Source organism: Dipodomys merriami, unplaced genomic scaffold, assembly GCF_024711535.1.
Source record: "Dipodomys merriami isolate MVZ:Mamm:240054 unplaced genomic scaffold, mDipMer1.0.p SCAF_27, whole genome shotgun sequence".
In the NCBI taxonomy this organism is placed as follows: Eukaryota; Metazoa; Chordata; class Mammalia; order Rodentia; family Heteromyidae; genus Dipodomys; species Dipodomys merriami.
Genome location: NW_027204159.1, coordinates 9257894 through 9329982, shown reverse-complemented (window position 1 = coordinate 9329982; position 72089 = coordinate 9257894). Strand labels below are relative to the sequence as shown.

The 72089-nt window shown below is 40.4% G+C and overlaps 1 protein-coding gene and 1 non-coding gene across 2 annotated transcripts; one reads left to right on the top strand and one right to left on the bottom strand.

Moving 5' to 3' along the window:
* Positions 1 to 25533: 25533 nt before the first annotated feature.
* Positions 25534 to 70493, bottom strand: Ndfip1 (Nedd4 family interacting protein 1). The gene is made up of 8 exons (XM_070036285.1): positions 70245 to 70493; positions 46643 to 46730; positions 43119 to 43249; positions 38857 to 38944; positions 37301 to 37425; positions 35291 to 35357; positions 32238 to 32343; positions 25534 to 26520 (listed from the first exon to the last, which is right to left on the bottom strand). The coding sequence occupies exons 1-7, from the start codon at positions 70305 to 70307 to the stop codon at positions 32240 to 32242; spliced, it is 666 nt and encodes a 221-aa protein (XP_069892386.1). The 5' UTR covers positions 70308 to 70493; the 3' UTR covers positions 25534 to 26520; positions 32238 to 32239.
* LOC138837542 (U6 spliceosomal RNA) lies at positions 56412 to 56518 on the top strand. Its single transcript, XR_011375345.1, has one exon. It is a non-coding gene; the product is annotated as a U6 spliceosomal RNA (small nuclear RNA).
* Positions 70494 to 72089: the final 1596 nt, after the last annotated feature.

The following is a 72089-nucleotide window of genomic DNA, read 5'->3' as shown; positions in this document are numbered from 1 at the left end:
CTTGGATATGGCTGGTATAGTGGTGGCACTGCAGGGTGAATGTACTTAGTGCCCTGGAATTATACAAACAAAAATAGCAGGCTTTATGGTATAACATTTATGTAAAAATGAAGTGGATACAGTAGTCATACCTGTAATCCCAGCTCCTAGGAAGGCAGAGATTAAGAGTGAGGGTTTTTTTTTGTTTGTTTGTTTGGTTTTTTTGGTCCGGTCATGGGGCCTGAACTCTGGGCCTGGGCGCTGTCCCTCAGCTCTTCAGCTCAAGGCTAGCACTCTACCACTTGAGCCATAGCGCCACTTCCAGCTTTTTTCTTTTTGCTTATGTGGTGCTGGGGAATTGAACCCAGGGCCTCAGGCATGCAAGGCAAGCACTCTACCACTGAGCCACCTTCCCAGCCCAAGAGTATTGAGGTTTGAGGCCAGCTCAGGCAAAAAGCTAGCCAGATCCCATCTCAATAAAACAAGCTGCATTTGGGGGTGCACATCTGGGGTCCTAGCAACACCAGAGATGGAGATAGGAGGATCACAACCTGAGGCCATCTCTGAGTAAAGAGCAAAAACCCTATCTGAAAAAATTACCTAAAAGCAAAAGTGGGCAGGAGGTAGCATACTTGCCTAGTGCAAACCCCAGCAGTGCCAATAAAAACGTACAAATGAAAGCACTGGGCGCTCATTTCACTGCTACGCTTCTATTTGAAGCTTTTCACAATAAGTAATTTATTAAAAGCCTGACAATCTCTCTGTTCATATACTGTCACCTGACCTTTACTCCTAGTTTTGCCTGAGCTACTCCAAAAACCAAGGCGGGAGTGAAGGCATTTTAAAAGTCTTTTGTGTCCTAAGAGTAAACCTCAAGCACTAAACCTTTCCATGTCCTCAGCATGTAACTCAAAGCAGAATGGAGGAGATGGGTTCTGTAAATAACAACTGGGCTGGAGAGGTAAGAGAGACAGTCTGGTCCTCTCTGGCCCTGGTATCACTCCTTGTTCTGATTCTTTCAAAAACCAGGCACACGTCCACAGAGAGCTCTTTAGATCCTGTGAGGTCAGTTTTGTTATATCCTAACCACTAGAGAAACAGGGCTCACAGAGGTCAAGTTACTGGCCCAGAGTGGCTCAGCAGATGTACCACAGTTCTCTAAAAAGGACCAGCATGCACACACAGATACACACACACACACACACACACAGAGACAGACAGACAGACACACACACGTGCACACACATACACACACACACACACACACACACACACACACACACACACACACACTGTGAAAGCAGAGTTCTTGTGCTTTTCTGCTTCTAGCCTTAAAAAGACTTTGGGGTTGTAATCTTCAAAACACTCCCAAGCTGGCCACCAGCTTCAGAACTGGCTGGTCAGTTAAAAAGCCCAACCACCACTCAGAGCTCCCAAATGTTCCTTTGGGACACAAGGGCCCTTGACTTCTGCCCCAGTTACTTTTGCTGGATACTAAGGCAAAGGCCCCTCTGGGTCCCTGGCCTGCCTGGTAGCTCTGTCCTTGGGTAGATAGACACCTGTTTATCCCTGACCCGGCTTGGAGGCCACCTGCTTTCCTCCGAAATGAAGGCAGTGGCCAGGGACCCAGGACCCACTGCCCTCACCCAGTCTCAACAGCCAAAAAAAGGGGTTGAAAACAGTGAGGGGGCCCTGAGTCTTAGTTTCTGGAGGCTTCTGTGGTATGTAAATGAATTTGTTATCATTTTCTTCCTTCCTTCCTTCCTTCCTTCCTTCCTTCCTTCCTTCCTTTCTTTCTTTCTTTCTTTCTTTTTCTTTCTTTCGGTGATAGTTATGGCAGTGTGGAATATTGTTTCCTTGAAAACAAGGTCCTATCCCTCCCCCCCTCTTCCCTTCTTTTCCCTTCCCTCATGAGGTGTAAGTAGTAGGATAGCAGCTCAGGCTAGCCCAAGAAAATGCCAGTCTATATCTCAAAAAATAGCTGGGCACTGGTGGTAGCTACTCAGGAGGCTGAGATCTGAGGATCGTGGTCCAAAGCCAGCCCAGACAGGAAAGTCTGTGATGCTCTTATTTCCAATGAACCACCAGAAACCCAGAAGTGGTAGAGCACTAGCCTTGAGCTGAAGAGCTCAGGGACAGTGCTCAGGTCCAGAGTTTAAGCTCAATGACAAAAGAGAAAGAAAGAAAGAAAGGAAGGAAGGAAGGAAGGAAGGAAGGAAGGAAGGAAGGAAGGAAGGAAGGAAGAAGAGGCGGAGGGAGGGAGGGAGGGAGAAGGGAGTGAGTGAGTGAGTGCGGGAGGGAGGAAGGAAGGAAGGAAGAAAGAAAACCAATTGTTTCTATGTTCCCCTGTGACTACAAGGGTTCTACCTTTTAAACCATTTTTCATTGTATACTCTTTATTCCCCTCCCCCAATGATGCTTAAACTCAAGTGCTCTACCATTTGAGCCATACTTCTAGCCTGGCTTTTTGTTGGTTATTTTGGAGATAGAGTCTCATGGACTTTTCTGTCAAGGCTGGCTTTGAACCCCAGTCCTCTGGATCTTTGTCCCCTGAATAGCTGGGGTTGTAGGGGTGAACCATCAGCACCTGCTTTTTATTATCTTTTCCTTATTGACACTATTTGGGACTCTTAGAATGTGCATGTATTGCAAAAATACATTCTTGTCCTCAAAGCTTTTCTTTCTTTCTTCCCTTCTTTGTTCCCTTTCTCCTTCCTTCCTTTTTACTTTCTTTCTCCTTCCTTCCTTTCATTCCTTCTTTTGTTCATTCCTTTCTATCTTTGTTCCTTCTTTCCTTCCAATATTTGCTCCTCTCTCTCTCTCTCCCCTCCCCCCCCTCTTCTAGTCAATCAAGTCAAAATGATCAGGATCTTTTTTTTTTTTAATTTTTTTTATTGTAAAGATACTATACAGAGGGTTACAGTTACATGAGTGAGGTAATGAGTACACTTCCTCTTGAACATTGTTACCCCCTCCATTGTTTTCCCCCTACCATCCCCTCCCTCCCTCCCTTCCCCAAGGTTCTTTTTTTTTTTTTTTTGATTGTGATTAAGTGATTACTTAATTTCCAGAAATTCACAGTATTGTGGAATAATGATGCTCATTTAAAGTCACAAGTTCATTCTAACTTTCCTGGAGCAAATTGTCTATCACAGTCTGTAATATATAACGGTGCTCACATGTTATATACCATATATGTATGATCAGGATCTTAGACAAAGAGTTTATTTGAAAATTTGAAGCTGAAAACCCATTTTGAAAAGCAAAATGCTTGGATTCTATTCTTGTTTGTTGGTGAATGTTTTAAGTCTGGCTTCAGCATTCTGGAATACTCTCAGGTTAGTGGAGAATTCTGAAGTTACATACTTGTATCAATGGCTGCAGGACCTGCTGCTCTAATGCACCAGAGCCTGTGTGAACTGAGTGCTAAGTGGAAGGAGAGTAAGAAACCACAGTGTGGGGAGAGGTCTCCCTAGCCTTTACCTGCTCCCTCTCCTATCCCATGCTCAGAGAGGCTGAGAAGAATCTGAACAGACTGCTCTTGCAAAATCCCTCAGAGACCACTATACTCATGTCCTCAAGCCTTCCATCTTTGATGACTGGCCTTAAAATACCATGTTCTCTGGGTCCCTGACTCTTAGTTTCTTGAGGCTCCTATGCTAAGCAAATGCTAGCTAGAATTTGTGATGATTTTCTTTGGTTAATCTCTTTGGTTACAGGGTCTCAGCCACAGGCCTTGAAGTGGATGAGGAAAAGATACTACTTTTCCCTTTTTTTTTTCCTTGTCAGTTATGGGGCTTGAACTCAGGACCTGGGCATTGCCCTTGAGCCTTTTTTCTCAAGGCTAGTGCTCTCCCACTTTGATCCACAGCTCCACTTCTGGTTTTCTGATGGTTGATTGGAGATAAGAGTCCCACAGACTTTCCTGCCTGGGCTGGCTTTGAACTGTGATCATCAGATCTCAGCCTTCTGAGTAGCTGGGATTACAAGCATGAGCACTAATACCTGCTTCCTCCCCAGCTTATATTGGTTGGGGTCTCCTTCATTTTTTTTTTTTTTTTTTTTTGGCCATGGTTGGTCTCAAACCTCCATCCTCCTGATCTATAACTCCTGAGTAGCTGGGATTACAGGCATAGAGCCACAGCATGCAACCAAGACAATCCTTTCTCTCTTGTACAATATTCATTCACAATATTCAAACCAAGAAAGTCAGTTCCAAAGAACACACATTTGAAGCTGTGTTTCACCCCAAGATACTAGCACTCAACATATCCCCATCAGCCCTATTTCCTGTTTCCCACTGTGATAAGTTTATGAAACTTATTGTGGCAAGGATGGCTCAAGAGCCTGCCCTTACCCCTCCCTTATCCGGGCTTTTGCAGCTAGTTGGATAAATCCTAGTGAAAATTTATTTTTTTTTCTATAACAATCTTCTTTGCCTCTTGATTATAGTCCTTATGCACAATCCTGCCTAATTAGAATGATTTCATAAATGCATCCTAAGAAAGCAGTGTGGCTGGGGCTGGGAAGGTGGCTCAGTGGTAGAGCGCTTGCCTTGCATGCGTGAGGCCCTGGGTTCGATTCCTCAGCACCACATAAGCAGAAAAAGCCGGAAGTGGCGCTTTGGCTCAAGTGGTAGAGCGCTAGCTTTGAGCTGAAGAGCTGAGGGATAGCGCCCAGGCCCAGAGTTCAGGCCCCACGACCGGACCCAAAAAAAAAAAAAAAGAAAGCAGTGTGGCTCAATGGTTTCAGTCAAGTTCTAATGTGGAGCCTTGAATGGAGCCCTAGCTTTACCTTCTCACTGTATGACTTTGGGCCAAAGACTCCACCAACATTCTTTCTCCTTCCTTCCTTCCTTCCTTCCTTCCTTCCTTCCTTCCTTCCTTCCTTCTTTCCTTCTCTCTCTCTCCCTTCGTTCTTTCTTGGGTACTAGGGATTGAATCCAAGACCTCACACTTGCTAGGCAACTTTGAACAACTCTACTATTTGAGTCATTTCTCTTCTGTCTGTATTTTATTGATTTTTTTTTTAATCTCACTTTGTCCAAGTTGGCCTTAAATTGATGATCTTCCTGCTTTAGCCTCCAGAGTAGCTGGGATTTCAGGAGTGTACAACCATGCCCAGCTGTCACTGACTGCAGTTCATCCCCTGGAAAATGGTGATGGCAACAAGGCCTGCTCTAGCACACAGTGGATTCTCACTACCTGCTTGCTGTTGTTTGTCCTAAGTGAGCAGTTTTCCCCCGTTACAATTTTCTGGTACATGCTGACAGAAAGAGAACACATGGGGATGAGTGAATGGTGGGTGGCCCACCTAACTGGGGGGGGGGGTCAAGTTCATCTGTAATCCAGCTAGCTACCACTCAGTCATGATTGGCTATCCAATGTGGCCTTACAGGACCCCCGGCACCAGGAAGGGGATGAGATACTTCCTATTCTCTGAAGCAACCCTTCAGCCCTGTGTTTTGCTGCCCACAGTCATATACCACCCCCAAGCCAAATGATCCCTGACTGACCTTTTTAGTAAGGCACCTTTCCACCAGCAAGGACCTACTTAACCTTTATCCACTGTGACTTGGTTGTTGGAGATCCTCAGATGTGGACTACCTATTCAGGAGTCAACCATCCTGGAGAAACTCAGACTCCCCTCTGGAAGCCAGTACCCCCATCACCAGGATGTCCTATGACATAGCTTCATGGGGGGGGAGGGTAAATATTTAGTAATAGTAGATGGTGGTGCAGTAGGGTGTTAGAGTACAACTCAGCTACTTCAAATGATGTGACATGATTACAACAGATACTCAAATTCAACTCAATGAAACAATAGACTAATAGCAGTTGGTACAGTTGCTCTGACCTTATTTGTGGCCGCCTAACATTTCTGTCAAAACTCTAACCTCCCAAAATGACTGAATTTGGAGGAAGGGTCTGTGAGGGGGGTGACAAAGTTTAAATGGGGTCATATGGGTGGGATCCTAATTCCACAGAGCTGGTACCTCTATAAAAATTGCCAGTCATCATGGCTCATGGCCTATGCTACATGGGAGGTAGAGATTGGAAGCCAAAATTAGTGAGACCCATCACAAATAAGCTGGTTATGATGGTGCATGCCTATAATCCCAGCTATGAAGGAAGCATGAGTTTGAAGATAGCCCTGGGTAAAAACACAAAACCCTGTCTAAAAAATAACTTAGCCTAAAAGGTCTAGGTGCAGGACTTCCATGCTAGATTATTTGCCTAGCAAGTATGAGGCCCTGAGTTCATATTCCAATTAAGAGAGAGAGAACCACAGAGAGAGAGGGGGGGGGAGAAAGGGAGGGAGGAAGAGAGGGAGGGAGGGAGGGAGGAAGAGAGGGAGGGAGGGAGGGAGACAGAAGGAGACAGAGGGAGAGAGGGAGAGAAAAGTTTGGTGATGATGGCTTACCTGTAATCTTAGCTACTCAGAAGCCTGAGATCTGAGGATCAAAGCCAGCCCACAGAAAAAAGTCTTAAGAGTCTTTTAAAATCTCCAGTTAACCAGCAAAAAAGTTGGGCTGGAAGCATGGTGTAAATGGTGGAGTAACAGCTATGAGTGAAAAAAATAAACAAAAACAGGGGAGAGTGGAAGGCCCTGAAAGTTCAAGCTCCAGTACTGACCAAACAAAAAAAAAAAGAAAAGGGAAAGGCACCACAGCTCTGTCTTTGCCAGATAAAGACAAGACACACACTGTCCAGAAAGGATGGATCAGCATCAACTCCAGGGGAGCTAAATCAGCCAGCACCCTGATTCTGAACTTCGCAGCCTCCAGAAGGAAAAGAGCCCCCCCTAATCCTTGTAATGTCAGCCCAAACGGACTAAAAACGTGTTGTGGAGTTCGAGAGGTTTGCAAAAGGCTTTCCCATGCATAGTATGTGTGTATACATCTCACCCCCACACTCTCCGCCCAGACATTTGCAAGGGTGGTTTGCACACGCTGGAATTGGGTAGGTGGTGGTGTATCCCTGACTCCTCCATGGGGGGGGGGTGGCAAGGTGGCGGCTTCTCCCCAGCAAAGCCACCCACCCAGCGCCAGGACAGGGCTGGCAGCGGAGTCGCTTTTCCAACTCGTCCCGACATGTGTTTCCCTAACGCGGTTTGTGGCCGCTTTCTTGTCTTATCGCTCCTCCCGTGACCTTTGCGGGTTACAGACTTACTGACTGGAGCCAGGTGGATTTGTTTGATTTTTGTTGATGGTTATTAGGAAGAGGAAGTGCCAGAAGGGATTACCTCAAGTTTAAACCTATTTCCAGCAGAGTCCCGAGGCCTTTAATTACATATCTTGGGTCTGTTTGGTACAGAAGTGGTCAAAGATGTGCTTTTTATCTCCCCTGGGATCTCCTGTGGCTGGCAGCATTCCGCCTGTGCCTGACGTTCCTGTGAACTTGAGCTGTGAGCTTCTGCAGCTTGGGGGTGGGGGGGCTGGGATGGGGAGGATGGAGGATATCATGATGTGGAAAACTTGGGAGAGGCATGTTCCAAATCACCAGATGTGGGGGACCACTAGGAACTACACCCGACAGAAAGCTGGGATGAGGACAGTTGGAATCAAATACCCAGCTAACCTCCTTCTCACTCCATCCTTCTTTCTGCACAGATTTATCTTGTATCTTGTTACTGGGAGACCAACAGCGCATGCCCCACCAGCTGTCACAGGGGGTCAGGGATTGCCTCTGGGGATGATCAGGATGCCCACTCACCTTTGGAACAGACAATGCCATTTGGGGCTGCAGGTGAAACCCATCAGATCTATTTACTGGCTGTTGCTTAGCAAAACTTCTCCCCCTTTGATTTCTCCCTGCAAGTAAAGAGCTTGGGAAGTCCTTTTTCCAACTTGCCAAATTATGAAGTTACTTAAGGCCTAGGACTGGCAACTTTCATGAGTAAAATGCAGGTTTCTGGGGGTGGGGGCTGGGAAGGGAGGACATGGTCACTGAGCGTCTTCATACTTTTGGAATAATAACACTCAAGTCGGGAAATTAGGAATTATTCTTCAACAGTTTGAAGTAAACACATAGCAATGTAAGGCAAATGTAAGCACAATTTCAGACAATTGGACTTTAACTTTCCCTTTAATTTATGGCCCAGAGGGGATGGGATTTAGGGAGGACCATCTGGTAAGAAAGGAATTGGGAAGAAATGAAGTTTCATGAGCATGTCCTTCCAGACCAGACCAGACCAGGTCCCCTTACTGCCCACTGTCTGCACCTTCCAAATCAGTCTTGCATTTTACACTTACACACACACACACACACACACACACACACACACACACACACACACACACACACACACACACACACACACACACACACACACACCACAGGCCAAAACACATGACTACTATGTACAAATTCTCCCCCTGCCTCTGCAATCCTTCAACCCCTTAAAGAAGACTGAGTTATGCACTTATTCTTGGCATCTTTGCTCTCATCAGAGCAATTTTAGCAGGCCCTACAAGACTCAGGCACAGAAGAGCACCCTCCCTGGGCTCACCCTACCTTCCTTGGAGGCTCTCAAGAGCCACAGATAGGCCCTGAGCCTGTTCTTGTGCCAGAGAGTGATACCTGGGGTGAGTGGTGTGAAGGTGATTCTAGTTTACCCACAATTCTGCCGTACCTTTACATCTTAGATTGGGGCTCTCAATGTGCAGTACTAACACACCAATGGCAGGTTAAGTGATGTCACGTGGTATATGACATTTTCCATGATAATAGTTTTGTTCTCAAGTATAAATTCAAGAAAAATGAAATTAGCACATCAAAGACTACTTCATGTACATTACTTAGGATGAGTGTAATAACCAATCTAATTAAATAATATAGGTAACAACTATATGCTATGTGTGATGTACAAATAGGGCAGTTTAGGAAAAAGGATCTTCACTGGCTGGATACTCTAACAGCATTCTACAGTTTGTATACGGGTACCAAGGCTGTGGAACCAGAAATCCCAAGTGCAGGTCCTGCCTCTAGCATTACTTAGCTCTGCATACTTGAGCAAGTCAACTCCTCAAGACTCAGTGCCTTCATCTGAAATAAAGAAACAAAAATTTCTATCTCCGAAGGGCATTCTGAGAGTTAAGTAAGGTAATATTTAGAAAGGGCTTTCTACAGCACCCGAATACATTAGAAGGCAAGGACTCATTTCTACAATAGGATACCCACCCATCTCTCCATCCTAAAGACTATCTTCCAAATAGTACAGAAATAGTTTGGAATCACAGACCAGTTCCCAAAGAATGTACATGGATGGACTGGCATGTAGCTTAGGAGTAATAAAGTGCTTGCCTAGCATGCCCAAAGTCCTGAGTTTTAATCCCAGCACCAAAAAAGGCAAGAGCAAAACAAAACAAAACAAAAACTATGAGACATATTTTCATCTTTTTACTTTTTTCCAATATTGAGTCTTGCACTCAGGGCCTCAAACTTTTGCTTAGCATTTTTGCTCAAGGCTGATGGTCTGCCATCTGAGCCACAGCTCCACCTTTGGCTTTTTGGTAGTTAATTGGACTGAAGTCTCATAGGCTTTCCTTCCTGGGCTGGCATTGAAGTGGGATCCTCATATCTCAGCCTCCTGAATAGCTAAGATTATAGGCATGAGCCACTAGAATCCCCAGGCCTCCCAACTGCTTCCTCCTTTAATGACCCCCTGCATAGACTACATATGCAAATCTGTAAACTAAGGCGGGTAATGAGAAGCATCTCCATTTACTTTATCACATCAAGGCCTGGAGTCATCTTGCATTCCTAAGCCAGACTTTGGTTCTCTTGGACCATAACAGCTTTTTTTTCCCTATATGTCTATCCATCTCTTCAACACTCAGAAACCAGCCTGTTCTCCTTGCCCTATTCAGTGTGGTGCTGTCTGGCTGTGCAATCTTTAACTGGGCCCTGATGGAGCTGGTAAACTCCAGAGGCTGGAAAGTGTGTGTAGAAGTCCTGGGTGATAAGCTACTGATACAGGCAGGGTGCCTGTGCTTCCGCAATTTCTATTTAAACACTGATAGACCCTGAAGCAAACAAGAAACCCTTTGTGCTCTCAGTGTTTACAAGCCACCAGCTGATCTGACACATTCACAGTGGTGGATGTGTTGGGAGAAAGACATTTCCTGCCCTTTGTCTCATAAATAAATGTATGCAAGCAAATCATCAATCCTAGGACTCTGGATCTCTGTGTCTACTCTTAAAACATTTCACAGATATCTCTTAGCAATTGAGATTTAAGAAAGTTTTCTTTAAAAAATTCCCTACAGGTCAAACAGGACATGTGGGCCAGCTCAACCCATGACTTGGCGGGCTCACCACACAGGAAAGAGATACATGACTAAGTTCATGGGGAAGCAAGAAAGGGAGCTGGTGAGTTTACTTGCATGTACTCCAGAAACGAGGTAAGATCAAGCCCAAAGAGGCTCCAAGGCTGCCTGGAGCTTGAGGACACGGTTGTTAGTCCTTTTTTTTTTTTTTTTTTGTCGGTCACGGGGCTTGAACTCTGGGCCTGAACGCTGTCCCACAGCTCTTCAGCTCAAGGCTAGCACTCTACCACTTGAACCACTGTACCACTTCCGGTTTTCTGAGTGGTTTATTGGAGATAAGAGTCTCATGGCCTTTCCTGCCCGGGCTGGCTTTGAACCATGATCCTCAGATCTCAGCCTCCTGAGTAGGTAGGATTACAGGCGTGGGCCACGGGTTCTTGGCTTTTTTTTTTTTTTTTAATAACTATTTGAGTTTTGACTTTGCAGGTCAGCCACCTAACAATTTGTTCCAAGTGCAGAATCCTAAGCTGCAGCCTCACCTCCCCAAACCAGGCCTGCTTGGAACAAGATACTCAGGCCATTCACTCCTCCTTCAAGTCTGGGCACACTGGATTGAAGCCTTCCCAAGCTGCTGGGAAGGTATATGAGAGAAAGGATTGTGATCTGTTTCCTCTAAAGTTTGCAATAGATCTTAAATATTGAGAATTTAAAAAAAAAGTTAATTTTAGAATATGGGAAAAGTAATGATCATCAGTCCTCCAAATCTGAAGAAGTTATTTCCTGAGAATAACTCAGCACATAGGCATCAATTAGACAACTTCAAACAGTCTTCTATGAGGTCATAGAAGACTGCTCTGCTCTTCAAGGCCTAACCAGGGCACAGTTCCCCTGAAACATTATTCTTGTATATAATGGAAGTGATGGTATTTTGAGACATTAAAAAAGTGTTCTAGATTTAGTATTATTGACAAAAGATAGGTTTGGTTTTGGTTGACACAGAATTTCACTATGTGGCCAGGCTAGCCTTTAATTCCAGATTCTCCTGCCTCAGCCTCCTGAGTTCTAGAATTACAGGTATAGCCTCCACACTCAGCCTAGAAGATAGGCTCTTAAAAATCAGAATTAAAAAGCTGGGTGCCAGTGGCTCACGCCTGTAATCCTAGCTACTCAGGGGGCTGAGCCTCAGAGGATCACAGTTGAAAGCCAGCCCAGGCAGGAAAGTCTGTAAGACCCTTATCTCCAATTAACCACCAGAAAACCAGAAGTGGCTCTGTGGCTCAAGTGGTAGAGTGCTTGCTTGCCTTGAGTTGAAGAGCTCAGGGACAGCGCCCAGGCCCAGAGTTCAAGACCCATGATTGACAAAAAAAAAAAAAAAAATCAGAATTAGCAATTTAAACTCCTGCAATTGTACATATTAAATAGTATATAATCTAATAAAATATTAGTGTGAAAGGAACAGTTTCTATATAAACTAGGAGACTGTTCTGAATAATGCATAAAGATGAGTCATTAAAACAGTGGCTGCTGACTTAGTAAAAGATGCAAATAAAATAGATAAAATTCTAAAATAAAGTAAAAATCAGAATTAAAATGTTTCCACACTGAACACGTTACTTTTGTTTTATTGAAAAACAAGGGAGGGCCGGGCGCTGGTGGCTCATGCCTGTAATCCTAACTACTCAGGAGGCTGAGATCTGAGGATCGCGGTTCAAAGCCAGCCCGGGCAGGAAAGACCGTGAGACTCCTATCCCCAATAAACCACCAGAAAACTGGAAGTGGCACTGTAGCTCAAGTGGTAGAGCGCTCACCTTGAGCTGAAGAGCTGAGGGACAGCACTCAGGCCCAGAGTTCAAGCCCCATGATCGACAAAAAAAAAATAAAAGAAAAACAAGGGAGGGGTATTCATTTACAGTCAAGAGTGCCTGGGTTTGGATTCTTCTTATCTGCTGTGTGACCTTACCTCATTTACTGGATCTCTCTGAGAGCCAGCTCCCTCAATATGAAGCAGAAGTATCAAACTTGCAGGTATTGGACTATTGAGGGTTAGAAAATCCTGTATGAAAGGAGTTAAACAGCACAAAAACACAGTAAATGCTTACTGTTTGTGATTACTCTAAAATTAGTATTAAAATCCTGTTTGAAATAGAGCAAGATGCATTGGTTAACTAGGGAGATACCTGGCCCTAGGCCTGTCTATCCAATGTTAGCCTAAGAATTGCAGGAATTGCTTCATCGGAGCCTTAGCCAAAAGAAGACTGAGATTGTCAGCAAGGCCATGAGGATGTCTCAGCAGCTGTCAGGGGTGAGCTCTGGTCCGGGTAAGATCCAGTCATCTGGCTCTCAACCTTGCTTTTAAAACATTTTTTAAATTTTTAATTTTTTGGGGCTAGGAAGGTGGCTCAGTGGTAGAGCGCTTGCCTTGCATGCCTGAGGCCCTGGGTTCGATTCCTCAGCACCACATAAGCAAAAAGAAAAAAGCCGGAAGTGGCGCTGTGGTTCAAGTGGTAGAGTGCTAGCCTTGAGCTGAAGAGCTGAGGGACAGTGCCCAGGCCCAGAGTTCAGGCCCCACGACCAGACCCCCCCCAAAAAAATTTTTTTTTTAATTTTTTGGTGCTGGTCCTAAACTTGAACTCAGGGCCTGGGTACTGTCCCTGAGCTTTTGTGCTCAAGGCTAGCACTCTACCACTTGCACTGAAGCTCCATTTCCAGCTGGTTAATTGTAGATGAAAGTCTCACAGACTTTCCTGCCTGGGCTGATATTGAAACTCGATTCTCAGACCTCAGCCTCCTGAATAGTTAGGATTACAGGCATGAGCCACAAGTGACTGGCTTCAACCTCTATTTTTTTAAGTATAAAATGAGGACAGGAAAGACACTCATGGCTCATGCCTTTAGTCCTACCCACTTGAGAAGCAGAGATTTGAACTGAGGCCAGCTAAGGCAGGAAAAACTGAAAGACTCCATCTCAACCACTTGCTTGGCAGAGTTGTGCACATTTATCATCTTGTAAATAGGAGGATCATATATACCAGCCTGGGAAGAAAGTGAGACTCTAACTGAAAATAACCAGAAAAGAGGGGTGACATGGTCTAAAAAGAAATGTATTCTTTACCTGACTTAAGGAACTGTAACCCCTCTATATAAGACCTTTATGATAATTTTTAATTAAAAAATAAAAAGTAACCAGGAAAGGTCTGGGTCCCAAGTTTGATCTCCAGCATGCAGTGGGGACAGGAGAGAGCAACAGTACTATCTCCCTCCAAGTGTGGGAGAGGTGACTAAATGAGATAATGCCTACAATGAATGGAACAGGGTACTTAATACATGGTAAGTGACCAATAAAGGTACCCATTACTATTTATAACAAGCATCTGTAAGACAATAATTATATACATCCTGTCATTTAATCCTTGACATCAAATAATTTGATGTGAATTTCAGACCTGCAGAGAAGCGGAATCTCTATTGGACACCTCCAGATGAAAGAAGACCAGAGAATAGAAGCCACTGTCAGACTGCTGCAAAAGCCTAGCCTCCCTCCTCCTCAGCCATGGAACGAAGAGAGAGGAGGTATTAGAAGTTGGCTTAAAAACCACTATCATTTAGGATTTGTCAGAACTAGTTGAAAAGCAGAAAAAGACAAGATAATCTCCAGTACACTAAAGGACTATAAAAAGAAACTGGATGTCTGACCTAAGCAGACAACTTAAGGCAGCAGACATTAGCTGTTGTATTAATTCTACCTTATGCAAAAAAAAAAAAAAAAAAGATAAAATTCCCCAAATCAAGGCTGAAAAAGCAACAAGTGGACTTTTGGGGACACTGAGAGATGAATTCTAAGAGTTGGTATGGTTTACAAAACCAGGGTGGTTTAGAAGGCCTTGTAGGATCAAGGGGAGCAAGATAATGTGAAGACCCAAAAGCAAGGGAGGGGGCGCATGCGGGACAGCTCTTCCAAGCCAGTTTACCAGCTGCAGATCCCTTTTTGTGGCCAAAATCTTAATGAAATTCTAAAATACTTTGAGTAAATTCATGGACAGGTTCAATGTTCATACTTGCTTCACTTAGGTTTACAAATGAGAACACAAATAATAATAGGTTAAATGAACATTAAGATATAGATATTTTATTATATTTTATGTGTGCCACCAGTGGGGTTTAACCCTTGGGCACTGCTCACTTTTGCTTTTTTTCTTAAGGCAGGTACTCTACATTTAAGCCACAGCCTCACCTCCAGCTTTTTGCTGTTTAACTGGAAGTAAGAGTTTCTCAGATTTATCTGCCTGGGCTACCTTTGAATCTGGATCCTCAGATCTTAACCTCCTGAGAGTAGCTAGGATTACAGGTGTGAGCCACCAGTGTCTGGCTCTGTTATATTTTTTAATAGTTAAAAGATGTTATTAGGTAAAATTCCAATTCAAAGCCTAAAGATTCCTAGTACTTTGTGGGCAATCACTTTGAAAGCATAGTGTGGGGGGGGTGCAACTTGAGGTTAACACTGCCAGGTGCTTTTCCACAGAGGGCTGCCAGCTGCCATAGACCCCTGAGGATATCTGAGATCATAACGTGAGGAAGAGCACCAGTGTCCTCTGTTTAATGACCAGGCCAAATGAAACAGAAGCAGTACAAAGAGGTAAATGCTGTAGCAAAGATCACATCTGTACTATTTTCCCAAGTAAAGGGAGAACAGGCAGGGCAAATCAGGGCAGGCTTGGATTTATAAGGATGGTGACAGGAGCAAGATACAGGCCAGGCCTAACTATCCAAAGGCACAGGAAGGCCAACTGTAGAGCATCAAGAAAAATAAAATGTGATTTTCTTGTTGGGCGGATGGGGTAAGGTGGATGAGAAAAGAAGACAGAAAGTGACTAGCGTTCAGCTGGACAGCAGTGGGTCATGCCTGTAATCCTAGCTTTTCAGGAAGCTGAGATCTGGAGAATCATGTTTGAGGCCAGCCTTGGCAGAAAAGTTTTGATCGACTCCATCTCCAAAACAACCAACAAAAAACAGCACTGGAAATGTGGCTCAAGTGGTAGAGTGCCAGCCATGCAAACATGAAAAGCAAGCTCAAGGCCCTGAGTTCAAACCTCAGTCCTGCTAAGACAGGAAAAGGAAAAGGGAAAAGGAAAGGAAAGAAATGACTATGAAAGAAAAGAAACTGACTTAGAGTTTTGATGGCACAGGAGATGCAAAGAAAGAGCAAGTAGCCATTGAAAAAATAGCCCTATCTAAAGCTGTATAAAATTAGGACAGGAAAAGACAGAAATTGAGTAACAACCAGGCACTGGTGGCTCACACCTATATTCCTAACTACTCAGGAGACTGAGATCTGATGATTATGGTTTGAAACTAGCCTGGGCAAAATGTTCATGAGACTAGCCTCCAACTAACTACCAAAAAAGCCCGAAGTGGAGGTGTGGCTCAAGTAATAGAGTGCCAGCTTTGAGTGAAAAAGCTAAGTGCCCAGGCCCTGAGTTCTGAGTTCAAGACCCAGTACACTCTCTCTCTCTTTCTTTCTTTCTCTTTTCTTTCTTTTTCTCTTTTTTCTTTCTTTCTCTCTCTTTCTCTCTCTCTCTCTCTCTTTCTCTCTCTCTCTCTCTCTCTCTCACACACACACACACATACACATAGAGAAAAAGAAAAATAAGTACTGATAAGTACTGAAAGCACAGAGGGGAGGTGTAGGAAGGCTGGGGAAAGGGTAGTGATGAGCAGGGAAAGTGGCAGAGAATTTAAAGCAAGTGCAGAAAGAAACAAGCAAGGGATAAACAGTTCAAAGGGTGCTTTGAAGACCTAAATCCACACAAAGATAGTGTACAGCAAACCTTGTAATGTAACACAAATGGCCTAAGGAAAAAAAGAAAGAGGCTGTAGTTTCAGCCTATAGAAGTCAGGAAATGAGCATCTGAGTTTATTGGATTTATGGTGTTTTGATGTGACTGAGTGCTGAAAAATTATTTGCCAGGAAAAGGGAGGCTATGGTTGCTTGCTGGTAAAGAACATGAAATAATCCCTTTTATAGTCATCTGTGCAGGTCAAATGAACGTGGACATAAGTTCCTATATAAACACACGATGGTGTTACCAGAAAAGCAAAAGTAACTCAGATTCTCATGTGGACTGTAGCTAGAAGGAAAAGAATGGTGTGATTTATCAGGGATGGATTTATCAGCCTTTAGGACTGAAGGAATAAAGGCAGGGCTTATGCCAGCTACATTGTCCTGAGAAAGAAATGAATGCCCTGGGTTTAAATTACAGGTTTGAGCTGTTAATGTCCTATACTTAGATTCAATGCTGTAGCTGGTTAAAGGGCAACAAAAAGCTGTCTTCTATGTCAGGCATTTTTATCTACATTACTCTATTTAGAGCTCAAAACAGTCCTACGAGAAAATATTCTGGCACACAGATTGGTAGGCCAGTAAGTGGGGATGTGAGGGCTCTAGACCTGGACTATCAGGTTCCTGCTGGCAATGCCTCTTGGTAGATGGCTTTTAAGCCCTGGCCTCCCAGCCTTGAGATAATTCCTCTGCCATCCTTTTAGGCCCTATCTGGGTGGCCTCTCTAGGTGCCAATAATTTCTCCCTCTCTTGAGAGTATTTGGTTTTTAGGGATATCTTTAGTAGCTTCTGAGAAAAAAATAAGTTAGCAGCAGGTAATCATAGTTTGAATATAATGAAAAAATATAAACCACTATGCAAATAAGGCACAGAGATATCACTAACACACTGAGAATCAAGACTAGACTCCCCTTGTGGCCAGGGATGTCATATACAATAAACCTTGGTGTACAATATATCCGGTCTAAGGTCATACACATCCTAATTGGTTAAAGAAAAATGATACTGGAGTTGCCTCCTTAGCGCAGCAGGCAGCACATCAGTCTCATCATCTGAAGGTCCTGAGTTTGAACCTCAGAGGGGGGCAATGTACTTTTCTCACTCAACCCCAAAGAAGAAAAGCAAAAATGATACTGGAGGCTGGGAAGGTGGCTCAGTGGTAGAGTGCTTGACTTGCATGCATGAAGCCCTGGGTTCGATTCCTCAGCACCACATAAACAGAAAAAGCCAGAAGTGGCGCTGTGGCGCAAGTGGTAGACTGCTAGCCTTGAGCTGAAGAGCTGAGGGACAGTGCCCAGGCCCCATGACCAAAAAAAAAAAGATATTGGGCTCAATGGTAGAGTACTTGCCTAATATATGCAAGGCTCTGGGTTCTATCTACACACACACACACACACACACACACACACACACACACACACACACACACACACACACACACACACACACACACACACACACACACACACACACACACACACACACACACACACACACACACCCACGACCAAAAAAAAAAAGATATTGGGCTCAATGGTAGAGTACTTGCCTAATATATGCAAGGCTCTGGGTTCTATCTACACACACACACGCACACACACACACACACACACACACACACACACACACACACACACACACACACACACACACACACACACACACACACATTTTCTGAGTGGAAGCCCAAAGTAACTATATTCAAAAAGCCACAAGCTGGGTATGGTGGCATAAACCTGTAATCCCAACTGCTTGGTTGGCAGAAATAGGACTGTGGTCCCAGGCCAGCCAAGACAAAAAGAAAAGCCAGATGAGATGGGGCCATGGTTCTAATAGTTGAGTGCTTACCTAATAAGCCTAAAGCCCTGAGTTCAATCTCCAGTACAAAAACAAAACAAAACAAATAAAGCCAGAGTGAAATTATTTATAATACATAGAAACTATTTTTTTTTCCAAAAAAACACCCCTGATTACTGCTAACTCAAGTAACTATCCAAATTTCATTTGCAAGTTTTTCTGAGGGGGATAAAACACTATAAATGGAGGCAAAGCTACGGTGACTTGGATTCCTTGGCCTCTCTTCAGCTGTCTAGGTTACCAAGAGAGCACTCTAGAGTGTTGGTTTGGATAAACTTATGACCTCTATTTGGCCTTGGGTTCCTGAAAATTTTATGGAAAGGTCACTAATAAACTAAGTGTCTAAGTGCTCTACCATCTAGTTAAAAAATAATAACTGCTACTGGTGCTTACACTACATATTTTCTGCAAAACACATTTATTTACCTTTCCTTCTAATAAAATACACCCAGCAATAAATAAAAGGCCATAAAAATCCATGGTTTGCTATTAAACTTGATATACTTTTAATGACAAGTTTTAGTGTACTGTTTTTGGATGGATTAAGTATTATTTGAAAACAAGCACCCCATGAGAATATGCCTGAGATTAGCACTTAGGTACAAACATAGAAATCTGTCTCGAACACAATGTCTGTACTGAGCATTTCATTGTCTCTCTCTGAAAGATCAGATTGCACTTTAAAATGGTCAATATACTTCTAGCAGTGAGTCACTTGTATAAAAATGCCACCATAAAACACATTAGACTTCAGGGGTTTTGTTTTGTTTTGTAAGTTTAAACTGCAGGCTAGTGAATTCAGCTCATCACGTTCCCACATAAGGGCTGTGGTAGCAGTCTGGAATTTCCAAGACATGTTTTCCTTTCATTTTTGTAAAGAAAACCCCTCAAATAGGTAGCCCACCACTTCTTGGAGACATAAGCATTATGTAAAGAAAAGTGACAGGAATAAAGGAAGAATTCTCTTTTTAATCCTTACTCTTTCCATTTAAGCTAGCTCCTTTTTATAGGGGGTTCCCAGCAATTAGCAGGAGTCTCACCCTGTGGGTCTGGAGGATAACAGCAGGGGCAAAGAACAAAGTGCAGATTTGATTTGCTGCTCTCCTCCAGCCCTCCTTTCTCAGCCAATCGGCTTCATTTTTCCTGGTACCCTTCTGGACCATCTCACCTTATTTCCTCTATCCATAAGGTCCTAGGGGAGGGATTCTTAATAGTAAGGAATCTACTTAAAATTCCTTCTGAATCAATTCAGGGTTGAAAATGGCTCTAGAAATGAGTGTTTTTGTGGTCGTCTCATTTTAGAATTCTAGGCAAAGCAAACTTTGCTCAATCATCAGGTCTTTAAAAATACAGTAGCAGTAGGTAATAAGCCACCCAAATTTGGCTTACCAAAAGCTTAGATGCACTCCTTTATCTCTTGCAGACCACTTAGGACAATGCTCTTGGAGGGTCACCACATGAAAGGAAGCACAGCCTGGGAACAGCAGACATGACATCTGTTGAACCTACTGTTCCATCTGTCACTGACATACCATACCACATATAAACTTCTAGAACTCTTGAGGGACCACTCCTTAAAGGGCCCATGATCCCAACTCCTCCTTTCCCTTTAAACCATTTCAAACAGAGGACAGTCCACTCTGTTCTTCAAGACCTCCTAGGGAGAGTCCATAATCACTTTTAGCCAAATATTTAAAAATAACTTCCCTGTGGCCTTTCCCCATTGCTTTGGACACACATTCCTTCCTCCCATAGTCTTGCCATAAAGAGGAGGAAGTAGTGTAGCCATGAGTTTGAGTAGACGTACAGAAAGACAAGACAGTATTATTGTTTTTTTGTGGTGCTAGAGAACAAACCCAGAGCCTCTGAGCTATACCCACAACCCCAGGCTGAAAGAACTTTTAACCACCAATCAATACCATGAAAATATTCTAATAAAAAATAAACTCATAACTTATTAAATGTAGGTACACAGGTTCTGCAAGCTCCTTCCAGTCTTCTCTGGGAAGTGATAGTTTTAAACATGGGGGCTTACCCAAACCCTTATTTGGAAGCTCTCTGGAAATGGCACAGAAACTATGTGACCATTTATAACTAGACAGATGGACATTTGGAAAACAGAAATTCAATCCGAGTACCTAAATCTAGCAACTGCTAAAGAACTTAAGACCTCAGTTGTATATGAAATTAAAACCTTATTCTACGATAGTCTCAGGGATGAAATAACAACAAAAAAGACTATTTTTGTCTTGCATCTGACCATGGGTACACAGAGTTAGGGCTTTAGTCACTAAGTCAAATGTAGGAAGAGAGAGAGAGAAAAAAAGAACTTTTTGTTTCTTTAGGCCACCATTTTTTTCTTTAGGCCACTATTTTAACAACTGCATGGTTACCAAACCATGCTAGTAATAAAAAGGTCTAGTGGAAACGTGGCTCAAATGATCTACAATGCCAGCTAATAAATCAGACATGTAAAATTCCTATGTTGATAACCAGAGAAGAAAGCAACACACCAAAATGACCTCAATGATACCTAAATACAGTCTGCTGAATACACTATGAAATGTTAAGTCAAAACACATACATCTGTAATACTAGCAATTCAAGAGGCTGAGATCTGAAGACCCAGGCTTGAAGCTATTGCAGGCAGGAAAGTCTGAGACTCTTATTTCCAATAAACTACTCAGAAAAAAGCTGGAAGTGGCACTGTGGCTCAAGTGATAGAGCACTAGCTTTAAGCACAAAGAGGCTCAGGGACAGTGCCCAGGCCCTGAGTTCAAGCCCCAGAACTGGGGGGAAAAATACAGAGGTTCAAGAAATAGATGGCAAAATTCTCCCTAACAGTTGGCTTTAAGAACAGTATGGGCACTGCTGCAGATGAGAGGGTTAGTAATCCAGGAAAACATCTCTCAACAAGAGACAAGAATGCAAGGTGACAATGGCTGGCTGCACTCTAGATGAATGTCAGAAGGGTCAGGCTGGCTGGCTGCAGAGTCAAAGATAGCAGCACATTATTCGTTCTACTTTTTTCTCTATAAGTTTGTACTTCTCAGTGAGCCATTTTTCTTTGAGATTGTTTTGGGTTTTTTTTTTTTTTTTGGTTCCATTTTCTTGCTTCCCAGGCTGAGCCTATCACTCTTGGACCTTCCAAACAACTAAAGAAATGTCTCCCCAAGACTTAATAGAAATCAGGGATTGAGTTCTTGTTTTTTTTTTGTGGGGGGCTGGTATGGAACTCAAGGCCTTGTAAATGTTAAGCATGTACTCTACAACTGTTTTCAGTTGACTTTTGAGTAGGATGAACTGCTTCCAAAACAGGCCAGGTGCTTTTTCCCACAACTACTACCTCACCAATGCAAGAATCCTCTGCAGTTCATAGTCTGTGTTTAGGTTTAAGAGATTTGCATTTAAACCTAATTTTACTAGTTTATCAATTGATGAACTGAAGATTACTAGTTCATCAATTGATGGAATCAGGTAAAGAATAAAACCCCCAAGATTGAAAGTAAAAGTGGGTATCAAACCAAAGTGAAGTCTCAGTAATTCTACAAGTGCAAATTCTGAGAATAACTACACATGTGGGTATTAAAATGCTATGCAGATGGTATATCTCACATTTTATAGACAGGAAGGTTGGCCTTGAGACAACAGCTCTCCATCTATTTCACAGAAAAGCAGTTGGTTCTATAGTCATGAAGTTGCAGGTGATGGAATCTATTGAGCTATAAAATGATTTCTTCCCTGAATGCAATTACAAAATGAAGTTTGGTAATCACCTTTTCCTCCTGTAAACTTCCTTGCTCTCAAACTAAACTTTTGCTCCCCTTTGGGAATTTCCGGGTCTATTTCTCTGAGATTTTTTTCCACTTTAGTGGTAGAGCCAACAAAGAACAAATATTCAGGGGCCACTTGTTGAAAAGCACTAGTTGTGGGTGGCCTAAATGAATTTCAACTACATATATATATATATATATATTTTTAATGTATGTGTATTGTATAGGTCAAAGGGAAATCAAGTCAAGAAATGCTTACTCAACTATCTTTACCTACTATAAAATAATTTATAGGCTTAAAATATTTAACACAGACATTTTTTATTTTTGGTGTGTGTGTGGGATTCAGTGCTGACTTTGGACTCAGGGCTTTGTGCTTGCTAGGAAGGCATTCTATGGTTAGAGCCATGATCCCTTCTCCTCCCAATAACACTCTACTCTCATTGTATTTGAGATAAAGTCTTGGATTTTGCCTAGGCTGGCTTGGACTATAGTCTTTCTATTTATGCATTCTGGCAAGGCTGGGATGACAAATGTGTACCATCATACACATTTTTTCTGTTGATGGAGTCTTGAAGTGGCCTGCTCTGATCTTTAAAATCCTGTCTCTGGACCACTTAAATTTAAAATTGGAATTCTATAATTATAGGAGTGAATTTCTCAAGTCCAGCTAAAACAAAAATTAAAAAAGAAAAAAAAAAAAGACAAACTAAGCCAGGTACCAGTGGTTCATACCTGTAATCCTAGCTACTCAGGAGGCTGAGCTCTGAAGATCTCAGTATCAAACCAGGCCGAACAAAAAAGTTCATGAGATTACAATTAACTGCCAAAAAAGCCAGAAGTGGAGCTATGACTCAAGTGGTAGAGTGGTTACAGTCTTCAGTGAAAAAAGCTAAAGACAGCTCCAGGGCCTGGGTTCAAGCCCCAGCACTGGCACAAAACCAAACAAACAAACAAAAATAAACGAACTATCTATGGAAATGCAGTCTGCATTCTCTTAGATCTGCTCTCTCATCATTCCTCAATCACCTTCAGAAAGCCTAAAAGGTCATCAGATGCTGGTGACTCACATCTGTAATCCTAGCTACTCAAGAAGCTGAGATCTGAAAGATTGGGGTTTGAATTCAGCCCAGGTAGAAAAGTCTGTGAGATTCCATCTCCAAAATACCAGCAAAAAAAATCAGGCTGGAGACATATCTCAAGTGGTACAACACTAGGCTAAGCAAGCAAGCCAAGTAAGTACAAGGCCCTGAAATCAAACCCCAATACTGCCAAAAAATAAACAACAAAAAACTCTGAAAGGTGAAAATTATAACAAGCAGAAAAATAAGGACCAACCAAATGCCAGCAAAAATTATAAAACATTTTACTAAGGTTTGAACATCAGGCCTTGTACTTGAGAAACCAATTAAGTTATATTCTTTATAGGACTTAACTGGATTCACCACTTAAGTTTCACCAAGGGCCCAGATCTAGTAGGTAATAGGGACCATGATTATTTTTTCAGAAAGTATGATCTCCTCCTTAAGTAACTGTACAGTTCTATGTCTATTCTTGGCATGCTTTATGTTTAATATTTGATTATTAAAGTTTACAAGAGTCAGGGCCAAGTCTTTTTCTGTTCATGTCAATATCTACTATGCCAAACCTCAAGAAGATTGGGGATGGTAGAAATAGGCAGAGTTAGATTCAAGCTAAGGCCAGGGTTCATTCCTGGGGTCTAATTTTGATGATACTTACCCTAGAACTTTGTCACCTTAGGCAACCACAAAACTGAATTATCACTTTTATTGGCTCTGATACTCATGTCAGTAGTTACAGCTTGATTTATCACTTATCATTAAGTATAAACAACTTACAACAATTTATAGCTAAGTAGAATACTTTTTAGTATAAGACCACAGTAAAACCAAAGGAATTTATTTGTGCTATTGAAGACTCATGGTGGGTTCAAAGCTCAAATCAGATATAACAACAAAGTCAAGAGCTGAGCACAACTGATTCACTCCTTTAAGCCTAGCTATTCAGGAGTCTGAGAACTCAGAATCATAGGTAAGGAGCCAGGCCCAGCAGACAAATCCAACTTTAATCTCCAATTAACCAGCAAAATCCAGGAGTGGAAATGTGGCCCAAGTGGTAGTGCACCAGCCATGAGCAGAAAACAGCTGAATGTGAGACCATGAGTTCAAGCTCTTGTACAGGCATAGAAAGAAAAGAATTACTATATTCTTCACTAAAAATCTTGTGTTTGGGTTGAGGTTGTAGCTCAGTGCTAGTGCTTGACCACCATGCTTAAGGCCTTGGGCTTAACCCCTAGCACTACAAAATAAAAGTCTTTTTTTTTTTTTTAAAGAAAAACTCAAAACAAAATTAGCAAAAATATTGGTTCTTACTATTTTTTAATAAGTACATTTTAATATCTTTTATTTCAAAACAAAACAATCCAGCTTTCTGGGGGGGAAAAAGCAGCAGAAATTGGCATGCATTATACAACTGCAACAAGAAGGAAAGACACATGAGGCCCAGGTTCCAGACAGCCAGTTTAGTCTAAAACCTTTGGCAATTAACAGTGGTTCCTCTGTTTCTTCTTCCAAGATAATTATAAAGACCCACTCTTTAGCCAAAAGGGTTGTTCTTAACTTGCTACCTTGTAGCATTCCAAGTACACTGCTGAGCAATTATAGTCCCAGCTATTAAGGAGGCTGAGGAAGGAGAATCAGTTGAGTTAAGGCCAGACTGCACAACAGAATAAGACCCTGTCTCAACAATAGTGAACCTACCAACAGAAAAGAGAATTAGTAAAAACACTACAGAAACAGTAAAGATTCTAGATAACATAAGGTACCAATTTCCCATATCTGAAACAACTTTAAAAAAATACTTAAAAGGATAGAGAAATCATCCCCTTCACTGTCTTAAAAGCTTATCAAATTATACGTTTACTTTGACAAAGTCAGCCACATGTGTACAAATAGGAATTCTAAATATTTCAGTTCACTGAATACAAAAAAAAACAATTAAGGCACAAGGACCTAAAGAATGAACACAAAGCTGGTCTACAGTATTGGAAAGTAATACAATTTAGGACCTAGTTTCTATTTTGTTTTACAGATAACTTAAATCCCCACAGGTCTCCCGAGATTTACTCAGATTGTTAGGGATCTTTTCATTCCATTATGACCTATAAAAACTTTCAAACCCTATTGTTATAATCTGATCCAAAAAAGTTTTCTGAGATTTTCATAAATGCCCTTCCTTTATTGCAAAACAAGTTAACTTTTAAATAAGAATACACAGATCCCACCAGTTATCCCAGCACTTGAGATCATAAATTCAAAGTCAGCCTAAATGCCACAGTGAGACCATCTCCATAAACTAAAAACTGTAAAGCAATAAACAGGTCAGAATACTCATTATCAGTGCAACAGACTCTTGGTGTTCCTGTTTGACTTCCAACAAACCTACCTTTCTGTGTATGATATAACCTGCAAAAGAATTCTTATGCTGATTCCAGATATTCACAGGCAGCAGTTAAGGGATCAATTACAGGTCTTATCCAGTGTTCTTACTTACATGATACTAAGTGATAGTGCTATTTTATACAGTAAGACTGCCTTGCTGTACTGTTTCACTATATTTCATTTGAATAAGTAGAAAATGAAACAAATCAAACAATTATTTTATATACCAGTGGCTTCTAAATTTAAAACAACCAAGACAAGATTAGGAGGAGGAATGAAAAATCTATAGCCTCAATTGTTTTTTTACCAATCAACAAATGCAAACCAAAAAATTAAGCACTAATGTACAATAAAAGGTGCTACACAAGAGACATTTATTAATATTCTGTTGTATTTACAGTTTTAATATAGCAAACCAAGGTAAATTACCACTTGGGCAGAAAGCACATCATTCTACATTTATAACAAATAGGTTTCTGCTAACACATTGTAAAAGCAAGTAGTACAGTATGTTAGGGATCATCTCAAAAGTTCCAAGCTAATTCTTTCTTTATTCCTAGTAACTAATCCACTGGGATTCTAATCATACATAGGTCCAGAATTACATTTTAATAATTAAACTGCATTTATCGTTGCTCTTTCTATTTTATACTGTGACAACACTTTAAAATTCCTTAGGTACATACCACAGAACAAACAGGTACTGCAAAGTTTTGAATACAGACTACAAAAAAAAGAATGCTTATTTACCAATTAAGAACATTTTTTTTTTTAAATCACACCTTAATGTATTTTGCACTATGATTTTGCTTTCAGGTGTTTACACACAGTACAAATGAATGAATTTCTACATTAACTTTAACAGTAAATATGGATTATGTGCAGAAATGCAGTCATAACCAAAGTCTTAACTTTTGAGAAAACCCCTTTAAAACAATCAGCCTTATACATATCTTACACTAAAATCTTTAATTCCAAATTCAGTTTGAAATGGAAAATGAAAAAAGCAAGATTGCCCCCTACTGACTACAGGGACATGGCTCATGCTACTTAAAATGACTACAAATAATATATAAGGCATTATTAATACATCACAGACTTGATTGCAAGAGCTTTTTCAAACATTAACCACTAATGATTCAATGATTACAGAATTCTGCATTAACTATTAAAATTTTACACCTAGGAACAAATAAAGAGAAATGATCTTTTTCAACAGTACTTTATTTTTTAAAGCAGGTGATTATTCCTCTGTGTTCTGCATCTTGATTCACTTCCTGCAGGTGTTCTCTTGCTTCTTGAGAGGGAATTCATAAACGCAGGAAGGCCCTTGCCAGAAAACATCTGCCAGAAAAGGATATTGAGTAGTGAAATTCTAGTTAGCTTGTTATTTTGGCTAAGAGAAGGATGTAGTCACAAAAGAAGACAGGATGTTTGGAGATATGAGAAGTGCATTTTAACATAGTTTTAAGATTACTATACACTGACCTCATAGTACTGAATAAACATTCCATTTTCAGTTCTTAACATTATCGAGGCCTCCAGAAATAGAAAGAATGGGTATGCTTGCTCTAAAATCCCATGAGGTCAGAAGTTTTATTCTGTTAGCTCTTCTAACAAAAGAATGGAAGTAGTCATTCTTCACCCTACACTTAACCCTGTAAACCTGGACAGAACTCAAGTGCACAGGTAATTTTCCAAATATACCTGATGCTACTGTTTACCAACCACTGTTTACCAACCAGACAAGACATCTGGTGGAAGCAAATGAACTCATGCTATACTTAACAGACCATAGCAAATATTAAAAAAAAAGACTAAGCTCAGAGATTTCACAAATATATACATTTTTAGAACAAATTTTCTTTAAAATCTGTACCAATGTACCAAGTACCAATGTACTTGGAGGGCATGTTTCTCTGAAAATAACAAATATATGTAACTCCTAATTTTAATATGCATGATTGAAGTACATAGTCTCAAAATAATGTCCTTACTTCTCCCCACAGTGCCTGTAATTAAATCAGGGTCTCTAAAGACCAAGGCAGTTCCCTACACTATACATACTTCATTAGTTCTCAAAGAAATAACTTGGAAAAATTACAAGTAAATCCCTACCATAATACTAGAAAGAAACCTACATTAACTACTTCATTGAGAAACTACTTTGTAGTTCCTAGCTCCGAATAACAATTGCATGGACTCAGTTCTATCTAGGCCTTTAGCTCACTTTTTTATCTCTGCAAATTACTGTAACCAAGAAACTTTTTTGTTGTTGTTGTTGGTTGTAGGGCTTGAACTCAGGGCTGGGCACTGTCTCTGAGCTCTTTTGCTCAATGATAGCACTCTACCACTTTGAGCCACAGTGCTACTTCCGGTTTTCTGGTAGTTAACTGGAGATAAGAGTCTAGTCAGACTTTCTTGCCCACACTGACTTTGAACTGTGATCCTCAGATCTCAGCCTCCTGACTAGCTAGGATTATAGGTGTGAGCCATCAGCACCCAGCTTCTCTCTTTTGATAGAATACTGCATACATTTTTATTTTTTTAATTTTAATTTAATCTTTTTATTCTGGTTATGGAGCCTGAACTCTGGGCCTGGGTGCTGTCCCTCAACTCTTCAGATCAAGGCAAGAGCTCTACCACTTGAGCCACGGTGCCACTTCTGGCTTTTTCTGCTTATGTGGTGCTGAGGAATCGAACCCAGGGCCTCATGCATGCAAGGCAAGCACTCTACCACTGAGCCACCTTCCCAGACCAAGCATACATTTTTAAAAGGCTGTCAAAATGCAAAGAAGCTATAATACTGGAGAAAATTAATGAAAAAACAGTCCAACATTTTTCTGAATTACAAATTCAGGGTGTTTGGTAAATCAGTGTTACTGATACAAGGTAACTTTTTGGGCAGAAACATGAGACAGGCTTATTAAAAGCTGTAAAAACTAAAAGAAAATCTATATACTATTATCAGATGGAGGTTTCTGAAATGAATCCTAACAATCCCAAGCCATTTATTTCTACAGTTTCCACCAGTAGAAGAAAACAGATGCAACAATGGCTAGAATTTGTAAGAACATGTACAAGAGCGTAGACAGCCTCCCTCATTCCTTGCTTCTTCATCAACAATTCTAAAGATCCTCCAAGTCAAGCTTGCCACTAATAGTCATTTCAAATCCTCTAAGAAGATACCCAGGTTACCAAGGGTAAAATCTCAATCATCACACAGACACAAACTCCAGATGAAAGTCGGCTAGAGAGGTGCTGCTGTGTAAGGCCTGGGTGCCATTCAGAGCCCTTTGACTAAAGTGTCACAAAGACACCAGCATCCAAAAGCTACAAGGCAAATAGAACTTAGGGACTGTGGATACCTTTCTTAAACTGAATTTTTTTTTTTTAAAGAAAAAAGTCCACTGGAAATGCCATTTCTACTGTCTTGCTATCTTACAACACAGTCCACTAAATCAAACTTTATCTTCAGGATGTCTTCCTTTAGTAAAAATAGGTGTACTAGGATATAGGATCATATTTCAATGATAAAGACTCCTAGCTTATTAATGCCAGGGACTAAAACTGTTTTCCAAGGAGATGATCATAGTGGAGTACACCTGAAGCAGGAGCATCTCTAGTTCAATGTCAACCTGAGTTATACTACAACAGAATAATTTTTTTAAGTAAATCTTTTCCTTTTATCGCAGATATGGTTAAATACATTTTGCTTCATGTCTATAAGAGTTTTTGGTACAATGCAAGTAGTGTTACAATCAACCATGTCGCACCTCACAGGTACTGACACTAACCTCTCATTTATCTCACAGATAAGGGACGGCAGCAGTCCTAAGAACTTTTTTCCTGAGTAAGGAAGAAAAAGTTTCAATACTTGTCAGGTTTTTTTTTTGTTGTTGTTGTTTGGAGCCAGTCATGGGGCTTGAACTCAGGGATTGGGTGCTGTCCCTGTTTTGTTTTTTTTTTTTTGCTCAAGGCTAGTACTCTATCACTTGAGCCACAGCTCTACTTCTGGCTTTTTGGTTAAAAAAAATAAATAAAAATTCCCTGTCTATGATCTTTCTGGCAACAAGTCAGCTTATGGTTAGGCTGTCACTAGGGCTATCACTATCAAAGAAAGTAGGAGTCAAAGAAGAAAAGAAAGCCCTCATATGTCATCTGATGGTGTCCAGCCCCTCCTCTAACTGAACTAAACTAAATTTCTTGGAACTATATAAAACAAATTTTCTACATTTGGATTTTGATGGAGAGGTCTTATCCCTTTCAACTGAGGAGGGACCCTCAATCCTATGGATATTATATCAGGTTCCCTCTGGGGATCTCTGGGGAATGAGTAAGAAAGCCATTCGAATTGTAAATACTGCCTTAAGCCCCCAAGTCTCTTAATTCTGGAGCTCCAAATCCCCTCTGGGCATATCAGGAATGGTTCCAAATCAAGCAGGAAATCGAAGCAGGAAAGCAAATAAATGCTATCATGCTGTCCAATGAGGGCTATGCATTTACCTGTGCACATGTTTTTCTCAACACCTAAAGGATCCAGCATTAGTGTACCAAGCTCCTAACTTCCTTCCACAGAACTGTTACTAAGGACTGCTGGCTTCAAATCATAGTTCTATAGATGCATTGTTTTAAATTTAAATATGTAAAAGACCCTCAGGCTTTTTCCTCACCTGACCACTATTTGTATGCACTAGAAGCACATAGTAAAGGTAGGCAATCCCCTCCTAACTTAATAATGAAGAGAACAGACAAAAGGATATTCTTAGTCCATTGAGAAGTTCAGAGCTACCATTTACTACCCATACAGAGTAACAATAAAAAATAAGTTCCTGCATGATATTTTGAGCAGCACCAATGCTAAAGGAATCTGTAGGTGACTTAAGAAGTGAAAGGAGGACTCACAGTAACCTCAAAGAATAACTTTTGCTAAGAGTGAAACCTAGGGCTAACCACCTGAGTATAATCAGATATGCAGATGAAAAAAAAATGACAAGAACTGAATAAAACTACACAGATTATTTGTAAGACCCTCAAAATTAGGATATCTCAGACACAAAGACACAGAGCAGGACTTAGGGTCCATGCCAGGGGGTGGTGTATATTGTATCCAGACCTAGTGACTGAGTTCAAATTCATAACATGCCACATATTTTTAAACATGTAAGCTTCCCCCCTTTAAAAAAAAAGTCAGAGGCAGAAGCCAGTGGCTCATGCCTATAATCCTAGCTACTCAAGAGGCTGAGATTTGAGGATCAAAGTTCAAAGCCAACCCGGGCAGGAAAGTTAGTGAGACTCTTATCTCTTTCTCTGGTGAGAAAACCAGAAGTGGCACTGTGGCTCAAAAGGTAGAGTTCAAGCCCCATGACCAACCAAAAAAAAAGTAATAAGTGTAAAATAGATATTCTCTTCAAGAAATTTACTTTAATACAAGCTTGAGCTACCTTTTAATTAGTTAAGTAATTTAGTTAAACAAATAAAATATATAACACAATATCTGACACATGGGAAACTCTTAGTGTTATCTTTGTTATATTCTGCTTGAAAAAAACTTTTGTTGAATTTAAGGTGTCATCATGTTAGTTTGTTGCTTAAAAATTTTCAATGCTTGTTCCATTACCTGGCAAATTAAATGTTTTATTTTCTTGAATCATATCTCTTGAGGCCACCAGTCTTCACACTTGAGAACTCGACTCAATATATATTACCTATACAAAGCATGATGCCTAACAGTAAATACAGAAGTTCACATGGGCTTAGCTGCCTTGAGCCAACATATCACTGGGATAAAGGCAGCTTCATAAGCTTGATGGCTAAGCTTAGCCTGCAAGCAGGCTAAGCAGTACTCACTTAAGAACAAATTCCACCTGGCTTTTGGGCCTTGATCTTCCAAATTCCTTATGTTCCTAAGTCCTCCCCAAGGCCCTTGTACTTCCCTGTCCCTATTTCTGCTCTTCATCTGGCCTCCAATTTCTCCCCATCCAGAAATCTACTAGTTAAAATTCTTTTTTTCCCCCTCTAGTAGTGGGGCTTGGGCTTAGGGCCTGCTCAAAACAATTCCATCTCTTAAGGTTTGTCACAAATGCTGTGTAACTGCATTACAAAGCCTTCCCTGGGGTTCTGCTGGACTGGTCTCTTAAGTGTTCGAGGCTCCACTCCATCACTCACATAGCTCCCCAAAAGCATAGGAAGCAAAGAACAAAGTCTGAAAAGACCTAGTTTGTCTTGCCAAAGAGGTCTCTGGTGTATTCTCTCTTCCCCAGTGCCCCCCACTCTTCCTTTACTGGTTGTGGATTGATGTTAAGCTAGAGTTGATCTCTAGGGAAAGCTATGTGTGAATCAAATATCCTTGGCAGAGCTTATATTTCCTGTTTCAGGTAAGAAAGTTCCTTTCTCCCCTTCCTTCCCTTGGATTTGACCTCCCTCACCATCAGAATGACTATCTGGGTATAAACATGAAGAAAGGTGCCAAGAAAGGCACAACAATTAATATTAAGAGATAAAGACCTTGGTGGGCTTATCAATAGTCCAAGCAAAAGGAATTCTTCCAGTCTCTTCTCACTGCAGAGGGGGGTTAGGGAGTTCTAAATGAGAGAAGAGTACTTGGGCCTGGAGGGTTCCTTCTGAATGTTGTCATCTGGAAATGTTATTACCATGAACACTGTTAAAGGTGAATATTTAATCAAGCAATCAATGTACTAGACCTTCTGATGACTACTAAGACCCTTGCTTCTCCCTCACTGTAAAACATAAAATAGTTTGCCTTTACAAACTAGCTTTTGTTAATTCCCTCCCCTTACTAAACTAAAAACTGCAAAAAAGGCAGAAGCTGTGTCTTTCTTATCTTCCCTGGGTGCCTTACCACAGATCCTTACTCAAAAACTGAATGGATAACAAAGGAGGAGGCAACAATGCTTGATAAGAAATGTACTCATTACCTTGCCCATGTAATTGTAACCCCTCTGTATGGTATTTTCACAATTAAAAAGAAAAAACTGAATGGAAATCTGCAGTGTATCACATGAACAAACTGGGAACAGAACTTTTTTTTTTTTTAATACCTTTAATAAATAAAGAGAACTCTGGTCCTGGGGAGATTTGAGAAAGTTTCTGGCATCTTCCGAACTTTTGCATAATTGATAAATCCTCTGAGAAACAGGAGAAAACCTAATAAAAAAAATCGAGAATGAATTTATGATTTCCATGTTAAGTCCCTTCCCCAGAAATATCCCTTCTGATAGCAATACTTTTACATTTTTCTGCTACAGGCTATTAAAATACGAACAATTTCCTCCAGAATCTCCAAGGGATCTTTGTATTAAACTATCCATTACTCAATGAGATAGCATAATCTCAAGAGCCAAATGTCCTTTTTTTGCTTATTAAAAATCAAATCTGTCTGAAAATGAAGTAAAAATTAAATGAGGACAAATGTTCACCTTTGGAGGCCTTATCAAGTCCAAAAGCACTTCAATTAATTACACAAAGAGGCCAAATTAACAACCATGGTTTTCTTAAAAAAGAAAGAAAAAATCTAACTTGTGAGATTTCTTCTTCTGCCAACAGTACATAATGTTGTCCACTAGATGTCAGCACCCCTTCATCTATTATAGCAAGTGTTACGCTCTCTTTCAATTAAAACTGATTTTAACTGTACAGTTTGCACCTTGTCAAAACAGTCCAAAGGGTAGTGATGTTCCCCTCCAATGCAAACTCACACTGACCCTCCTCCTTCAGAGATGGACTCAGAGTCTTAACCGTTTTTTTTGTTGTTGTTTTGTTTTGGTCATGGGGCTTGAACTCTGGGCCTGGGCTCTGTCCCTCAGCTCTTCAGCTCAAGGCAAGCACTCTACCACTTGTGCCACTGTGCCACTTCAGGGTTTCTGATGGTTTATTGGAGATAAAAGTCTCAGACTTTTCCTGCCTGGGCTGGCTTTGACCCATGATCCATAGATCTCAGCCTTCTCAGTAGCTAGGATTACAGGCGTGAGCCACTGGCACCTGGCGATCTTAGCAGATTTTAAACACTGTACAATAAATGAATATTTTTATAGCTTGTATAGCTACGAATAATCACAATAACTCCCCTAAAAACCTGTACTCCTCAACAGTCAACTCCACTCACCTGCTCCCTCCTTTCTTTTCCAAGCCCTAGGCACTTCTGGACACTTTTTACAATATACTCAGGGTGAAAAACTCTCTTTACCCAGATAGGAGGAAGGATTGGGGGAAATAACCAAGAGTTATGGTGCCAAGCTCATTTAACACCATTCTGTTTTGCACCAAAAACACAAAATTGTACAACCCCTTCAAACAATGTGGTTAGGGGGAGCCTTCTGAAATGGAGAGCACATGGAATCAGCTACAAGCCAGCTCAGCTCAGGCCAATTTTGCTATGAATTTCAACTCATAAAAGAAGTTCAATGCATTCACTTTTTAAGTAATCTATGCCACAAACAATCGGAAAATATACTTACTGTCTCTTTTTTGGCTTATTTAGTTTGGTTTAACTTCAGGCTTTTTTCTTTTTTTTTTTTTGCCAGTCCTGGAACGAACTCAGGGCTTGGGCACTGTCCCTGGCTAGCATTACCACTTAAGCTGCAGTGCCACTTCTGGTTTTTTCTGTTTATATGGTACTGAGGAATCGAACCCAGGGCTTTATCCACGCTAGGCAAGCACTATACCACATTCCCAGCCCCTCTATGTTTTACTTTTTCCTGGTGGTGCTGAGAATCTAACCTAGTACCTAAAGCATGCTAGGAAAGTGTTCTGCCTCAGGGATAACCGTGAACCCGACTTTCTCTTAGATTATATCATAAAAAATACACAAACCAAGGATTTATCCTCCCTAAATAACTCATCAGTACTTTTTATTACTATACTTCTGAATAATCAAAGCAAGGAATATAATTACTTTCTCTTTCTCAAATGACATTTCAACCAACAGTAGAATGGATGATGCTGTTGGGGGAGGAGGGTAGAAACGATGTGACGAATGACTTATACTTCTAAGTCAAATCTAGGATCAGAAATACATAGCTCTGTCAGCTGAGCAAGGCAGGTCCTGACTGTAATGAGCCCCTGCTGGGCATAGGTATAGGCTGGGCCAGCCAGACACCTTAGCAGCAGTATCACCACCTTAATAAAGGAAGCAACCAAAAAGTTCAGAGCAATGTCACAGACGCATAGTGAGGCAATCATATAAGAGCTATACGGTAGCCTTGTTATTACTTTGTAGAATTATGGCAATGATACTGATTTCTTATTTCATATATCTTTTCTTTATAAATAGTGAAGAGCCCCCATTAAAATTTTTATTCCATTGTACAGACAGTAAAATTTAAGATAAAAAATCTGAAAACTTGAAAAGTAGAGAAAGAGAAAAAGAGAGGAGAGACACAGAGACAGAGACAGAGACAAAGAGAGAGAGAGAGTTTTGTTTTGTAAAGCCTCTCCCACTATAAAACACTTCTTACTCTCTGGGCTGGACTAAGAGGTGGAGTGCTTGCCTAGTTGTGTACTAGCTTCTGAGTTTGATCTCCAAGCTGAAAAAACAAGCCATGCACAAAATATAATTCTTATTCTTTCAAAGAATCCCAAAACTAAACTAGTTTAGACATAACTTGAAGTTAAGTCTAACAAAACTTTTACATTTTCTGTTACCCACTGACAGATCTAACCAGACATGATGAGTTATATACTCAGGAGCTACTTCAATTGTTCGTAATATGTCAAGCACTCTAAAGGCTGAGTTTGTGAAACCTTTAGGGTGGCAATAACTCACAAAAGGAAAAAAATCAACAGACTAGTCATTTTACCAGTATGCCCCATTGATCACAATGGAGATATATATGTGTAAGTGGGTTGTTACTCTAATAGTGACAATACCTTACTCTTCAGGAAAAAAAACATTTTAAAAATTATACTGGGGTTTGAACTCAGGGCTTTGTACTTACTAGGTAGGTATTCTACCTCTTGAGCCATATCCCTAGCCCCAAAAATTGTACTTTTAATTGATACATATAATTAAGTAACATACAAGTATACTGTAATTTCAGTTGTATCAAATTTAATTAAACCACTTCTCTCCTTTTCTTATGTTAAAAGCACTTACCTAAAACCAAGAACACCCACCAGAGCCAGTACTGACCATCAAAGTATCCAGGGAAATAGGTCGAAAACTGAAAACAAGGCAAATACTTTTAGCAACTTAACAAACATAAATTCACATATTAACTTTAAGGACTCATGTTATACCATTACTGTATTTGTGTCTTACAAAGGTCTTAAATATACAAGTGTTGTGAAAGTTATGACAAATATAAATCTATTTCTTTTCATAGAAAGGCAATTTTTAATTATGAATAGTTATGAATTCTTGGTTCTGAAAATATACAAGTAGTTTTCTTTTTTTCCTTCTGCAGTCCTAGGGATCAAACCTAAGGCCCTGAGCATGCTGGGCAGACAATTTACCACAAGCTACATCCCTAGGCCCCTTTTTTATTTTGACCACATAGTATTTGCTCTTCTAAAAATATGTGCAAGTAATAGTTTTACTTTGCTTATTCAGTGCAACTGAATAAGACAACTGTTTGGCTGATACCACTGCCTCCTTTCTAATAAGGCCCCATTTGTTCATGGCCTGACCTGGAAACTGTATCATGTACATCATTGTAATGCCATGCCTCACTGTAATCCCATGCCAGTAACTGGGTTAGGAATGCGTACAAGGTGTCATTCTACCAATGTGAATTAAGGTTTCTAGAAACACTTCTTTGCTCTTAAAGAAAAAAGGAAGAGGCTGGGCGCCAGTGGCTCAAGCCTGTAATCCTAGTTACTCAGGAGGCTGAGATCTAAGGATCACGGTTCAAAGCCAGCCCAGGCAGGAAAGTCTGTGAGAATCTTATCTCCAATAAACCACCAGAAAACCGGAAGTAGTAGAGCACTAGCCTTGAGAGCTGAGAGACAGTGCTCAGGCCCAGAGTTCAAGCCCCACGACCAAACACCCCCCGCCAAAAAAAAAAGAAAAGAAAAGAAAAGAAAAATAGAAAAAAGGAAGGGGAATTCAGATGGCACTGGGCAGAATTTTAACTTTACAATGGTATAAAAGCAATATGCATTTTTCAGGAACTATTCCTGGAATTTTGACCTTTTCCCAAGATAGTGGCATGTGGTATGATGTTCTCTCAGGGTGCTGGGTGATAGTGAGCATGTAGTCTACATACTGACTACAGCATGTAGTCAGTGATATAAATGCAGAGGAAACAACTTGTATGCTCAGTGAACTTGGTACTAGCTATGATGCTAAGTGGGTTAAATGGACCAACACAGTATTTCAGCTTACAATACATTTATTAAGCTATGACCTCATTGTATAAATCAAGAAGCATCTGTAGTTTTCACTTTTCTATGGAGTGCTGTTGTGTTTCAGTGTGATACTTGAAAACACCATCTTTTAACCCCAAGGGAACCAGAATTAAGAGCAAATTACTGAAAAGTCAGCTATCTCTGATGATGCTGAAAATTTAGTTAACCTCTGTGTCAGCACTTGTTCTCATGAGAGATACAGACTTTCCCTCCACTGTTTCTCTGATTTTCTAAGCCATTAGGAACTTACGTTATTGTTACATTCAAAAGTGTTTCCTGCTAGGTGCCAGTGGCTTATGCTTATAATCCTAGCTATTCAGGAGGCTGAGATCTGAGGATCATGATTCAAAGCCAAAAAACCACATAGTGATCCTCACCTACCACAGAAGTTACAGTCCAGAGATCCCTACGATAGCTGAAAATCCACAAAGTAGCAATAAGTGAACTGAGATACAGTGAGGGATGAATGTATAATGCTACTACTTCCTGTATTTTCACCGTTTGTGGCGGTCTCTGGAACATAGCTACCTGGACAGGTGAAGGATCACTATAGACCAATACTCACTAGCTTTGACTACAAACCTTGTGGTCAGGAATCATTTGAGAATCATTTGGGTTCAATTTCATCATGAAACCAGAACAAAAACAAAGTATTATTTTAAATGTTAGGATAACTCAATGCCAATAAAAAGTCAAATATTCAATATAATTTTATCATTATCTTTTCACAATTTACTTTTTCCATCATACCACTTACCCTGACAATCAGGATCCACTTAATTAGAGAGAGACCAAATCCTGAGATGGCCCCATACCTTCCTGCAGCTGAGGTGGTCAGGCAAAAAGACAGGAAAAAGCCAATCCAGTTGAAGAGGAATGCCACTAGAAAAGCAGAGGGGAAAATGAGGTCCCTAGTCAAAGAACAATGCCTCTGCTTAAAACCCTTTCACCAGGATAAAAGATAGCCAGCCCTTTACAACCCTCCCTGTTCCTCTCCCAAGAGCCCTCCTCCCTAAAAGCAAAAATATCCTCTGTTAAAATCAAGTTTTTCATTATTACATGCACTTCTATCTATTGTTGAAAGTGCCTCATTGCTCAACAAACTGTATACATATGACTTGTACTATTTGGTGTTACATATTTTAGTAGATAATGACTTGGGAGCCAGGTGTTTTATGCCTGTAATCCTAGTCAGTCAGAGCAGAAAAAGCCCCGTGAGACTCGTCTCCAATTAACAACACAAAAACCAGGAGTGGCACTGTGGCTCAAGTGGTAGCGCGCCAGCCTTGAGCACAAAGAGGCTCAGGGACAGCATCCAGGTCCTGAGTACAAGCCCCACAACTGATAAAAATAATAATCATAATTATAATAATGATAATAATAATAAATGACTTGGGACACTGAACTTAAAAAAAAAGACCAGACATTCTAAAAATATTGATTCAAGTTACTTATCCTCCTATGCTCTGTGAACTGACAATTTACATAACATCATCTCTATAAGTACTGTATTTTCTTTATAGATTTTAGTCATTGGTGGTTATTTATTTGGTGATTCTAGGGTTTGAAGTTAGGAGCACTTGAACCATATCCCCAATCCTTTTTGCTTCAGTCTGTTTTTCAGACAGGGCTTCTCTAAGCTGGCTGGACCTTAATCTTCTTGTCTCTACCTCCCAAGTAGCTGGGATTACAGGTATGATGAGCCCCATTCTTGGCCCCTTTCCTTGATATTTCAATATAGCACATAGCTGGCCACTTCTTTTTTTGGGAGGGTCAGTCATGGCACTTGGACTCGGGGCCTGGGCGCTGTCACTGAGTTTTTTATTTAGCTCAAGGCTAGCACTCTACCACTTAGAGCCACAGCACCACTTCTGGTTTTCTGGTGGTTCATTGGCAATAAGAGTCTTATGGCCTTTCTTTCCAGGACTGGTTTCAAACTGCGATCCTCAGCTCTCAGCTAGGATAACAGGTGTGGGCCACCTGGCTAGTTGCTTACCTCTAAGTGAGGTACATAAAAGATAATAGGGTCAAACATCAGAGAGGAAAAACCTGGCTGACTGAGCTGTCAGAAAACAGAAACTTGCAGAACAAAATTTATCAGACAAGGGCAATTCAATCCTGTGTACATGAGTATAAGGAGGAATCATGCCAAGGACTTCTGGAGATCTGGAAGATGAGGTTTAGCTCATGTACAAATGCAGCATTCTTACAACAATTTTAATTGTACTTTCCATATACTAATCCAAAGAACTCAGATTGGTACGGAGCAAGATTGGTACGGAGCAACTCTGCTCTGTGTATATATGTACTTACTGAAAAAAGTTAACATGAAAATCCCATCATTTCCTATCCTCAGCTGGTCGGCATCATCAAAATCATCCCGACCCACAAAATCTTCATCCTAAAAGAAAACAGTAGGTTAATTCTTAATGACTTTTGGGCAAAGAACTGATACAAAGAGAAATAAAATAAGGAACAAATAGAAGAAAATTTATTGCTATGGCTCAATTTAAAACTCTGAGCATTTAAGGTTCAAAAATATTTTTAAAAATTTCATTCTGCATTGTAAATGAAAGATATGGATCATAAATAATTTTTTCCATAGTCTTCTAAATGAAATTTTTATTTGATAACCCATATTCATATCTGTCTGTCTGTCTGTGTCTGTCTGTCTGTCTGCTGCCTGCCTGCCTGCCTGCCTGCCTGTTGCTTGCCTGCCTACCTACCTACCTACTTACTTATTTTTGGTGCGGGGATTAAATCCAGCACCTTGCACATACTAATTAAGCATAAGCTCTATCATTGAACTATGATATCAATTAAAAAAAAATAGCACGGAAAATACAGCTGAAACTCTAGAATGTAATCCAGGGCCTACCTATTGAGACAGAGTCAACTGGCTCACACACACAGAAAGGACAACATGACTACATATCAATAATCTACACTGCTCAGATCTGGAAGCATTTGTTTGTATTGGTAATAGTCTGAAATACACCCACCTCCCATTCTAACTTGAAAACCAAACACTGAAGAATAAAAATAGAAGGAACATGACCCAACATTTGTGAACATGCTTTTCAATATGTGTATTCACATATTTAACCGTAACTAAGTATAACATAATGTGAGAAGTGAAGAAGATTTCTGAAAGGAAAACAAAATTGGGCGCAACCAAAACTTGTTCTGCACAGAAAAAGTGCTGAGAAAATTCATACCAAACTGTTTCCAGGGCTTCCCTTAGAGAGTGGGAACTACACAAAGGGTAAATGGCACTGACAGCTCCCTTTTCTAACTTTAAACACCCCCTCCACTCTTTCAAATTTTTATAAGAATGCATTTGTTTTATAATTATTTCTTTAAATATTAAATGTCTAGTATTCTGATTCAATATTAGCTGAAGGTTTCAACAAATCAGAAAAATATTCTGCTTTTAATATTAACTACTCCAAAGATATATTGCAAAAAAATGTATGCAAGTAACTTCTAGTAATACTTAAAAATGCCTTTGAGCTATTCTTCCCATCCTTGGTATCTATCACAATTACTCCTGTAAGTTTTGCTAGGTTAATGCCATTAGTCCCTTCATATTCCTGGTCAAACCCCTATTTCTTTTTGGTGATATTGGTGACTGAACTCAGGGAATGGCAAGCACTCTGCCACTTCAGCTACACCTGCAGTCCTGTTTTGCTTGTAGTTTCTTGTTCAGATAGGGTCTCCTACTTTGCCCAGGGTGGCCTCAGACTGTGATCTTTCTACCTCTACCTCTGAGTACCTGGTATTACAATGAGTACTACTAAGACCAACTTGCTTATGAGATAAGATTTTGTTAACTTTATGTCTGGGCTGACCTCAAACCTTGATACTATCTCCATTTCCAAGAGCTAGAATTACAAGCACACACACTATAACCAGAGCTTGCTGCTCAAAACCAGCAAAGGACTACACAAAACATATTCTATATACTAAATTTCATTGTCTCCACCTAGCATTTCAGGGATTCTACAAATAACAGTTTTGATCATATCTCTTTAACAAACTCCTTGCACTCAAATAAAACCAATTACTACATTCATAGAACTGAATTGACTTGTACTTGAATTTCTATCTGCTTTCTAAGGCTTTGTCTTCTGCAATGTTCTTATCCAACAAAGCTCCAAGTCTAGGCTAGAGGCATGGCTTAAGAAACAGAATCTCTGAGCTCAACCCCAGTACCACCAAGAACAAACAACAAAAATAAAGAAAAACAATAATATCAAGACCTCCAGGCCCACTACAAGTCCCATTTCCCACCATGTAAAACACATAAAAGAAATAGCTTAAGTTAGCAACTTCATGTGGTTGAATAGTTGGGTCTGTATAACAACTGGTATCAGGCTGCATATATGATTTTGCAACTTGGATTTTCCACTCGATATAAACATCACCATACAGCCATATTACTCAAACATTTTTAATGGCTTCTTATTGTATTTTGTATAGTTGAAGCATACTCTATTTTTTACTAATCCCCTATCATTATTAGAAGCTTTATGATGCATGTTGGTATAATCAATATCTTTGTGTAAAATTGTATATTTCTCTCATTAAGATGAATTACTAGGATTGGAATGGCCCCATCAAAGGACATTTATGTTTTATTAATGTTTAAAATTTTTGCAAAGTTGCCTTTCTAATATACACAAAAGAAAGTCACAGTTCTTGATGTCACTGCTCTTGTGTAACAGAGATAAAAAGCACTGATGGCCCTTTCGCTCTGGCTGTATGCTAAATTCTGTATAATGATTTATGCTTTATATAAAAATATACAATATGAGTATGCTGAATAATAGAATCCTAAGAAGCTCCTAAATATATACATTAGTCAAATAAAAGAATTCTGAAGAGTTCTGTGTTTAGCCTAATCAAATCTCCTACTAGCTCATTTGCCACATATCTAGCAAGTCTGCAAAGCACAGTGAAACAAACATATAAGGATGGACTTTGGAGTCTAGATAATCAGGGTTGACCCTTAGTTCTGCTACTTATTAGCCAAGTGACATTTGACAAATTGCTTCACCTTATTGGATCTATGAATATTTACACCTGTAAAATGGAGGAAATATTGTGCGGATTGGAAACATACAAAATATAGCTAACAATTAAGCACAGTGCTAAATGTCTTAAAGGCTCTCAATATGACTCCCTTGACCTTACATAACAAGCTCCATGAAGATTCTTAGTTTGTCCTTGATATTGACACCCATGGGGTCGGCCTAGATTGGGCAGATAAACTATTTCTACCAGGCAGGGATGTTAGGCACTTCATTCCTGTAGTTAGTGCAGTCTACAAACAGTTTACTATGATAAAATTTGAGGAATCTCTAGCTTCTAGTCTTGTTGATTTGTTTCGTGGGTGTTTTGGTTTGTTTTTTTTTTTTTGGTGCCAGTCCTGGGGCTTGAACTCAGGGCCTGGTACTGTCTCTTATTCTTGCTTTTTCGTTCAAGTTTAGTACTCTACCACTTGAGCCACAGCCTCCAGTTCTGGCTTTTTTGCTGGCTAACTGGAGATAAGAGTCTCATGGACTTTCTGCCTGGGCTTCCAATCATGATCTGCAGATCTCAGCCTCCTAAATAGCTAAGATTATAGGCATGAGCCATTGGTACCTAGCCTAGTCTCATTTTTATCACTCACTTCATTTCCTGCCACGACTACAGCAAAAAGCTTTAACTGCTCTACATTTGTACCAACTGCATCCTGAATGTATTCTCTCAAGATCTTCCAAGGCGCTACTTACACCAATCTTAACCTGGGTGAATATTTTTTAAATCAAATCTATTACTAACATCAAAAGCCAAGAGTTCTCTAAAATTTGTGGTTTACTTACACATTCCCAGCCCAACAAATCAACAGAAAGCTGGATAGGATCTGAACTTACTATGCTAGAAGGGCTCATCTAGATCACTATTGAGATCTCTTGTGTAAGTTTCATTCTAGGAAGTCACATATAACACCAAGATATGACGTGTACAGAATGAAGACAAGGTCACTGTGTTTCCTAAATCAGCTCCTGCTCCAAGATGTTTCAACCATCCCAAGACTTAAGAAAGTGGCTATAACCAGGTACCAGAGGCTCATGCCTATAACCCTAGCTATTCTGGAGGCTGAGGATCACAGTTTGAAGCCAGTCTGGGTAAGGAAACTTAGTGAGGCTCTTATCTTCAATAAAGTACCAAAAATCTGGAAGTATACTGTGGCAAGTAGTAGCCTTGGACAAAAAGCTTAGGGACAGCACCCAAGCCCCGAATTCAAACCCTAGAACTGGCACACATACAAAAAAAAGTGGTGGTAGTAGTTGCAAAAGTATAGGGAAAACAAGCAGGCTCCTCTAGGGATTTTCTGTTCACTTTATAACTCTTTCTCTCTTCGTTTTCAGGGGAGGAAGGATGTTTATTTCACAAAAGAAAATGTATTTGTTTAAAATGAGCTATACTTTTACTAATCAATACAGACGTAGGTAATAACTCAAAATGGAAAATGAAAGTAAGTAAATTCCCTCAGAGCTACCTGTCTATAGATGGCAAATTATACTTACCCTTCCAGGAACCAAGGGTATTGTGGCTTCAGCCTTGGTTCTTTCAGCTTCATCATAACTGGGCAGCGTAGTAGCCACATTATAAGATGGGGGCTTTGGAAACCCAGACTCATCTTTATAATCAAAATATACTGCAAAAAAACAGAAGTCACAATTACTTGGTGAGTAGCTGAATGTGACAAACCCAGACACATCCCTAAAACTACACATAGAATAACTGAAGAAAAGACAGTTAAAATGTTAGATTTAGAAAATTTACTTATTTGTTTCAAACTTAGTCACTTGATATTTAAAATCCAGCCTTTGTATCCTTGTTTCTCTTTTGAAACACTAATACTTTAAAAAATCCAGTGAGTTCTCAAAATACATTTAATTTTATTATTGGAATATGGGCATGGTGGCTCTTAGCTGTAATTCCAGGTACTTGGGAAGTTGAGGCTAGAGGATGAGCTCAAATCTAGCAGCACAGTAAGATTTCATCTCAAACAATTAAAAAAAAAACTACTTCATATGTTTTCATGTAAATCTGAACTATAGTTTTCTTCTATTAATAAACATGAAAATCAACTTTAAGAAGGGAAAAAGCCTTAAAATTAATTTCTTACAGGTTTGTTTTGACATTTTAACTTACATTTTATTACCATGTATTTTTTCCTCTGATGTACTAAAGGTAACTGATTTAGTTACAGAACAATTATTTATCTCTAATCTTTCAGTTACTCTTTAATCACAGTATTTCCACTCCCATTGATCTGTATTATAATAAAAGATCTCACTTAACTTTTTGTTTCTACTGTTCTCAAACTGTTCTTTCTAAGTTGCTGGGATTACAGCTATGAGCCATTAACGCTGGCAATAATTTCTGATCCACAAAACTCATTTTCCTGAAATCACTTTTTTTTTTGTCGGTCATAGGGCTTGAACTCTGGGCCTGGGCTCTGTCCCTCTGCTCTTCAGTTCAAGGTGAGCGCTCTACCACTTGAGCTACAGCACCACTTCTGGTTTTCAAGTGGTTTATTGGAGATAGGAGTCTCAGGGTCTTTCCTGCCCAGGCTGGCTTTGAACCGAGATCCTCAGATCTCAGCCTCCTGAGTAGCTAGGATTACAGGTGTGAGCCACCGGTGCCCCGCTGAAATCACTTATTTAGAATTCTAACGGCTCAATAGAGAATAGGAAGTAAACTTCTTTTTCTTTCTAGTTCCAAGGCCTTTGAATATTAAGATGAAATACTACAAATCCCAATGACTATATAAGAGACAATTCTTAGACCTGTATTCCAGCAACAGTTTGCTTTTACTCAGGCCACAGCAGAGAAAGCCAAGAAAAAGTGAAGGGGCAGCATGTTGGCAGAAACTGGACAAACCTTCTGGAGACAGCGGAATGGTGGATATGAAAACTGAGCTAGCACTACACATCTCAATGCATAAAGGCATCTTTGTAAATCTTTGAATGAGATATCTACCACAGACTACTGCTAGTGGTAATCCCTAAGTCATAAAGAAAAAAAAGAGGATAAGATGTAAGTGAATAAGGCAGAGTAAGTGAATAAGGCAGAGAAGTATTTGAAAAAAAAATTCTGTTGCCATGGTTCAAAGTTTTACAACTATAGATTTACAACTATAGATAGGAACTCAAGATACTATTCAGGGAAAATATTATATTACATGCTAATGGATCTAGCTAGCAAAGATTTGTTTTTTAAAAAAAATAACCTCTTTATCGGGGCTGGCAAGGTGGCTCATTGGTAGAGTGCTTGCCTTGCATGTATGAGGCCCTGGGTTTGATTCCTCAGTACCACATAAGCAGAAAAAGTTGGAAGTGGCACTGTGGCTCAATTGGTAGAGCACTAGCCTTGAGCTGAAGAGCTGAGGGACAGTACCCAGGCCCAGAGTTCAGGTACCATGACTGGCAAAAACAAAAAACAAAAAACCTCTTTATCATTAATAAATTAGGAAATCATTTTTTTAAGTACTGGGATTTGAACTCAGGGCACTTAAGTTATCCCCTTAGCCATTTTAATTTTTGTTATTTTTCAAATAAGGTCTTATTTTTCAAATAAGATCACGAGCCATCCTCCTATTTACACTGCCCACATAGCTGGAATGACAGGTACATACCACCATGCTTGAAACTTTTAGCCCAGGCTGACCTTGACACACAATCACTCATGGCAGGTATAAGCCAACATGTCTGATAGAAAATCCAAATTCTTACTAATGAGTTGTAGTTTTCACTTAGTACATTCAATGTAAGGCCAGTATTTATGGTCTGGACAAAGAGAAAGTAAACTGTGATTTATTTTCCAAGTCTTAGTGTTCAAGTGTTTTGTTTCCTGTGCTAGAGATCAACCCCAGGGCCTTACTTGCTAGAAAACTTTTTGTTTTAGATTCTAGGAGATGACCTAGAATTTTTCCAAAATCTCATTTATATTAGCAGAGTTAGTTTCAGGTACTCCTAATAAAACAATTATAACCAGCACAGGGAGACAGAAATATAAGGAGACAAATAGCAGAGGCCAAAATGGAGGTAAAACTGACCAGTCTTCCACTTAATTATAATGGCAGCCTCAGACAAAGACTATCAATAGGTTATCTCTCTTATCAGTGGACACATACTGTCTTGGAAAGGATCTGGAGGCTGTTAGGAATCTACAGCAACAAATAATTGCTTCAACTTCTCTGTTTATCCTGGAAGCAGGCTGAGTTCAGTAGTGGCATATAGCCACTCAGAGGGTATGGAAGAAGTTCTACGCAAACTGGTTAACTTTGAGGAAACTCTAGTGATTAAGAGTTACTCTGCTGACATTACTTTCTTCTTCCCCATCCCTTCTACACATATTCATGAAAACCCAAGATACAATCTGACAGAAAGCAAGAAGAATAGACTGGCCAAGGAAGTTTAATGAGGAACAGTATTAAAGTGTTGGGAGATTATCTTTTAGTTAAAAATTTATAAGCATCTCTTAGCACAGTTTCAGCTACTCAGAAAGTGAGGCAAGAGGACAAGTTTGAAGACAGTTGTGGCTATAGAGAGTTTCTGTCTTGAAATGAAAAATAAAAAGGGCTTAGTTCTGTGGTAGAACACTTTGCCTAGCATGTTTAAAAACTCTGGGTTCAATTTCTATTCACTTTTCCTACCACATTGCTGGTTATAGGTACCAGGGTCATAAATGGCAAAACATCAAAAAAAGAAACTATAAAAAGGAAAGATCAGGTCATCATCCAGTTCATGAATTTCAATTTCCTTACCACTGCGTTAGCTGGAATGAAACTGAGCTCTATAAAAAGTCACACAGAAGCTGGGTGCCCATGGTGGTCCTAGCTACTCAGGAGAGGCTGAGATCTGAGGACTATGGTGCAAAGGCAGTCTGAGCTGCCTTTTATCTGTTTTCCAGATCAAAAGAGCAACAGGTAAAAATATGATAAAAGACAATTTATGGAAGCTGATGTGAAGCAAATACCAATAAACATGTGCAAGCCCATCAGTGCTAGCTAAAGAGTTCAGTGATCACCTGGCCTGCTTACCTGCACTCTCTGAAGAGATGCTGCTGTAAGGTGGAGGAGCATCACCTGCAGCCTGTTCAGGTTCTCCAGGTTCTTCTTCATTCTGCAACTAAACAAAAATTTCCAATCTTAACGCATGTAAAAAAGGCAATCAGAAATATATGAATGTGAAAACTAGAACAGCCTTTATAGAAAGTTTTTTGGCAGTGTGCTTTGGAAGTCTTCAGTTGCATAAATTCTGTTTAAAAAAACCCTATTCCCAAGAAGTTATTCTATGGAAATAACCAGACAAAAAGAAAAAAATAGATACAAATGTTAGTGAAAGCTAGATGTTGTGGCACACAGCTGTAATCCCAAGCAGTTGGGAGGCTGTGGATCTAGAATTAAAGGCCAGTCTGGGCTACATAAAATGTAATTTGGCTTAAAAAATAAATAATTCATAAATAAGTAAACAAAAAAATGAAAAAATACATATATTCTAAGGTGAAACAGCAAACTTTACAATGAGCATGTATCGTATACTTTCCATTTTAACAAGACATAAAATGGAAAGATAATCTAGAATGATAAATCTCTACGATTCAACACTGTTCTCTAGACAATGGAGGAGGTATAAGGGAATGTTTATATTCATATGTGTGTTCTAATTTTCATTTCTGTAAGGAATATTTATCATTTATAAATAATCTGTTAGGACAAAGTGAAATTATTGGTAAATCAACACTTATATACAGAATTCTGTGCACACACAAAAACTAAATCAGAAATCATTAAGTTTTACAAGCCTAAGGTTTGAACCTGTCAATACACCTTCCTCTTCCTTAGCCCAGCAACTTTCTCAGTGGCACATCTTTAATTATTTCATGCTGCTTCCTTTTTTTGGGCCTTGGAAATGCTAGCAGAGTCTTCTGGCACAAGTTCCAAGCCCCTTTAGTTTAAACAGCTGACACTGAAAAGTTATGTATGCTTGCTATTGATGTTATGGGCAGTCAAGTCAAGTCACTGACACGAAACAAAGACATTTCATTTTTCCAGTGTGACAATGGACCCCGGACTCTATTGGTTTAAAAGTTGAAGTGTTATTATCATAATTATTCAGAGGAACTTGTAAAATACACACCATCTTGAAACCATGGGGTTGCAAAGATCCTATCATGAACATGACAACAGAGGGCCTGATGGGTCATCATAGAAACTAGAGCTCCCTAATCCATTAAATTTCAACTGACCATCTGAATTTCCAAATCCCTTGGCTATTCAAAACCAGATGCCCACAAATGTTTTCTGGTTAATATTGCAAACCTTCAACTTCAAGTGAATTCTTGTACCATACTCTCATCAGCAACCCACCAGCAAGGGCACATATTCTGAATGTAGCAATTTAATCTTAAATTACTCCTAAAACAACTGAATTGTAACCTAAGGCAGTTTTTTCTGTAAATGAAAGCATATGGGATAAACAGCTACATGAAATTCAAATGTTCCTGGGACACCTTAAAAAGGACATTCTTAGCCTCTTCACAACAGTCAAGGGAAGATGGGGGGGGTTGCGGGGTGCAGGGCAAGGGGGAGATGAAAAGTTGGCAGCAAGAAAGAAGCAAAAGTGAATTTTTAAACCTAGCTTGACATTTTTAACCTCTTTCATATTTCCAGAGTTTGATCAAAGCCTCTACATAACACAGGTTTCAGAAAGGAAGCTTTGCAATTCTAAGAAATACAGACGTTCAAAAGAGGTATTCTATGCCAGTATCTGTAAGATAGGCTGCTTGTCTCCTAGCAACCTGGAAATTCAAATTTGATCAGTTCAGATCAAATTCTGTTACCACAGTAACAGATAACAGAGAAAAGAAATTCCAACCTTCTCAGAAACCCCGGTTTGCTGTTTGATGAGGGAAAAAGTAACATTACCGGAAAAAGAATTCACTTTAAAATCATTTAAGTATATTCTGACTGCCCACAAAAAGAAAAAGAAAAAAAAAATAAAGGAAAACCAAATGAAATTTTTAAAAACATCTATCTTAACCAGGGAGGCTCCACATACAACGATGATCCCAAGACCTCGAAATATACTTTCTGCTCTGCCTTATTTCTACAACACTAGAATAAGGCAGCTTTCTCCATTAAGCCTACTTTTGTAAATTCTAAGTCATTCTTTATGTATCTAATAATCATTTCAGATTCAGGGCCTAAAAAAAAAAATTGAGGGGCTGGGAAGGTGGCTCAGTGGTAGAGTGCTTGCCTTGCATGCATGAAGCCCTGGTTTTGATTCCTCAGCATCACATAAGCAGAGGAAGCCGGAAGTGGCACTGTGGCTCAAATGGTAGAGCGCTAGCCTTGAGCTGAAGAGCTGAGAGACAGCACCCAGGCCCAGAGTTCAGGCCCCCACAACTGGCAAAAAAAAAATTGAATCAGTACCTAAATTCTAGCTTTAAATGTTATTTACTGCTTTTAAATCTAAAGTCAACTTTTAAAACTTTTTCCTTAAAATGCAATTTTTAAATCTCTCATTACCAGCCCACTACTTTTACATATACTAAATCCTACCAGATGAGACAATATAATTACCAGGCAGTAAACAAGCACATTTCTTTAGGGAAACAACTGAGTATTCCTCTGCCACTGACAAACAGAAAGAAAGTTTGTGAAGACTGCAATTTTTTTTTTTTTTTTTGTCGGTCGTGGGGCTTGAACTCTGGGCCTGGGCCCTGTCCCTCAGCTCTTCAGCTCAAGGCGAGCGTTCTATATCACTTGAGCTACAGCGCCACTTCCTGCAATTTTTTTTTATTGTAAATAATCCAATTAAAGCCGGGTACCAGTGGTTCACACCTGTAATCCTAGCTACTAAGGAGGCTGAGATCTGAGGATCACAGTTCAAAGCCAGACCACCAGAAAGTCCATGAGACTCTTATCTCTAATAAACCACCAGAAGATTTGTATGTGGCGCTGTGGCTTAAGTGGTAGAGCACTAGCCTTGAGCTGAAGAGCTCAGGGACAGTGCCCAGGCCCAGAGTTCAAGCCCCACAACTGACCCCCAAAAAATCCAATTCACATTCAAGAATATCCTACTCAATTGTTATAAATTAGCATTGCTATTTTACATAGTTCTGATAAAATGAAGAGAGAACTGATAGTAAAAGACTGATACATTTAAAAAATGGACTAAGAGGGACTGGAAAGGTGGCTCAGGGGTAGAGTGCTTGCCTCTCATGCACGAGGCCCTGAGTTCGATTCCTTAGCACCACATAAGCAGAAAAAGCTAGAAGTGGAGCTATGGTTCAAGTGATAGAGCGCTAGCCTTGAGCTGAAGAGCTGAGGGACAGTGCCCAGGCTGAGTTCAGGCCCCATGACCGACAAAAAAAAAAAAGGGGGGGGGGGCTAAGAAACTTAGGGAATTGCAACCTCTCTGTACCACTACTTAGTAATAAAATGCGTAAAAGACTTGAGTGGACATTTCTCCAAAAACGATACACAAATGAACAGTAGAAAATGCTCAAAACCATTAAATCATCAGGGCTCAAAATCATGAGGGAAAACCATGAGATATTACTTCATGAGATATTACTAAATGGCTAAAATAAAAAGGACAAATAGTAACAAGTGCTGCTAGATACATGGTGAGGATAAGAAAACTTAACAGGCTGTTGGTTGGAATGTAAACAGTATAGCTACTATAGAAAAACTTGGAGGTTCTCAAACTGTCTAAGCATTTCTACTCCCAGATTACCAAGAAAAGCTGAAAAACATACTGACATAAAAATCTGTACATGAATGTTCACAGCAGCATTATTCATAAAAACCAAAATATTCCCCAGTTTACAAACTCCATGTGGTATATCCATACAGTGAAGTATTATTTAATTAGAAAAGTATAAATTGATACATGCTACAAAACAGATGAACTTTGAGAACATTATACTAAGTTAAAGAGGCCTAAGGGGCACGGTTCAATTGGTAAAATGCCTACCTAGCAAATGTGGTCCTGAGTTTAAACTTCAACCAAAAATAAATAAAAATTCTATTGCTGAAGTGGTACAGTGGCCTGCCTAGCAAGCATGAAACTCTGAATTCAAACTCTGGTATGACAAGAAAAGAGGAGATAAAGAAGCCATTAATAAAACACCAATTATTTTATGTTTTCATTTATTTAAAAAAAATTGCCAGGGGTTAAAGACATGGCTCACTTGGCTGACTGATAGCCAGTGAGCAAAAGTGGCAGGTAAGAGTTTGAGTTCTGGTCTTGGACCTAAGAAAAAAAGGGGGGGAAAATGGCAAAAAAAAAAAAAAAAAAAAAAGTCAAATACCTCCTTCAAGGGTCTATGGAAGAGTGTGAAAGAGAGTAGCTGAAGTCTGCTAAAAGTTACTTCTTTGGGGGATGATTTAAAAAAAAAAATGTTTTGAAGCCGGGCTCACATCTGTAATCCTAGCTACTAAGGAGGCTGAGATCTGAGGATTGCAGTTCAATGCCAGCCCGGGCAGGAAAGTCCCTGAGACTCTTTTCTCATTTAACCACCAGAAAACCAGAAGTGGCACTGTGGCTCAAGTGGTAGAGTGCTAGAGAGCTCAGGGACAGCGCCCAGGCCCACAGTTCAAGCCCCACAACTGACAAAAAAAAAGTTTTGAAATTAGACAGTGTTAATTTCTACATTTTGTAGAAACAATAAAAATTAATGTACATTTTTAAAGTAAACATCATATGAATTTTATCTTAAAAGAATAGCTTTCTATTTTTGTTTTCCAAGTTTGTATTATATAAACTTTATTTACAACGAAAATGCTACATTAACCTCCAAACTACTATAATCTTGCTAATCCAATAACAATGCCCCTCAATGCAAAGGACTGGGTTCCAATATTCCTAGAGCTTACCACAGCAAGATGAAAGAGATGGAAATGACCAAGAAACACACTGAACTGCAAACTAATCAGGTAAACAAGGATTTCGTTCATTTTGCCCTTTCCTAAAGGGAAAAATAGCATCAAAAGGTAGTTTGGCTAATATCTTATTCTAAGAGTTATCCCCAATATTCTTCCCTGCCCCCACCAAAGGAGTCAAAAGTAAACATCCTTATAAATCACATCATTTTTTTTCTACAGTAAAAATGAGCATAGTGGAGCTACAATAAAGATGAGCATAGTGGAATATACCTATAATTCCTGCTACTCAGGAGGCAGAGGCAGGATAATACAACTTTTGAAGCCAGCCCGTGCCTGAGGGCATTGGCTCAAATGATAAGAGTTCTTGCCTGGCTTTTGTGACCCTCTCACGCCAGAAGGAAAATCCTCTTAATATCAAAATTGAAAACAATTAAAAATAAAAATTCACCAAAGCAAGTGATTAGAATAATGATTTTTAAGGACAATGTAGTGACAGATGAAGACATCACTCTAATACTGCAGTAAATCTCCTTAGAAAGGCCATCCATTTGTAAAGCTCTCTATTTACAGATTTTTGGTTTGGCAAAAGATAGTCTCAGAAGTGATGTAAGTCCTTAGCTATGTGAACTGTGATCACCAGTTTGATGTTTTTCATAACTTCTATTTTTTACTATGGGTCCAAGTAATGAGAGAAAAGAAGGTGTCAACACCATGAGCACTCCTCTAAGAAACCAAGTAACTGTCAGAAATCAGTCCTTATCTACTAAAGGACCAACCACGCATAGCCATGGTACAAACATTTGAGAGGCATCAGGTATTTGTCAAGAACCTGACAGCCTTTGGGGCCTTTATACCATTGGTGGCTTTACCAAGACGTGGTCAAACAAATGGTCCCCTGGTCCCAGCGGTTTATGACACCCAGCTTTGGTAAATCTGCAGCCAAGAACGTAATGGATTAAGAGCTTGCCCTCAGAGGGTTAGTTGGAGAAATGAGGGGAATAGTCAATCCATGAGATAAAAACAGGTTTCTCTGACCTAAAATATAGTATCTTAAAAAACAACAACAACAACAACATCAGAACAATTTAGAAAAACCAATCCGGGCTGGGAAGGTGGCTCAGTGGTAGAGTGCTTGCCTTGCATGCGTGAGGCCCTGGGTTAGATTCCTCAGTACCACATAAACAGAAGAAGCCGGAAGTGGTGCTGTGGCTCTCAAGTGGTAGTGTTAGCCTTGAGCTGAAGAGCTAAGAGACAGTGCCCAGGCCCTGGGTTCAAGACCCACAACCAACAAAAATAAAAAATAAATTCATGTCTTTACACTGCCCTGAATCTAAACTCTTCTCCATTTGATCCAATATAAAAGTCATGCTCAGTTCAGATCTCTAGGCAATATGGAGAAACAAAATGGAAGTCCAAATTGAGACTAAGCACCTAAGCTTGTTGCCTTTGAATTTGACTGGATAATTGTTTATAGAACAAAAAATACTAGAAATAATAGCTAGATTCATTTTAAGTAATTTATATAACATTTAATGCATAATTTAAATGTGAGGAGGTAAGTACATTCTATTTTTAAAACCACCTATAAGCTTTCTTTTTTTTTGGGGGGGGGGGACGGTGGGTCCGGTTGTGGGGCCTGAACTCTGGGCCTGGGCGCTGTCCCTCAGCTCTTCAGCTCAAGGCTAGTGTACCACCACTTGAGCCATAGCACCACTTCTGGCTTTTTAAATTTTATTTTCTGCTTATGTGGTGCTGAGGAATTGAACCCAGGGAGGGCCTCATACATGCAAGGCAAGCGCTCTAGCACCGAGCTACCTTCTCAGCCCCACCTATACAGCTTTCTACTAGGAGATGCTAAAATTCTAACAAAATAGAAATATGGAAGCAAAAACAAGCTCCTAATTATTCCCTATTTAAAGGTATACAAATACAACAGAGCATGAATTACACCAGCACTGTTCAAGAATTCTTTTTGATTTCAAGAACAATTTTAAAAGTTATCTGTCCTGATTACTCATATTAGAACTGAAAGGTCTCTTGACTTGGTATAGAAAACATTCCAGCCTCCATTAAGATTTATAGACACAGGAGCTGGGAAGGTGGCTTAGTGACAGAGTGCTTGCCCTGCATGCATGAGGCCCTTGGTTCGATTCCTCAGCACCACATAAAGCAAAAGAAAAAAAGTCGGAAGTGGCACCTGTGGCTCAAGCAGTAGAGCGCTAGTCTTGAGCTGAAAAGCTGAGGGACAGCACCCAGGCCCAGAGTTCAGCCCCACGACCAGATCCACCCCCCCCCCAAAAAAGAGAAAGATTTATAGACACAGATACGTATACACACACAGACTCATTAAGATCAATATATTTAATATACACATAACATATACACATGTATGCTTAGATCTTAACACTAAAGTAAATTGTACATAATGTTATAAATGGCATTAACTCTTTTAAAAAAAGCCAATCAAATGTAGAGTTTTGTTAAACTCCAAGCCTATCAATATACTTAAGTTTGTTGATTTGTGCAAGCTGTATGAAAAAGAACTTTCAAGCCCCACAATCAACAAAAAAAAAAAAAAAGAAGAAGAAAAAGAACTGTCCTAAAATGGAAAGTCTATGTGACCTGCAGGAGTGGGATCAAATGTGAGTAGGCTGTTTAAGCTTTTCATACCTTCCTGCCTTTTCTTCTTCCACAGCCCATAACCACCTTCTTCATGGGGTCACAACCTCCAGTATTTAATCCAATGACTTTTACCATATACTGTTATATGTCAAAATCAGACTAATTTTCTTTACTGTTTTGTCATTTTTCCCTTAATGTCCTTAAAGAACATTTTTACTTTTTCATTAATTTACTACAAAGTTTGATTGTACTTTTAGCTTTAACAATATGGCTGGTATTTTTAGAGGTTTAAAAGTTAATTCAAGCCGGGCGCTGGTGGCTCACGCCTGTAATCCTAGCTACTCAGGAGGCTGAGATCTGAGGATCGCGGTTCAAAGCCAGCCCGGGCAGGAGAGACCGTGAAACTCCTATCTCCAATAAACCACCAGAAAACCGGAAGTGGCGCTGTAGCTCAAGTGGTAGAGCGCTCGCCTTGAGCTGAAGAGCTGAGGGACAGCGCTCAGGCCCAGAGTTCAAGCCCACGACCGACCAAAAAAAAAAAAAAAAGTTAATTCAAACAGCAGAACATCAGCAGGAAAAGCTGAGTGAGAGTGCAGGAAACCCCAGTTGTTGGCACTAATTAAATAGTAATTCAATGATATTTTTTGCTTCATGTATAATTAGTAGGACCAACATTTGTTATTAAGGACTAGTTTGCTCATTTAATCTATTGGCAAAGTACTATACTTATATACAATTGTACTAAATAACCAAAAGTGGTTCTTGAGTACAGTAAATGGATCCTTTTGAGCTAAGCTTGTTTTTCATATATCTAAGTTCTTTTTGGTGCCAGTACTGGGCTTGAACTCCTAAGCACTTTCCCTGAGCTATTTTTGTTCAAGACCTACCACTTGAGCCATGGCTCTACTTCTGGCTTTTTTGGGGTAGTTTGACTTTCCTAGCTGGGCCGGCTTCTAACCACAATCCTTTTAGGATTATAACAGTGAACCACCGGTGCCATGCACATCTAAATTCCTTACCCTCTGGTCAGCTGAGTGTGTGGATTATCACAGCTAAAATATTTTTATCAAAAAGAATGCATGTGGGCTGAAAGGTGGCTCAGTGGTAGAGCGCTTGCCTTGCATGCCTGAGGCCGGAAGTGGTACTATGGCTCAAGTGGTAGAGCGCTAGCCTTGAGCTCAAGAGCTGAGGGACAGTGCCCAGGCCCAAAGGTCAGGCCCCACGACCGGACCCAAAAAAAAACAAAAAAACAAAAACAAAAAAGAATGTATGTCCATCTTCCTGTAGAAAGCACATATGTTTATCTTTAAAAGTGGGTACCCTTGTCGGGCACTGGTGGCTCACGCCTATAATCCTAGCTGCTCAGGAGGCCGAGATCTAAGGATCATGGTTCAAAGCCAGCCAGGGCAGGAAAGTCCATGAGATTCTTATCTCCAATTAACCACCAGGAAACCAGAAATGGAGCTGTGGCTCAAGGGGTAGAGTGCTCACCTTGAGCTGAAGAGCTCAGAATCAGGGCCCAGGCCCAGAATTCAAGCCCCATGACTGGCAAAAAAATAAAATAAAATAAAAGGTGGATACACATTATGGTTATTAGTTTTCTTATATCCAAAGATATGAACATGTTTGTCCATATTTGCTTCTCAAATTAAGAACTACTACTTATTCAAAAGACTCCATTAGCTGGGGACAGAGCTCAGTAGTAGAGTGATTGTTAGCATGTGCAGGTTTTATGTTTAATCCTTTGCACACAAAAAACAAAGACAAAAACTTTAGATGATCATGGTGACTCTCACCTGTAATCCAAGCACTTAGGAGGCAGAGGCAAAACGTTTACAAGTTTAAAGCCAACCTGGTTATAGATAAGCTCAATTAACCAGTAAAAAGCAAAGCCAGTTGCTGGTGGCTCACACCTTGTAATTCTAGCTACTTAGGAGGTTAAGGTCTGAGGATGGTGGTTTGAAGCCAGCCCAGAGAAAAAGGTCCTTGAGATTTTCCATCTCCAATTAACCACCAAAACGCTGCAAGCAGAGCTGTGAGAGAGCCAGCCTAGAGCAAAAAAAAAAAAAAAAAAAAAAAAAAACAGCTAAGGGAAGTGCCCAGTGACCACAAAATGTGTGACAAAAAGGGAATCTATTGTGATCAAAGAAAACCTAATCTAAATGGAGGCAGAGGGAAGACAAACTAACATTAGGGATAAAAGGAACAGAGTGTGCTCCAGGTAGAGGAAGAGAGGTAGTCTTCCAAGGACAGATTCATACTAGGAATTAACTACGAATTAAAACAAATTATGGTGTTCGCTTCGGCACCACATATACTAAAATTGGAACGATACAGAGAAGATTAGCATGGCCCCTGCGCAAGGATGACACGCAAATTCGTGAAGCGTTCCATATTTTTATTGACCTCCCTTACGACCCAGTCATACCACTTCTAGGCATCTACCCTGAACAACAGGAACCAATATACAAGGACACGTGCACCTCCATGTTTATTGCAGCACTGTTCGCAATAGCTAGGATATGGAAACAACCTAGATGCCCCACCACAGATGAATGGATCCAAAAATTGTGGTATCTATACACAATGGAATATTATGCAGCCATTAGAAATGACAAAATAATGGCATTTGCAGGGAAATGGATGGAGCTAGAAGGAATCATGTTGAGCGAGGTAAGCCAAGAACGAAGAGACAAACAGTACATGGTCTCCCTGATAAGTGGATGATAAATCCAAAATGTTAGGTGATATGACAAAACTAACAGGACTTAAGAAACAAAGAACTCCCACTCATCTGGTTGAACCACTACCAAATATCCCCATGCTGCTGATCACATATATGGTATATAACATGTGAGCACCGTTATATATTACAGACTGTGACAGACAATTTGCTCCAGGAAAGTTAGAATGAACTTGTGACTTTAAATGAGCATCATTATTCCACAATACTGTGAATTTCCGGAAATTATGTAATCACTTAATCACAATCAAAAAAAAAAAAAAGAACCTCGGGGAAGGGAGGGAGGAAGGGGATGGTAGGGGGAAAACAATGGAGGGGGTAACAATGTTCAAGAGGAAGTGTACTCATTACCTCACTCATGTAACTGTAACCCTCTGTATAGTATCTTTACAATAAAAAATAAAAATAAAAAAAAACAAATTATGACAGTCAACTCCTTTCCCTGAGTCATGTCATTCTCATTACCTCCCCAGCCCCCAATCCATCCCCACACAACTCTACCCCTGCTCCATCTACATCTTACCATCCTTAAAGCAAGGCTCAAGTCATCTCAGAAGCTTTCCTAAAAATCTCTAGAACCGAGTGATCTCTTCCTCCTCTATATCCAACCCCAAATGATGCCTTTAAGTTAGTAACTCATTCTCTAAATTGATCTGTATAACACTAAATCATACCATAATCCATTCTCATTGACTAGAATCATTCAACAGGTATTTAGTGATGATTTAATGTATACATAAAACTGTTCTGAGCCGGGCACTGGTGGCTCATGCCTGTAATCCTAGCTACTCAGGAGGCTGAGATATGAGGATTGCAGTTTGAAGCCATCCTGAGGAGTAAAGACCATGAGACTTTATCTCCCACTAACCACCAGAAAAATGGAAGTAGCACTGTGACCCAAGTGGCAGAATGCTCGCCTTGAGCTGAAGAGCTCAGGGACAGTGCTCAGGCTCAGAGTCCAAGCACCATGACCGACAAAGAAACAAACCAACAAACAAAAACCGTTCTGAGTTTTCTATTGCTTAAAGATAGGTTAAGAGAAACAAGTGATAGTCCACTGGAAATTAATACACTTAGAAGGCTTTATTGTACATACTTTAGAATTCCCATATATTTAACAAATAGGCACTGCTTAAATGTCTCTTTTGCATTATGAATGATCCATAAGATGAAGACATTTTAGAGACCAATATTATATACAATTTTTTTGTTGTTTTTTGTTGGTGATGGGGCTTAAACTCTAGGCCTGTGTACTGTCCCTGAGCTCTTCAGCCCAAGGCTAGCGCTCTACCACTTGAGCCACAGCGCTACTTCCAGCCTTTTCGTTTATATGAGGCATCGGAACCCAGGGCCTCATGCATGGGAACAAGCACTCTATCACTGAGCCACCTTTCCAGCCCCCAATATATACAAAATTTTTAAATAAAAAATATTTTGTAATTCCAGGGGCTGGGAAGTTGGCTCAGTGGTAGAGCGCTTGCCTTGTATGCCTGAGGCCCTGGGTTCGTTTCCTCAGCACCACATAAGCAAAAAGAAAAAAGCCGGAAGTGGTGCTGTGGCTCGAGTGGTAGAGCGCTAGCCTTGAGCTGAAGAGCTGAGAGACAGCGCCCAGGCCCAGAGTTCAGGCCTCACGACCGGACCCCGCCCCCCCCCCAAAAAAATTTTGTAATTCCAGGACTAAAGAGGTAAGGTCAAGACTATCACCAATTCAAGGCCAGCCTGGGCCACATAGCAAGGCTCTGTCTCAAAAAGAAAAAATGTCATACTTATTTATATATTCCAAGATGACTATAATGTTTTTATAATAATGAAAACAGTCAAGAGGAATTTAAATTTTTTTCTTGATTAGTAAAATTTACAAGTTTACAATAAGAAAAATACAAAAAAAATAGAGAATAAAAGTACCATAACTCCTTCCAAACTTTTAGAGTTTATATACTTCCATTTAACAGATGGTGGAATTTTCCATCACCAAATATTTTTATCATGTCAATGTAGTATTTAAAAATAAGAATATATTTTTTAAGAGGGAAAAAAACCTCATTTCTTAGAAAGTTTTAAAAATCTAAACTACATTAACTAGGAGCAATGATTGTGACTGGCATATGATTACACCAACCTGCTAAAAGAAAAAAAATCAGTTAAAATGTACTACCTAGTAATTGTTGAGATCCTTTTAAGCATTATTATATATCCTCATTAAATGTAAAATGTTAAATAATGGCATTTAGGCTATATTAACTCTATCTAAAATGGGGAAAAGGGTATTTTCATCTTTCAAAGAATAGTAGATGCTAATAACATACACCAATGATTACCTTTCATGTTCAACAGAATGGAGGCATAGCTCAAGCAGCAGAACACTAAGAATTCACTCTAGTATCAATACCAAAATATGAAGTAAAATAAAATACAACATCTGAAAATGCAATGCAACCACACAAAAGTGTTGAAAATGATCTTTTTGTGAGTGTGTGTGGTCTGTGTGCATGTACGTGTACATGTGCATACCAGTACTAGGCCTTAAATTCAGAGCTTATGTTCTCGTTCAGCTAGCTTGCTCAAGGCTGGCCCTGGACAAATACAGTCATGCATAATCTGGGTATACTCAGGAGGCTGAGATCCAAAGGACTGAATATAGAAGCAATGATCCCTCCCCCCTCCCTTCTCCCTCTTCCTCCTCTTCCTCCTTCCTCCCTCCTCTTCCTCCTTTCCCCCTTCCTCCCTCCTTCTCTCCCTCTCTCACTTTATCTCTCCTCTCTCCTCTCTCTCTCTCTCTCTCTCTCTCTCTCTCTCTCTCTCTCTCTCTCTCTCTCTCTCTCTGTTGGTCATAGAGCTTGAACTCTGGGCCTGAATGCTCTCTCTCAGCTCTTCAGCTAAAGGCGATGCTCTACCACTTGAGCCATAGTGCCACTTCCGATTTTCTGAGTGGTTCACTGGAGGTAAGAGTCTCACGGACTTTCCTGCCCAGTCTGACTTTGAACCATGATCCTCAGATCTCAGCCTCCTGAGTAGCTAGGATTACAGGCTAAGCCACCAGGTACCTAGCAGCAATGATCTCTTGTCAATCAATATAAAATCCCCACCACAGTAGATGACCTTCTAGCCTTACTTAATGCTGTTTGAAATGTAATTGGCAGGTTTTCTAAACCTCTTAAATTTAGTTGGTAAGAAGACTAGAAATTAGAAGCCTTTAACTCCCATATCCTGTTTGGGGAGCAGGAAATGTTTCTCTTTCTCTATTTCTCCCTACATTAATGCTGTCATGCTAAAATACGCTGTTATGCTAAAATAAATCCTTGCTAAAACTTTACCTTAAAAAAGAAAGAATAAGCCAGGTGCTGGTGGCTCACTCCTGTAATCCTAGCTACTCAGGAGGCTGAGATCTGAGGATCATGGCTCAAAGCCAGCCCAGGCAGGAGAGTCCTTAAGACTATTTCCAATTAATCACCAGATAACCAGAATTGGTGCCATGGCTCAAGTGATAGAGCGCTCACCTTGAGCTGAAGAGCTGAGGGACAGTGCTCTGGCTCTGAGTTTAAGCCCCACAACTGATAAACAAAAATTAAAAATCCATGCATGGGACTGGGAATTCCCAAGATGGTATGCAGAATGTGACAAACAATACAATTGTATCACAAATGTGTGAAACCACATCCCTGAAGCCACAGGGCAAAGGTGCTAAGTAACTTCTAGAAATTAATACTCTGTAACTGTAGATACAGCCTCCAAAGAATAAGACTGTTGCCCACATGTGTATGGGTTGGCAATGCTGATACTACTACATGTGAATATTAGAACTAAAGAGTTAAGTAAACAGATGCCAGATGGTAGAAGACATTTCTCTTACTGATAGGAGTGAGGGAAGAAGGGGAAATACTCCCTGTGGTAATAGATTGATCAGAGCTGTAGATATTGGCATGAAGTTATCTCTTCAGGGATAATTTATATAAGAGTTATGGGGCTGTGAGTGCTTATCATATGAGACTCAGGTTCAATCCCCTACATGGAAAAAGAGAAGGGAGAAAGAGTAGGGAGAAAACAGAAGGGGAAGGGAGGGAAGAAAGAAAAGAGAGTGAAGGGAAGGGAGGAGAGAAAGAAGAGGGAGGACAGGGGAGGGTGGAGGGAAAGAGAAAGGGAAAAATGTACAGATGTATAGATATACCAAGAGTAACGCATCCTCATCTATTTCTTTGCTTTGGCAACTTAGAGGGGAGGAAAAGAGAGTGGAGGGAAAGCAGAAAAGGAGACACTACAGATTTTTATACCCATGTTTTATAACCATGGAAGCACATCATCTATTTCTTTGTTTTGCCAACTTAGGAGGCCTAGAAGCAATAACACCCCAGTAACAAAGAATGTATATCGGTTTTTAGTAGCATTTTTCAATTAAAAGAACCAGGCTCCTAGAGGAATGACTAATTCTATACTGATGTAAGAAAATATATAAGAAGACTTTACTGTGATACCCAAAAGTACTAAAAATCCTTAAAAAAAAAAAAGGTACATGAACAAATGATGGAAATATGTCAGAGAAACAAAGAGTTATGATAAACAATTATAAATATATTCACATTGGTATGTGTCCATACAGACTTAAATGTAAGATTTAACTAGCTATAAGGTGTTTCTATACATTTTTTTTTTTTTTTTGGTCTGGTTGTGGGGCCTGAACTCTGGGCCTGGGCGCTGTCCCTCAGCTCTTCAGCTCAAGGCTAGCATTCTACTACTTGAGCCATAGCACCACTTCCGGCTTTTTTATTTTCTGCTTATGTGGTGCTGAGGAATCGAACCCAGGGCCTCATGCATGCAAGGCAAGTGCTCTACCACTGAGCCACCTTCCCAGCCCATTTCTATACATTTTCAAATGTTCCAAAAAATACACTTAAAAATATGAAAAGGATCTGGTAAGTGTTTATCATGCCCACAGCCCTGGGCTTAAACCACAACAAATAAATAAGCAATTTATTTTATTATTTTTAAAGGAAAAGATAAGAAAGCCAAATAAGAAATGACACTTCCAGAGATATAAAAGAGAAATTGAATTTTCCTTTAGAAAAAAATGTTCTAACTTAATACAAGAACGTATCTATGTATTGTGTGGTACGTGAAATATTTAATTTTCATGTTACATTTTAAGCACTGAATGATGAAGTGAAATCATTAGACAATCCATAAACTCTTGTATTTCTATTTATAAACTGTTCAATCTCTAGAAAAACCTCCAAATATCATATTAATTTAAAGGCAACAGCAGAAAGGCTATCAAGGCTTATGGCAAATTGAAGGGAGTGTAAGAAATTAGTATATATGTGTGACAGGAACTGCTTAATCATTAAGAAAACACTACCAGTGTTTTTAAACTTGATCAGTAAATGTAATATGAGACTTTCATTATAAATTAGGTTATTTAGAAAAATAAATCAGCCTAATTAATTGTAATAGCAGGATATGCTAAATGATCTTTGAATATGCTTGCTTTATTACTATCATTGGAGATGACAATACATACTGGACTTGCACATGGTCAGCCACTAGAAAGGATTATAACTAAGAAATTTGTAAAGTCCAAAAAATTCCATACATGATACTTACCGTCTATCCTACTTGTAACAATGACTGGAGGGTAAAAAGACATGATATAAATCTCTAATTACAGATTATTGCTTTCTCTAAATGGCCACTGTCCACTTCTACATAAATACAGTTCTGACTAAGCAATTGTACTTAAAGATAACATAAAGAAACCAAAGGAATCATTTTAAGTCTTAAGAACAAATAAATCAGAGAATATAATTTGAATTTCTTAAAATCTTCTTTTTAAATAAAATACAAAGTGATTCCCACAGCAGGAGATGTACTACTTGATATATGGGGAAATGTAATGTGAAATTACACATAAGACCTATATTAGGTCCTTTCAGCAAGATTCCTGAGGGAAGCTCAATTTGGGTCTTAGTTTCTGTCCCTATCAAGAAGTCTTGCCCTGTTTCCAGGACATCGATAGAATGATTAAGCCAAATAAATCTCCATAGTAAGGAGTCAGCACTGGGATCAAGCAAGAAAATAAATATGGGTCCATAAGAATCCACCAGGGTGGGCTGGGAAGGTGGCTCAGTGGCAGAGCGCTTGCCTTGCATGCATGAGGCCCTGGTTTTGATTCCTCAGCACCACATAAGCAGGGGGAAAAAAAAAAAAAGGCTGGAAGTGGCGCTGTGGCTCAAGTGGTAGAGTGCTAGCTAGCCTTTAGCTAAAGAGCTGAGGCCCAGAGTTTAGAACCCACAGCCGGATCTGTACAGTATTTTCACAATAAAAAAAAAAAAAAAAGAAAAGAAAAGAAAAGAAAAGAAAAAAGAATCCACCAGGGCTACAAAAACTACATGAAGAACAAGGCTTGCCAAGAGTCAACAAATCCAAATGAGTTACAGACTGTGGCTCCAGATATTCACAAACTCTTTCAAAATATATAACAGACTACAAAAGAGCTCTCATATCTTCCCATGATAATATCTGCTTAATATAAGACAATCCTTTATATTTTAGTCTTCACAAAGAAATATATTTAAGTGAAATACTATCTCTGATAGCTGTAGAATTTGCTTCAAATATGGTAGAAAATCTAAATAAGATTGGTCATTAGAACAAAGGAGGAGGCTACAATGCTTGATAAGAAATGTACTCATGCCGGGCGCTGGTGGCTCACGCCTGTAATCCTAGCTACTCAGGAGGCTGAGATCTGAGGATCGAGGTTCAAAGCCAGCCGGGGCAGAAGAGACAGTGAGACTCCTATCTCCAATAAACCACCAGAAAACCCGAAGTGGCGCTGTAGCTCAAGTGGTAGAGCGCTAGCCTTGAGCTGAAGAGCTGAGGGACAGCGCGCAGGCCCAGAGTTCAAGCCCCACAACCGACCAAAAAAAAAAAGAAAAGAAAAAAAAAGAAATGTACTCATTGTTTGAGTTTTAGGTCTGTAGACACAGGTATAGTTCATGTGGTTCACATTAGATCATCTAGAATAATGAGAATAAAGCTAGCTTAGCTCTACTTTATGAAGTTGTAAAGAGATTTAAAATGTAGTAAGTTTTAAATCTGAAAATAAGATCAAACAAGATCGAAGGTGTTCGAGTTCATCATTAGTCTTCCAACCTCTCAGGTACCCTATAATTTATCAGGATAAGAACAAAGGTAGTTGAAATGTGAGAACATATTTATCACTCTGCATCTGAAAGGCAGTGAGTTACAGCTCGCCTTCCCACTATGTTTCTAAGGTAGCAATGTTTATGATTTTGGAACCTGTACCCATGTTGTATAAATAATACAAAACTGTATATTTTTCAAAGGTTTTTTAAACTTTGGACAATATTCTTTTGTTAAGATGTTAAGGAATAAAAGCTAGGAAAAAAAAAAAGAAATGTACTCATTATCTTGCCCATGTATTTGTAACCCCTCTGTACAGTATTTTCACAATAAAAAAAATTTTTTTAAATTGATCATTAGTTCATAATTGCTAAGTCTAATTGGTTCATTAGATTTACTTCACTGCCCTATTTTTGTATGTGTTTGAAATTCTCATTGAAACAGTTTAAAAAGATAAATATTAGTTAATAATTCTAGCTGGGTGCTGGGCACCTGCCTGTTATGCTAGCTATTCAGGATGCTAAGATCTAAGGATCACAGTTTCAAAGCCAGCCCACGCACAAAAGTCTGAGATTATATCCAATTAACCATCAAGCAGCTGGAAGTGGAGAGTTGTGGCTCAAGAGCTCAGAGACAGCACCCAGGCTGAGTTCAATCCCAGGATCAATAAACACACACACACACACACACACACACACACACACACACTCACTTCTAAGGCCAAGTGGTATCGTACACCTATAATCCCAGGATCAACACACACACACACACACACACACACACACACACACACACACACACACACACACACACACACACACACACACACACACACACACACACACACTTCTAAGGCCAAGTGGTATCGTACACCTATAATCCCAGCTACTTGGGAAGACCTCAATTTTGAGCCCCGCCCTGGCAATATAAAAAAATGAGACCACTGGGGCTGGGAAGGTGGCTTAGGAGTAGAGTGCTTGCCTAGGATGCACGAAGCCCTGCGTCCGATTCCTCAGTACCACATACTGGAAGTGGCACCGTAACTCAAATGGTAGACAGAGCACTAGCCTTGAGCACAGAGAGGCTCAAGGACAGTGTCCAGGCCCTGAGTTCAAACTCTAGGACAGGAAAAAAAAAAAAAAGAGAGACCACTCACCTCAAAAAAATAGTAAAAATAATTCTACCACCACAGCTTAAAGAAATAAACTTAATACACTTAAACTTAATAGAAAAGCCAATTAAAAAACAGACAAAGGATTTGAATAGACATTTCTCCAAAGAAGATAATACAAATAGCCAATGCAATGAAAATATCCTCAACATCACTAATCAATAGTGGAAATCCATACTGCAAAGAGATACCATTTCATACCCATTAGATAGTGACTGCACAGACATGAGCATACTTAATAATACTGACTACATTAAAAATGGTTGGGCTTGCAGGTTTAGCTTATGCTTAATATGCACAAGGCCCCAGGTTTATCTCCAGTACCAAAAACAAAACAAAGCAAAAAATAAACACAACAACAAAAAAGCAAAAAACAAAACCAAAGATTAATATGGTAAATTTCCTCATAATTCTAAGTAGTTTTCAAAGAAACAATTTACCCATTTTATCTCTCTATAAATAGCCATGTGTGTTTGTGTGTGTATACAAACATTATATAGACCAGGCACAAGTGGCTCAATGCCTGTGATCCTAGCTACTCAGAAGATTGATATCTGAGGATTATGGTTCAAAGCCAGCTCAAGCAGGAAAGTCCAATTAACCACAAAAAGCTGGAGTAGTAGAGTGACAACCTTGAGCCAAAAAGCTCAGGGACAAACCTTGAGTTCAAGCCCTAGGACCAACACATGCACACACACACACACACATACACACATACACATATATACATACACACACACACGTTATATAAATGATATATATTTAGTAGTTTTAAAACAGAGCCTCACTATATAGCGCTCAGTCTTGTCCTGAACTCACAAATCTCTTGCCTCAGCTATCCCAGTGCTGACATTACAGGCCTGTAATGTGATGTAATGTAAAGTGACTTCTGAAACTAAAAAACAAGTAAAACAAATGATATAGACATTCTTTGGTCCTTCTCCCATGATCATAATTTCATCTAATACTTAAATATGAATAAAGTTTTACCTATGAAAAGACATGAAATTATTTTCTGATCTAGGAAAATGTTGTCATTCTCAGATGTGCTCTCGCTGGTGTTGCTTACAAACAGCAGGAAATGAGTTAAGTCCTAACTGAACAGTGTGCAGTTTTTCTACCTACGTGGCAGTACTACTGTCCACTTAGATTATATTCAAGATCCAAATATCTCAAAACATCTGGCATAGAGTGGAAAATTTTATGATGTAGGCAAAGATCTACTGCAGGAAGGCAAAGAGGGTCTACTGAGTGCTCCACAAGACAAGTTTCTCAGCATTGGGTATAGACCTGTCTTGAAACAGTGTTTCCATGTCTGGATACACAAACTCAGTTTCAAAACTGCAAAAAGGAAAAATAGTAAACAAAATCCTAACACAGGGAAACTGTGAGTTCAGCCTTTCCCTTTCCCTTTTCTTTTTGTTTGCACATGGACGGAGGACCTCTCAGGGGGTAGAATGCAGAACCTGAGGCGCTAGCTTGTCTTTCTCCACTCCAAGGCACTTCTCCACTTCTGGCTTTGCTGGAGATAAACAGTCTCTGATTTTTCTCCCTTGGCTGGAGACCCAACCCAGATCCTCAGATTTGTCTCTTCAGTAGCTAGAATTATATAGGCATGAACCACCAGTGCCCTGTCTAGCCCTTCTGTAAGCTCTGTCACTATGCTAAATTCAAGTTGTACAAATCAATAAAAACCATAAAGACAGCTGGTTTGGCTCAAGCCTGTCTGTAATCCTACCTACTGGAAGGCAGAGGGCTGGGAATCATGGTTTGAGGACAGCCCAGGGAAAATATGTTGTTGAGACTCCCTCTCAACCAATGGCTGAGAGCACAGTAGAGTGTATCCATTATCTCAGCTACACAGGAAGCACAACTAACAGGATCAAAGCCTGGGATGATCTTGGCATAAAGCAAAACCTTACCTCAAAAACAATGCAAAAAAGGCTGGAGACATGACTCAGGTGGTAAACCAACTGCCTTCCAAGAGGCCCTCAATTCAATCTTAGTACAAAAAATAAATGCATTATAAATCATACAGCTTTCATTACATTGGCTAGAGGACCAACTCAATTTGATTAATAAGATCCAAGAGAAGTCAGAATAGCCTTTGGAAACAACCTAAGAGTATCATGCTCCCACCAAGTTGCTGGGACAATTCACTAACATTCTATAATTCAACATCCTTTTAAATATGTATGTGCTCTATAGACAGCAAAAATATTTGATATGGGGCTATGGATATGGCAAAGTGCTTGCCTAGCATGTTTGAGGTCAAGAGTTCAATGTATCTCCAGCACCTAAAAAAAAAAAGAAAGCCAGGCACCTAGCTATTGAAGAGACTGAGACCTGAGGATAGAGGTGTGAAGTTAGCCAGGACAGCAAAATCCACAACACTTAGCTCCAATTAGCCAGCAAAAAGCCAGAAGCAGAGGTATGGCTCAAGTGGTAGAGTACCAGCCTTGAGCAAAAAATCTAAGTGCACAAAGCCCTGAGTTCAAGTCCCAGTACCTCATGCATATATATGCACATACACGCACAAAAGAGAGAAAGGGATACAGATGATATACAAAACATAATTATGTGAAAAAACAACAGTATTAGAATATGGACCATTTCATTGTATATCCAGACTGAGTGCATTTGCACATGTATGTGCAAGAATACACATGTAAATTTGTGATGCAGATGCTTGACATATACATATGAATACATGTGCAAAATGTGTTCAAGAACTGCATGTGTATAAAGATGTGCTTGGAAACACATATAGGTGCTTAACAGAGCATATACACAAATACTGTATGTGTCTGCTGGTGCATATCCTATTTTTGGCAGTGAGTAGGTATGTATGTATATATCCTTATAATCACAACCTAGCCTTGTGACCTTGAGCATGTTCCTGAGCCTCTTTGAGACTTGTCTTCTTCATCCACACTGTGAGAACACACTGACACAAAGGTTTTGTAAAATGGATGCAAACCACTTAGTGCTGATTGATGCACAGTAAATCAATATGTGTCCCTTATCTTTACACTAGGTATACTGATCTAAACTTGTGTATATTTATACAGCTATAAGGTCACAGAATACACATCAAAATATCGACTCTAGTTATCTATGTACAAATTTTTCTACGAAGAATATTTTTTTATGTTTTTATTGAAGTTTTTTTTTAAGAATAAGATGGCCCCTCTCTGACACACCACAATCTTGCCTAATTAAAATTCATTACGCACTAGACTGGGCAATAAATAATTTTGATACTCCAATAAATTTTCTTATTACCAGCACTCTTATCAGCATTATCCAAGAAGATAGCAGTAGAAGGAAAACCCAAGATGCTTGTTTGCCTTATCCAAGTCAGGATGAAGATAATGAATCAGATGACACTACAGGACACAGGTGATTTGCAAACACATTGGTGACAGGTGACATGGGATTTGAATTTTATTAAAGCAGAAAAGAATCTTATTAAAGCAGAAAAGAATCTAGAGGGGATGGAAATGTGGCTTAGTGCTCGCCTAGCATGCATGAAGTCCTGGGTTCGATGTCTCAGTACCACATAAACAGAAAGATGGTAAATGGCGCTGTGGCTCAAGTGGTAGAATGCTAGCCTTGAGCAAAAGAAGCTCAGAGACAGTGTCCAGACCCCGAGTTCAAGCCTAGGGCAGGCAAAAAAATAATAATAATAAAGTACATATATATATATGTGTATATATATATATGAAATCTAGAGTCTGGTCCAAGGTCATACCAAAATGCACTTATTAGACTCCAGGCTGTTAAGAGATTCGTGGGTTATATTGTTCTGCCACAATTTGGGGGAAATCTCTATGAGACCAAGAAGCCAAATTCTTATTAGTCATTCTGAGCTTGGGGGGGGGGGGGGGGAAGGGGCCCGGTGACAACACCCAACGAAAGACGGCAAAACAAACCAATAACTGACAGCACCAGGGTTAATCTACACGTTTCAATGGTATTGGGTTTTTCCTTGTTTGTAAAATACAGAAAATGTAGCATATCTAAATCGCGACATTTTAGTTTCATAAAGGCAGGTTGGACATTTGTGTGAAAATTATGCCCAAGGCATTTGAAGCATCACACAACACAGTGATCCGCGGTTCCAATCAACATCAGCTACTACTTGGCTCCATTCCCACAATCACGATGTGTTAGTTTAATATCTCTTAAAAATAACCAAACAAACAAACAAACAAACCCCGAAATAACAACATCAACAACAAAAATCCTCTGCAGAAGGTCTTCGCAAAAATTCCAAAGAAAAACAGCTACAGACAAGAGAGTAAAAAGCTGGCAGCCCTTTTCCCTGGGGCCTCAATTTCGAGATAATAATGCAATCATCCCCCATACATTTCCTCCCCAGATATGTTATTACATCTCTCAAAACGTCACTTCCAAGGGATTAGAACACTCGCGGGCACACGCCTGGTGGCGTCACCGACGCGCTACATTTTTGGGGCAACACCTCGACCAAACATCGCCTCTCTTGCAGATCTGCTGCAAACTGCGGGCTCGTCTCGCTTCGTTTTTACTTTTGTCTTGAAAGCGAGGCGTGGGGGAGGGGCGGGCCGGGCCTGACCGAACCGACGCGGCCCAGAAACCCTGAGTAATCGCATCTCGCTGCGGGGGAGCCGTCGCCGCAGCACCAGCGATTTTTATCTTTTCTCTCCACCCAGTTTCCTTTCGCATTTCATTCCCCTCCCCCTTTCTTTTTCCAGTGACATCAAAAAAAAAAAAAAAAAAAAGCAAAGGTGGGAAGGGGAAAAATAAATGGCCCCAGGTCACTGCCTACTCTGAGCCCAGAGTTCGGACTCGGGGACCCACCCGCCCGGGGAAATGCGGGAAACCAAAGCCGTTTCCACCCGGGATCGCGAGGGGGGCCGCTCAGGGTCCGCAGCGGCCTGGAATGGAGGCCGAGGCCACAAGGCCCGGGCCCAGCGCGGCCTGCCAAGCCCCGGCGTCGAGTTGCCAACGGGCCGGCCCTGTAGAGGTCTGAAACGGCAGGCGGGGCCAGGGTCCAAGCTCTAGGCTGCGGGACGGAACTCGGCGCTGCTCACCTGCTGGTACCGGCTGCCGCAGGCCGGCTCGACCGCCGCCAGCGCCGCCAAAGCCAATGCCATCACGCAGCCGGCAGCAGGGGGGGAGCGCGCAGGAACGAGCTGAAGGGACGCGGGCGCTGCGGCCTGGACGCGTAGGGAGGCCCTGAGGGTCGCGCCGCGGGTGGGGTCTTGATGGCCGCCGCCGCTCCGGGAGAGACGCTCTCCTCAGGCCGTAAGCACCACCGCTGCCGCCTAGGCTCCGCCGCGGCCCCTGGGGAGGAGGCGGAGACGACGGACGACGGCGACGACGCTGCGCGCCGCCCCGCCCCCAACTCGCACCGCCCAGCCCCACCGAGCCGCGCCCTGCGCCGCCGCGGCCACATCACCTCGGCTCCCCCCTCCGCCTCAGCTCCCCAGTCGCCGGCAGGCCCGCGGCGCCTGCGGAGGGCAGTAGTCTGGGCGCCCGAGCCGGCCACTCCCTGGAATAGCCACAAGATCAAGGTTCTCATCCACTCCCACCCTCACTGCCATCCTATAGGTCAGGGGTCAGCCAACGACAGGGCGGGGACCACACTCAGCCCCGTCGCCTAGACCAATAGTCAGCGGAAGTCCAGTGTCCACAAATAAAGTTTTATTGGGAACCCAGCTATAGACCCTCGTCGAGGGCCTGCAAATCCTAAGCACTTGTTCCCTGACCTTCTCCCTGAATCCTTCCCAAGGGCGGATAGTAGCTTCGTGTTTAAACATTCTTTAGTATCCTAACAGCTTAGCCTCTGGATCCAGAGACTATATTTCCTCAAGAAAACTCTCAGAGGAAGGGATGTGAAAGTCAAAACCTGATCTCAACAAGAAATGCACAAAGGCCCTGCTGAGAGGTGGGTGGGAGACAGAATGGCCAATTTCTCAACCGATGAAACTGTGCCTGGAGAGATTATGCATTTTACCCAGTGACACAGAGCTGGACTGAGGTACATTTGCAGTGCAAGCCTACTAAGCCAGCTTAATGATTACCACACAACTGAACGATAAGCTGGGTGAAGACACAGAGTATTTATCTTTTAAAGCTGTCTTCCACAGTGTCCCGCACATAGCTACAGGGCAGCTCTTCTGTTTCTTTAGATCATATCCAGCCATCTGGAATTGCGTCTAACTACCTGTCCAATGCAGGAGGAAAACCTCAATCTTTGAAGCTTGTTGCATTTCCCATATCTTCTTAGTAGTCTCAGTAAGATCATCTTAGCTTCTAATTTTTCAGATTAGTTAAATTTATCTATTAACTTGCCGGTGAACTCAGGGCATTTAACTTGGCCTGGCAAGCACTCCACCAATATACCTGTTTTGAACCATATTGAAATGTCTTTATAAAGGATCAAACTGAAATCAAGTCTAGGTATTTTTCTTTCTCACTTTGAGATCTCTATCACTTTCCAAACTCCAGGTTCTCTCTTGTTCTTTCTGTTAGCCTCATACATTCATCAACAAATTCATCCAAGCTGTAAGAGTCTACTTTGCCTCAGTTGTTATTTATTTTGCGTTGTTTTTTTTTTTTCTTGTCAGTTGTGGGGTTTGAACTGTGGGCCTGGGCGCTGTCCCTCAGCTCTTCAGCTCAAGGCCAGTGTTCTACCACTTGAGCCACAGTGCCACTTCTGGTTTCCTCGGGGTTTACAGGAGATAGGGGTCTCACAAACTTTCCTGCTTGGGCTAGCTTTGAACTGCAATCCTCAGATCTCAGCCTCCTGAGTAGCTAGAATTACAGGTGTGAGCCACTGGCTCCTGGCTTGCATTGCTGTTTGTGTAGTGTTATATTTGAAAGGCTTGATAGATGGAAGGCAAGAACTCAACCACTAGTCTTCATCTGCAGTC

Coding starts and splice junctions, on each gene's coding strand:
- Ndfip1 (XM_070036285.1), bottom strand. CDS start 70,307: ATGGCATTGGCTTTGGCGGCGCTGGCGGCGGTCGAGCCGGCCTGCGGC. Junction 38,945..43,118: donor TACCCTTGGTTCCTGGAAGG/GTAAGTATAATT, acceptor GTTTTCTTTTAG/GATGAAGATTTTGTGGGTCG. Junction 35,358..37,300: donor AGTGGATCCTGATTGTCAGG/GTAAGTGGTATG, acceptor CCTTGTTTTCAG/TTTTCGACCTATTTCCCTGG.